General features: G+C 50.1%; 6 protein-coding genes across 9 annotated transcripts; 3 read left to right on the top strand and 3 right to left on the bottom strand.

The window, feature by feature from the left end:
* The first annotated feature begins 17500 nt into the window (after positions 1 to 17500).
* LOC105701062 (putative zinc metalloproteinase YIL108W) lies at positions 17501 to 22595 on the top strand. The gene is made up of 4 exons (XM_012427484.1): positions 17501 to 17565; positions 18908 to 19279; positions 19352 to 20376; positions 20456 to 22595. Exons 1-4 carry the CDS (start codon positions 17563 to 17565, stop codon positions 20667 to 20669), a joined length of 1614 nt encoding a protein of 537 aa, XP_012282907.1. The 5' UTR covers positions 17501 to 17562; the 3' UTR covers positions 20670 to 22595.
* A 295-nt stretch (positions 22596 to 22890) lies between these two features.
* Positions 22891 to 30857, top strand: LOC105700973 (mediator of RNA polymerase II transcription subunit 1). Its single transcript, XM_012427337.2, has 8 exons — positions 22891 to 23016; positions 23365 to 23507; positions 23587 to 23720; positions 23798 to 23936; positions 24015 to 24234; positions 24316 to 24541; positions 24604 to 24835; positions 24928 to 30857. The coding sequence occupies exons 1-8, from the start codon at positions 22986 to 22988 to the stop codon at positions 29047 to 29049; spliced, it is 5247 nt and encodes a 1748-aa protein (XP_012282760.1). The 5' UTR covers positions 22891 to 22985; the 3' UTR covers positions 29050 to 30857.
* On the bottom strand, positions 30143 to 34121 carry LOC105700974 (sterol O-acyltransferase 1). The gene is made up of 9 exons (XM_012427338.2): positions 33864 to 34121; positions 33459 to 33535; positions 33204 to 33340; positions 32953 to 33111; positions 32602 to 32750; positions 32398 to 32537; positions 32099 to 32262; positions 31761 to 32034; positions 30143 to 31584 (listed from the first exon to the last, which is right to left on the bottom strand). Exons 1-9 carry the CDS (start codon positions 33955 to 33957, stop codon positions 31141 to 31143), a joined length of 1638 nt encoding a protein of 545 aa, XP_012282761.1. The 5' UTR covers positions 33958 to 34121; the 3' UTR covers positions 30143 to 31140.
* A 580-nt stretch (positions 34122 to 34701) lies between these two features.
* Positions 34702 to 42670, bottom strand: LOC105701015. 2 transcript variants are annotated; one of them, XM_012427401.2, is made up of 7 exons: positions 42509 to 42670; positions 42084 to 42280; positions 41825 to 42019; positions 41500 to 41748; positions 35357 to 41433; positions 35161 to 35283; positions 34702 to 34968 (listed from the first exon to the last, which is right to left on the bottom strand). In XM_012427401.2, exons 1-7 carry the CDS (start codon positions 42526 to 42528, stop codon positions 34879 to 34881), a joined length of 6951 nt encoding a protein of 2316 aa, XP_012282824.1. In that variant the 5' UTR covers positions 42529 to 42670; the 3' UTR covers positions 34702 to 34878. The 2 variants fall into 2 exon arrangements, with proteins under 2 accessions (XP_012282824.1, XP_012282825.1); XM_012427402.2 differs by having other exon boundaries at positions 41825 to 42016.
* Positions 42671 to 46350: 3680 nt separating this feature from the next.
* On the top strand, positions 46351 to 51898 carry LOC105701035 (7SK snRNA methylphosphate capping enzyme). 3 transcript variants are annotated; one of them, XM_012427434.1, is made up of 5 exons: positions 46351 to 46498; positions 47099 to 48410; positions 48493 to 48711; positions 48788 to 48862; positions 48923 to 51898. In XM_012427434.1, the coding sequence occupies exons 2-5, from the start codon at positions 47109 to 47111 to the stop codon at positions 49907 to 49909; spliced, it is 2583 nt and encodes an 860-aa protein (XP_012282857.1). In that variant the 5' UTR covers positions 46351 to 46498; positions 47099 to 47108; the 3' UTR covers positions 49910 to 51898. The 3 variants fall into 3 exon arrangements, with proteins under 3 accessions (XP_012282857.1, XP_023290544.1, XP_012282856.1); XM_023434776.1 differs by having other exon boundaries at positions 48914 to 51898; XM_012427433.1 differs by having other exon boundaries at positions 48788 to 51898.
* Positions 51899 to 53546: 1648 nt separating this feature from the next.
* On the bottom strand, positions 53547 to 67549 carry LOC105700774 (echinoderm microtubule-associated protein-like CG42247). The gene is made up of 16 exons (XM_012426929.1): positions 67436 to 67549; positions 67083 to 67339; positions 66582 to 66759; positions 57718 to 57924; positions 57531 to 57647; positions 56553 to 56781; positions 56135 to 56430; positions 55855 to 56019; positions 55683 to 55778; positions 55459 to 55596; positions 55127 to 55387; positions 54741 to 54998; positions 54499 to 54661; positions 54242 to 54424; positions 54042 to 54137; positions 53547 to 53955 (listed from the first exon to the last, which is right to left on the bottom strand). The coding sequence occupies exons 1-16, from the start codon at positions 67547 to 67549 to the stop codon at positions 53687 to 53689; spliced, it is 3027 nt and encodes a 1008-aa protein (XP_012282352.1). The 3' UTR covers positions 53547 to 53686.
* Positions 67550 to 68304: the final 755 nt, after the last annotated feature.

The raw sequence follows: 68304 nt of genomic DNA, 5'->3' as shown, positions 1-68304 counted from the left end.
CCAACTTTTCCATCGCCGGTTACTCAAAGCCAACGACCTTAATCCAGACTCGGGAAAATCAAAATCCAGCTTTCCCTCCACTCCGCCGATCCGCTGGACCGACTTTCGATAATTCTACTCCGAGGTTCAGTGTGTATGTGGCTCGAAAGTAAATATTTTTTTCCCGCCAGTTGGATTAATCCATCGAGAATAGCTCTGAGTATCTCCTGAGCCCCACCTGAAAAATAGCTCAGAGTATCTCCTGAGCCCCGCCATGTTAGCTAAGCCTGAGAATATCGAAAAAACGGTCCTTAACACCGCAATGATATCACACATCTTGTTTACTACAAGCATCACGGGTTATCGCTCATGGCGTCGTGTACTACTGGTTTTAGATCGGAGGCTCCATGGCTCCTGGTCCATGAAAATCACCACGGGGGCCCATAACTCCTGGAGCTCCGGAACACCGAGGACCCCCTCGAGGGTCGTTCCATGGAGATTCGGTCGTGGACTCGAAAATCCGGCGAAAAAGGAATTAAATTAACAGGCAGAAGTCGATCAATCTCGCCGATCGCCTCGAGCAACGTCCATTTCAATAGACTAGTAATAAGCTCAATCGGCACGTGGCATTATCATTCTTTTTCTCATCCCGGAGCATCCCGGATTTTCGCGAGATTTCGCCGATATTATTTATACATGCTGACTTATCCGGCGTCACAATCGTCTGAAGTTGAGATTCCAAGATGGCCATGGTTCAAGGACTGACTTAGGACTGACGAAATGGACGAATTCGTGCGTCACCTAGTAGGACGTGGGGTCCGGATCAGGATTGGTCGAATTCGCAGGATTAACGAGCCCCAGCCTCCGGTCGATCGTTGCAAAACTCTTCTGGGATGACCCAACTAATCGCGAATACCATGGGCGACTCGTTTGGGCAACTCCTGATTTATTGCGCGAATATTAACGCAATCCACCATTTGGGATTCCTTATCGCGCGCCAGGAACATTTCGATTTGACGCAACACCTAGAGATGGACGTTTCGGACATACCGAGCTGATCTCCCTTCACCAAAATCCATGGGAAATGAAGGATTAAGGGAAATGAAGGATCCTGAATGCGAAAGAGAACCAAATCGAGGTGACTGTAGGATTCATACCTTGATTTCGCTCCATTTCAAACCGGGGCTTGCTGATGGAGAACGTCACTTCAAATCTGCAAGAGAAAGACTCTCGCAGGACATTTTCCATGCTCTGGCCAGGAGAAAATGTCCTTCCAAGGTGCAGACGGAAAAGACGACGGCAGGACCTTCCCGCTGATCAGAACTTGGAGAACGCTCTTTCTAACCTAGAAATGAAAGACATTGGTTATTTTTCTGTCAGAGCATGGAGGACGTTTTTTTTTAACCAGCAAGAGGAAAATACACCCGAAGGACCTTTACGTCAGATATCCTGGAATTGGTGGAACCTTCGGCCGGGACCAAAGTCGATATCGTTCATTCATGGCGGACCCTGGCCAGTCTGCTTAATCATATGTATCTGGGTATTTGGGCAGTCGCCGTTTGGTAACCTTGGGCCCGTTTACACGTATCTACCACCCGCGATCCTGTTCTATACGACTTCATTGATATGCGCTTCTTGGTAAAGGCCCGGTCGCATTGGCCGGGCCATCTCGTTGCGCAACCCCGAGAACATATTCGGGACAGGTCCCCGATAAAGCATCGGGTAGAGACCTCTCGATCGGGTCGACCAAACGTTGGAGATTCCCAAAATCGCCGAATCGATCCGGGAACTTCGACGCCGGGGAATTAATAGTCAGGGAGCTGGGGAACCGGCTGCGGACTGTCTAGGAAGAAAGGGACCTCCTGGGAAGATGGTCCCTTCGTTCCAGGACGATAATGTCCTGCTTCGTCCCCGGATTTCTGACTGACTCGTGCCCAAAGTGGAAAGAAGTCTCCGGAGAAAAAGGAAAGGTTCCAGCCTGGCTCGGCGAATCTGTGTTTCGGTGTTTCCGAGTCAAGGACCCCGCGACGTTGACCCACCGAATTTACGGCGACGCAATACAAGCTGTGTTAATGCAGGTCGTGTCTGCGATATCGCGAAACGCGCCGAGAAGCCTGATCGCACTATATATTAATGTCTGCGATTTTCAAAGACCCGTTGCCTCGAAGTGCAGTGTTCTAGGGACCCTAGGATTCCCTAGCTGGGAGATCCATTAAAATCAGACAAGGCGCAGCAAAATCGGCCTTATCAAGACCTTCGCAGATTCTAGTCGTATCGGTAACCTCGAGTGCGAACCGGGCTGATCAAATAGTCGCACATGGGACGTCATATTAATCCTCTACGATTTTATTCATTGATTTAGTCCCTTTTGTAGCTTGCTTCAGGACTTCACAGGAAAACCATCGAGAGGCGACCGTCAACTACTTTCACGCGATTAGCTTCGACTTTTTCTTCTTTGAGGCCCAACATCAAAATTACCGGTAATTACTAGTAAAAATCAAGTCATCCTGTTAAACCTCGAGACTAAGCTCCATTTCGGGATTCAGGAAAGACTGGCTGGAGAATGGTAACGTCTTTTTTATCATTTTTCGTTCTTTTCGGATGAATCCTAATTTCGGGCTCTTTGACAGTCCTGTCAACCAGGATCCGGCTGCCCGATGAGGCCTTGTCCACCTGCGACTAATTCTGGGAGATTTCGGTGTCCATCCTCCTCGCCCTACCCCGTGTGCATCGTCCCGCCAATCCCCCAAGGACCCACGTGGAAACCATGCTGCATTCGGAATTATGGTTTCCCATGTAAAGCGCACTCGAAACCGCACAAGTTGATGCGTTTCACCGCATTCGACGTCGCGTCTCAATACTGAACCTGAAATTGCGATCCAGACCTCGTCGGGGTGACACTTGGAATCTTTAGCCCGAGGATAAAGGATAACGAAGGAAAGTCAAAGTAATGGTCAGCCAGGAAAACCTCCTCCTGTGTCTAGAGATTATCCTGAAGATCGTCCTGCTGGTCAGGGGGCAAGGCATCCTCCTCTTGGTCGACTTCTTCTGAAGCCCTCTTCGTGAACCTCTTCGACCTTGCAATTGTCCACAGCACCGATAGGATATTGTCCAGCGTGGAATTAACGACGGAAATATACATACCGTGAAATAATTTTTTTTCTAACGGATTATCTAGTTTCCAGCCTTTTTTGACTTTCTTTCTAGACCCCACGTCAGCTCGAGTCGCCTTAAGAGCGCGGCCTAGGAAACGTGATGAGATAAGTGCGAAACTCTTCCTTTTGTGCCGATTTCGCGGTTCTCGGCAGGAAAGCCGTCGTCGGCTGATGCTCGAGGTAACGCGTTAACGCGTTAACGCGTGAACGCGTTCACCCATTCACCTATTCGCACACGCAAACGCCTGGGGACGCATCTCGCCTCGCGTTTCTGATAATCAACGCGGATTCCGCAGGTTTCCGTCCGCGTGTGCCGCACATTCCTCCGCGATTTTGAGGATGACCGTTGCGGACGGGAATTCCGAACCCGAGGGAGTCGGTGAGAAGTTTCCCTCGAAGTGCCCTCAAGGACACTTATCTCCCTAAACCCTTCTATAAAATCTGCCGCATAGTTTCCAATCACTGTAGGTACTGGTAAATGATAAGACGCAGCAGAAATGAGTTTTTATTTCAGGATAAACAATGTAGATCAGGGTCTTTAACTGGAGTTCAGAGTCGATCTTCTTGGAGTTGGGCTAAGAAGCGCTCCTTTCGCTTCCGGCCGCCATCTTGGGGCACCGATCTCGACGCGCGTTTTCTCCTCTTTTCCTGGCAAATCAGCGAGACGCGTCGCAAAATGCGTGCTCCCGAATCCGAGAATAGGCAGGACGTCTCGGGTGTCGGCTCCATCCGATCCCCGGGGCGATTTCGCGAAATCCCGCACTTGGCCTATCTACGTGCCACTTCCTCTCGGGGCCACCTGCGTACGCAGATTTACGCACGAGCACGCACGACTTCCGCTGGCTGCGCCGCGAGCGGCACGACGCGTGTCGAAACTAGTCGAAGCCACGATTAACGTGACATCTCCGACTGTTTTCTTTCGGTTCCAGGACTCTGGACCCTTCTAGGAATACGAGGGCTGAGCGCATCGATCAGGGACGTCGAAATCTCTAAAGCGGGTCGAAAGAACGAGAATCCAAGATGGCCGCCGCGGCCCGAGATGGACATAGGGGAGGTGAGGAAATACACGGACCCTGGATATCCAATCGCTTGATTTTCTTTCGGCATCCGCAATAAAAAGAGAAAAGAGCGGACAAGGGAGGGCCCTTTCTCGCTTTCTCTTTCGCAATTTGACAATTCCCCGCTGTGCAGTTCTTTCGCGGAGTCGGAGGAAGAGAGGATAACGAGAAGAGAGCGTCTCTTGTTATTCGACTCTTGATGTGGCTGTCTTCGGAGGGGGAGGGGTCCATATATCCTATATTCATGGGCCAGAATCCTAAATTAGGTTTCGGCCTACGTGATTTTATCGGCGACGTAGAAACCGTCCAGGAATCTTCCGAGGGTGCGACGCCCTCGGAGGGTTGAACGATTCCTGGAAATGGCTTCAAGGTCCGCCGTCGACGGTTCGCCGACCCCGAAGGGACCCATGGAGGGAGAAAGGGAGAAAGGGAGAAAGTGCTCTGTCTTTCTGTCGGAGGCCTCGGATGAGTAATCCATGGCCAGACACCCCGGCCATAGAACCTTCTGGAAGCGTCCTTCGACCTTTCTCAAGCCGCCACCCTCGTTAATCAAAACTCCGGGTGCGACTCTCACCCTCGTTCCCCAGGAACCCCGTAAACGAAATTCCGAGAATCGCCGCTTACGGCATTCAAAGATGTCCACCATGGGATCTGCTCCACCTCGCCCCTTACATACCCTAAAACGTAGTAATGACATTATCGACTAATTCTATAAAAAGTTCCATGAATTAAAGAATCGTGAACCAGCCGAAAGGAACCAAGTTTATTAATATTTATTAATATTTATTAATAACCTATTAATTAATATCTACCCCTTATGCCTCTATTCACTTCACTTCTTCACATCTTCAGTTTTATTCCGGTGTGTAATTATTTCCAGAGGACAATGAAATTTTCTCCACGAACTCGTGAACCGATAATTGGGGAGTGCTCTGGCCGCCATTAATCGGACTAATAAGCGCCCAAGGCCGATAGCAAGGTTAGGTCACGTGTGCTCGTTATCAGTGCCTGACGGACTGTCGTTGCCGACCGGTGACCCAATTCCTGATTGGCTTAGCGCGTCAAAAGTCCATTGTTTCGTGCCACAACAAAGGGTTATTCGCGGTAATGAGCTCACGGCGCCCCGCGCGCCATTTCATCCGTAAATCGAGAGCGCGTACAGCTGGCGACATTAACCCTCGTTCTTCGTTTCGGTATAAATTCTCACCAGCTGCTCATTTCGCAACATTTATCCTCCACCTACCGACTGGAATACGGAGAAATAAATAAGCGGTAAATAAATCCTGATAAACAAGTCGCGATGCCTGGCCAGGGTCCAACACATCGGAAACAAGATGGCGGCCGCGTCCCCTGTTATCGATTCTTCGGTTATGCGCTAATATCATGGATAACGAGAAGTTGGCTCGATGCTGACCGGATATCTGCAGCACCAAAAATCAATATCCACGCGTTTGATCGAACAATACGCGCAGATTGCTCTTCCGGGTCTGGAGGAAGGGGTTAAATTTCGGGGGAGGATTTACGAGCCTGGGGGTCGCGTCTACGTACATATGTACGGAAAACACTCGTACATTGGTCCGGTGACGCGTCTCTGTGCGGCATGCGGAGGTTAGGGGGCGAAAGCCCGCAGCCGTAGGCGTCGGGACGCCCGGCGCCGCCGTATCGAGCCGCTCCCTACACCATCGACTTTGCCGTTGCCAGGGACGCGTCTCGGCCTCTGCGAGGGTGCCGAAAAATTGGTACGGGCCACTTCGCCACCAGGCGGCACCACTTGGGGCGCGGATAGGATTTTCCCGAGGGCGAAGATCCGTCCACCTTGGCGCCGCTTTCTGAAACAAGGGGTAATGTTGAATTCTCGAAGGTTCCGGTATTATTAATCTAAGTCCATTGGGAATGCTTTGTCGAACTTTAATCAACCCAAGTCCATCCAGTTGGACTAACCTCTCGACGTCACTTGTGCAGAGCACTCGTGACTTTGCGATCGACGACCTGGGCTTAGTCGAGCCGGCGGGCTAAACGGGCCGTTTCACTTTCGGCTCGCGGCCGCCGAATAAATTAGCCGATCCTGTCGGCTCGGCTCGGCTCGGCTCGGCTCGAGGCGCGGCCAAGTCGTGTCAAGGACAACGCGTACATCCATCGCGGCCGCGTTCCTAAACGACTCTTCCTCTCCTGGCGGATTCAGACCGGGGACCGCGGAGTCCGCGAGTCACGACCGATCCGCGTCGTGACCGATCCTTGTGAAAGGGATTTAGGCCGCAAGGAACCCTAGATGTCCTTGACACGCTGAGACCGAGCCGGCTCTCGAATCGAACCGGTCGACGCACAATTGCATTGCGCAACATCCGCCCGGCCCGTCTCGCCGCGCTCCTCTTTTTCCTTCCTTCCCCTTTAGTCCGCACCGGCGAATTCGCCTCCACCGTTTCGTCCGATCTCGAGGTACACTGAACCTGTGTACTTGTCGAGCCACGACCCTGGGATTGTAACGCAGGAGTGTCCTTCGGCTAGGCATACGGCGGCCATCTTGGATATCTCCGTCCTATTTATACCTCCTCTCTAGGGAGGTCGCGAATCCCTTTAAGGAAGCTCTCGCTATCTTTGCTCCAATTAGGAACGGCACAAAGAGAGAAGGCCTCATCGGGGAAACCAATGGCACGTGAACAGGGAACCAGGATTAGAGAAAGGAGTCGCCGATCGAATCTTCTCGGGTGGGGTCGGAGGTCAAGGAGGCCGGGGGAGCAAGTCGCGGAAATCCGGGGAGTCTTGTCCATTGACAATGGCCGAGGCTTTTTCTCGAGCGCTTTGCGGGTCGACTGGCTCTCGTTGAACCTCGTCTCGATACGAGGAATAGTGGACGCATTACGACACGAATATTAACCCGTTATCGAGGTTAAGGCGCTAGTACGATTGCAAGGTGGGGCAGTGCTTCGTAAATAAACGAAACCTTACCCAACCTGATCTAATTGACGGCCAATAAGTTTGGAAATTACTCACTTCCTGGGGAGATAATCCAAAACCTTCAATAGCCTGCTCGCCGCCATCTTGGCGAACGGCGATCAACTAAGAGTTCGAATATTGGCCGCGCAATCTGAAATTCTTCGACAATAATCCATATTCACGAGTTGATGGCGTTTTTGTGGGAATTATCAACGTGTAGATTGTTAAAATCTAGTTTAACGTGATCTAATAACGACTAGTAAGGTCGGAAGTTACTTACTTTTTGGGAAGATTGCCTAAAACCTCCAATAGCCTGCCCGCCGCCATCTTGGCGAACGGCGATCAACTAAGAATTCGAGTATTGGTCGCGCAATCCGAAATTCCTCGCCAGCGATTTGTATTCACGGCTCGATGGCGTCCGGGGGCATTATCGCATAGCCCAAATGAATTTGCGCAAGATTCGCGCTCGCGCGAACTACGTCCCGTGTAACGCCACCTTAAGGCGCGTACACACAGCGCTTTCGCGCCGTTGCGTAACCCCCTCCAGCCGACCGCCCGTCTTCGAAACGAGCCGAGATCAATGGAGCACTTCCCGTCCGGTCGGAATTTCTAAGAAAAGAGTCGTTTCCCGTAATAAAAACCGGTCAAAAGGCAGAGACCACGCTCGAGAGGCCCCGTTCCACCGGAGATTCACAGAAAGACACTCGGAAATCGGTCGTTTCGAGTGGTGGACGACTTTTCGGAACGCGGCACTGCAGCAGCAGCAGTACTGCGTCACGTGACCGGGATTTAAGGGAAGCCCCTTTTCTCACCGACATTGCAGCGCCACCTGGTAATACAGGATCTAATTGAGGAAACTAATATATATATAAAAAAAAAAAATTGGGCATCGATCAACTACATTATCACTAATAGGATTTACAGAAGATCTGAAAGTGGAGTCGATCGAATCGACCCGTGCGTTGATTTGCTGGTTAATAAAAGTCGATTGCGAACATAACCATATTTAATTTCTCGCAAAACTTGGTGTCCACCTAGACGTAATGCTCCATGTAAATATGTGCAAGTAAAGAGATGCTTCCCTCGAGTTATTTTGTCCCTCCTCTTTTTCGTGCTTCCCCTCTCTCTTGGGGCCGCGAAATTCTTTGCGCTTTCTACTCGGCGGGCTTAGAAGAGGGAATTTCTAACGAGGCCCCGTTTCCATCGAACCAATCCCACGCGTTAGGTCCAGAGTGTCAAACCACGTAACCGGTGAGTGCAAATATTGACCTGGGCAGCGTTCAAAGTTTGCTCATTCTACAAACACGAGCCAGCCGGAAGGGCTCCTCTTCACTTTCGCTCGCTCCTAACCTGAAAGGCGTTCCCGTTTGTAGGGACGTGAAAATTAACTCGGATTTGGCTATACATCCTTATGCTGAAACATGCTGTTTCTATGAAAGGGATTCCCCGATGTTGCAGCGCTTTCGATGCCTGGGACGGCCAAAAGCTTCAAACACTCCTAAAGCTCCTAAAGGAGAGTTTCATTGGTTTCATAAGAGCAACGTTGTTTGTAGGGACGTGAAAATTAACTCGGATTTGGCTATACATCCTTATGCTGAAACATGCTGTTTCTATGAAAGGGATTCCCCGATGTTGCAGCGCTTTCGATGCCTGGGACGGCCAAAAGCTTGAAACACTCCTAAAGCTCCTAAAGGAGAGTTTCATTGGTTTCATAAGAGCCATGTTGAATTGACGTCCAGAGTGGGCCGGTCAATGCCAAAACCGTTTCAAAACCGTTTCAAAATCGATTGCAGTTGCGCAATGACGTTCCGGAGTTGGTTCGAGCCCTCGGTAAACCTTTTTCCTGTTTACACCGTGGGAATTTATTCCGGAGGTGGGAAAGGGTATATAAAGTGGAACTTAGTTCGCGTGCGTTTACACGGGGGAGATTTAACGACGGAATGTCGGTCTTTAGGGGCACTTACTGGGATTAGGTACTTTCATCGGGAAAGTGACGATTACTCGATGCACTCGACTGCAATTCCATTACCTTTTGTGCAATTAGCCTTTTCTCGGGGATTATTAGGACGTGACCTTCGCTCGAGAAATTACTATTCCCAACGAAATCCGTTTCTAACCAGACGCGAAGGGAACGGTGTGTTCATACCAATTCTCGAACACACCGAGTCGTGTCCGTGTATAGACGTTTCAGTGTCAAAGGCACTGCTGCATTTGCATATAGTGTTCCGACAATGAACCAGATAACAGGACCGTGTCTAGGTTACCATTAACGACGTTATATCCTTCCTAACATATCGAATGAGGATGTCATGGGTACATCCACCGGACTCAGGGTTTCTCAGTCTCTCGGGATTTCATCGGAAAGAAAGAAAAGCCGCAAATGGACGAGCCCTCCATGCTTAATTTATAGAAACCATCGATCAAAATGGAGGTAGTTGTTCATAGTTAATGTAGATGACGAGGAGATTTCTGGGAATATCTTTCATGAGGACATCTTGATTATGGCAAAGGTCCAGCGAGATCGCAGGGGATCCCACGTTTGAGGCTCACTGAAACGTCGACAGTCGACGTCATCCGATTTCCACCGTTGCATACTTATCGTACATCGAGCGATGCGTGGCAATGATCCACATATCTCGGTGGAGTCCGTCATTACTTTTAATATCAAAATTAGCGTAACGTCAGTCCATCAGGTGGGACGTTAGAGATTGGAGGAAGGAGGGAATTCCCTCCACCTTGGGGATGGATCCTCAAACTGGACCACTTACAACCTACCGCTGGATCTCCGAAAGTCCCGGATAACGACGTGTGTGTTTTTCTTTAATATACGTACAGAGTAGTGTAATTCGTATCGACTTTCGAAAGATCGCCCGATGACACGGCTTTGAACACTTTTCCTTTAAAGGTTGGACGCTCTTTCGGGGAGACCGCCGTGAAGGATCTGTCGAAACACTTTACTACAGCTCTCACAAGGCGACCACTACCATTACCTACCGCTACTACTACTAATGTCACCACTACCAATGTAACCATCAACCATCGCCGGGCGAGGAGACGGCAAGTTTGGACACTGCTCGTCTCCTCGGTCTATAAATATTCCGCAAGTCGGTAGAACTAACGCGGGACTCTCCAAATTGCGAAAATCGACATTTTGCCAGGGAATGGAACCCGACTTCCTGGATGGTGGTCTAAGTTCGGGTTGACTCTTATTGGGGATACAAGATTACAAGCTTCTTTGTACATCGAACGAATGTATTTCAACGAAGTCCAAGTCAGTGAAGCAAATTCCCTCGGAATAGTTTCTAAAAAGCGACGGGGGAACCCCAGCGATTTTTATGACGAGTTTCCATGTTGCCTCCCCTTTGGGGTGCAAGACCAAAAAGCTTCCTTCATCATCGATCGACTCCCTTAATCGAAAGTATTTGGACAAATTCCAAGTCAGCGAAGCAAATTCCCTCGGAACACTGTCTAAAAAGCGACGGGGGAACCCCAGCGATTTTTACGACGCGTTTCCATGTTGCCTCCCCTTTGGGGTGAAAGACCGAAAAGCTTCATCATCGATCGACTCCCTTAATCGAAAGTATTTCGACAAACTCCAAGTCAGCGAAGCAAATTCCCTTGGGATAGTTTCTAAAAAGCGACGGGGGAACTCCAACGATCTTTGCGACACGTTTCCATGTTGCCTCCCCTTGGGAGGTGCAAGACCGAAAAGCTTCCTTGATCATCGATCGACTCCCTTAATCGAAAGTATTTCGACAAACTTCAAGTCAGCGAAGCAAATTCCCTCGGAATAGTTTCTAAAAAGCGACGGGGGAACCCCAACGATCTTTGCGACACGTTTCGATGTGGCGACACGGCGATTACGGTGGGACCTCCGTCGAGGCAGCGAGTCGGCAGGCCGATGAGTGGTGGAGGGACTCAAAGGTCTATAAATAAGCGGCGCGTATGAGCGTAATCGGTGCTCGGGTCTCTCGTTGTTTTTCTGTTTTCACGATCAAGTTTGCAGTCGCTGACTAGTCGCACTGACACTGGCATTGGCCTACTCTCTCCTGTCCCGTGCACTCGCTCTCTTGGCTCGATACCGGTGTTCTCAAACTCTCTTTCGTTTCGCATAGTGCTCTTCTTGGGCGGCGAGGTCCCACCAAGAAGAGGTCCAGGGTGGTCCCTTCAGGTTTTGGGGATCGGGTCTTGGAGGGTCTCGGTAAATTTCGGCAAGGTCTAGGTCCTGGCAGATCTAGGTCCTGGTCTCGGTAGGAAGGATTCAGGGAAACGATACGATTCCGTGGCTTCGTTCGCCGCATCCATCCGAATCGGTGCTAAGCTTTTCGACCTCTACTCGAGGGTTTACTTGTGCGCCTTTCGGAGGGAATTTCTCTCCAGGCCCGACACGAGAGGCCCGGCGAGGAAATCGTTCAGGTTGGAGCCGATTGGCCGAACCTCCGAGGCGATCGGCCTGGTTTTCTCGCGAGAAAACTCTCCGGACTCGTCTTCGATCGAGGCAAGAAGAGTCGGCGTCCAGGCAAACGAGTCGAAACTGGAGACCTCTCTTCCCCCCTCGGTCACTCTTCTTTCTGTTATGAAAGTGCTCGCCAAGTGGAGCAACCTGCGGTGCAACAAACGGTCGCACTTTTATTTATATAATGGCCGACTTGTACGCCGATCGCGCCTGGGCCGTTGGCCTGGCGTGGTTCTTGCGTGCAGGGCAAAAGTAACACGCCGCTGTTTTCGCGGCCCTCTTCGAGGTGTACTTGACGAATCGGACCTCGTCATCGGCGGAATGGTTCCCACAGTCCCAAGTTTCGCAAGCTAGGACGAGACGATGAGGCACCAGCTCGATTAAGAAGTTGCCCTCCGAGTTAGGACGCCTAATTCCTGGTGCCCCAGAAAATTAACGCACCATGTCCGTAATGGTTCAACCCCAAACAGGGGTCCGACAAACGTTTGCACATGCTTTACAACTATTGTTAGCATCCCTGGCATTATTGCATAACTTCAACGCTTAACTCCTGGTGCCCCGCAAAGCCTTGGAGTATCCCTAATGGCTGGACCCCGAGCTTGGTCCTGTGAACGTCTGAATATGCTTTTGTTGGCATCCTTGGGAACTTGGTCCCCAGCCAAACGCACATTCGGTCTGTAAAAAGACCTTAACGTCCTAGACTGTCGGAACCCATCGCCACTTTGATGGCTTTACGCCAGACTGGGGTTCTTTTGGAAGCCTCCCTAGGGGCCCTAAAAGTAGCTCGCCGATCCCAGGATGCATTCGACGCAAAGTTGGCCGCGGGGTCGACGTTCTCGACTCTCTTGGTGAAAAAGAAAGGAATCGGCCGCGGAACCGACTAGCACTTTCGCGGCTCGCCTCTCGGGAAGTGACTATTCGCGGGAGGAGGAAGTACGCCTTCGGTCGGCGCATCGACCTCCTATGTAGGTCGGTTGTGGGCGCACGCAATCGTTGCGAGCCATTTTCAAAAATCCCCGTTCTACTTGCAGGGAGTACTTTCACGGTCGCCAACCCCACCCGGGGGGCCGCCCCTCTCGTCCTCTAACGATCGCTGGACACCGAAGGGGGACACTCTTACCACGGCCCCCTTGCCCCTGGCGAGTCCAAGATCGAGATCGAGATCTGTGGTCCATCTCCCCAGAGAAAGCAAATGAATCCTAAAAACCATGGGCAGGACCCCTTAAAGTGGACCTTGCCAAGTGCCCATCAGCTCCTTCCACGATTCCGTCATAAAGAGTGACGATTCCTCGCAGTTCTTCCCTTCGAATAAATCTACGGGGAATTTTGACAAGCTTGGACTTTATTTTAGGTATGATGATCTTCAGGGATTTTATGTATGTGGATCTGCCTGGTGGAAATAGATTTTGGGGCCTGGTGGGTCCTATTGTCGGGAATGTTTGGCGAAGAAATGTGGCGTTTATGGAGGCGATTAACTGGACTGACCTAGCTCAACGTCGAAGAATTTCTCGGCGCTCTCCTCTCCGAATGCATCTTCCGAACGAAGGAAAGAAAGTACGATGATCGTGGCTAGACCCATATGGACGGAAAGTAGCGAAAACAACTCGCGTTCTCCGTCGACGAGAAGTGCGGTCGCCGGATCGGCGGGAATAAGGCAGTGATCTCGAAAGTTGACCTACTATCTCCTACGTCGTGATAATAGCCAGCCCGGCGATATCTCCTCTAGATCAACAGCCTTAAAGAAAACAGAAGGAGCATCCTTCCTGCGGAGACTCTCCAAGCCGTTGACCGGAAGAGCACGCCGGCCTTTTCTCGACCAGCTGGATTAAAAACATTCAATGTAATCGTCCGGTCGAGAAAATCTATCCAGAACGGGGACAAAGGAAGCCGATACGTCATTAAGGCTCCTCGTTCTTCCTCCTACCCTTCCAAGAGATATCGTCTTCCGGGATTTGGTGTCGTGGTATTTGGAGCGCCTCTTCCAGGGGCTTTCTAGGGAGTTCTCGTGACTCCACCCCGCAGGGGAAAACAAGGAAAAGGAGGAATAAGAGGACAGAGAGCGAGAGTCAGGAACACTCGTCGCACTTGGCGCAGGATGCAACCCCGACCACCCCGCGTCCTGCCGGTCCTGCGACACTTTACCAGCCAATCCCAGGAGGACGCGGCCCTGGGATCTCAATAAGTATCGCGTCGAAAGTCAGCCACACCGAGGGAAAGGATCCTCCGAACGAATCGACGCTCTCGATACGGCACGATGTCGCGATTTATCGCGGCTAAAAGGAGCCCACCGGGAGAAGGGAATCCTCCCGGAGGGCCTTTGCGTCGCATCGATGAGTAGCTACATTATAGCTCTCCATTAGTATAATTTATATACGTAAACTGCAGATCTTGTCAAGAATGAAGGTTCGACGTTTAAACCTCATCCGGGGGATGACTATCATTGACGTATAGAGACAGTGCGCCAAAGGCATCTGTCCTGGGAGAAGGGAATCCTCCTGGAGGGCCTTTGCGTCGCATCGATGAGTAGCTACATTATAGCTCTCCATTAGTATAATTTATATACGTAAACTGCAGATCTTGTCAAGAATGAAGGTTCGACGTTTAAACCTCATCCGGGGAATGACTATCATTGACGTATAGAGACAGTGCGCCAAAGGCATCTGCCTCGACCGCTAAGCGACACTCTCCATTCGAGAGGCGCTCGGAATGCAATTATGCTAATCGAGATCGACGGTACCTCTCTGTCCCTGGTGCAGAGCAAGCAGGTCGCCAATTTGCAGGGACCTTGACACGCTTGCCATCTGCAATGTCCCGAGCCCCCGGAAGTCGGAGAGCCGGCACCAGTTATCGACGAGCTGGAGTTGCAGATCGCGAGCAATCCTCTAGGCATTGAAGCCATTAAAGCCATTAAAGAGGGAACGAGCTTTTCCTTCCCCAAGGCGACCTTGAATTCTAGCCCGAAGGCACGATCGCACCTACTTCGGCTCTTCAACGAACCTCTTCAAGAGTCTTCGATCCTCTTCACCCGTCTTCAACGTTCTCCAAAGCGACGCTTCCAATCGGGTCAGGGTTAAGACTCGGAAACCGCAAGTCGATCCCGAAAACACTTCCGACACACTTCCTTGAGGTCTGCAGATGAGCCCTCTTCGTCAAAGTCAATCATCTCCATTCATCGTGGATGAAGAAAATTTCGTTGGAGGGATTTCATCGGGGGTGGAAATCCTACTTAGCCGGGATTAAAAGCTCCACGAAGGAGTCGACCAATCCGGATTATTCCTGGGGGTCAGGTCGTATCTTCGAAGAGCAAAGTCCCTTGATCGATTCACCTCGACTGATTCAGTGGGTGATCTTTGTTGGGATTTGTTTATCAGGCTGGACTCGTCGTTGTTGCGACGGAACCCCGATGCTAGTGCGTCAAGATGTCGGCGATGTCGTTCCCGTGATAAAACCGAAGGAAGTGCGTCAAACTGTCAGGCGATTACGTCAGGCCCGACAGGTTTATCTCGCAGATGGGCCCTAAGTAGCCGCTGATGGGTTCGATGGTTGTGCACGCGTGCGGATCCGCGCAGAAGCCGCGTGCGGGATCTTGAACCGGCGGCCTTGCGGCCGGGCAATCGATCGTTTCGTGACAACCGAAGCCAATCCAAGAAGCCCAGGGTCGGCCTCACGTCGTCGGGCATCAATATTTAATGGCGCCGCGACAGAGAGTCATCGTACCTTCCTTAGATTATCATAATCGTAACGCGTTCAGTGACTCGGGAGGCACGCGCCGCGGATCCTCCCTCTCCTCCTTGGGTTGCGACACGAGGGGCCACTTTGCTCCTGTGGCAAGGACCCGAAGGACATCCCGCGAGAGGCGAGGACCTCGCTCGATGCCTCCTCGTGTGGTCCTCGAGAAGTCACCCGATTGGAAATATTGGAAATCCGTAGATTTCGATACGGTGGTCCGCAGCACCAATCAGTGACCATCGACACGGTACATTTGATCATTACTTAAGGCACCCCCTTGTGGCTTAATTAATCTTGTAAACCGTGGAAATTTTTGGATTTGGTAACGATGCTCCGCAATACCTATCACCGACCATTGACATGGTACGTCCAGTAGGGCGATGATGACACTTGGTTCTTCTCTCTTCGGTATTAATTTCCTCTCGGACAATACCGAACGTGAGATTTAGCCGAATAACGCGAGAGTATTATTCCCAAGACGCGACATTTATCATCGTCCGCAATACTTTGCTTTTGGGCGGCTGGCTGGGGTCCAACGGTGATTAAGGCCAATGCGTGCCGAACAAGTTCGAAGCGATCCAGCTTTATCATGCAAAATCTCCGATCCAGGAGTGCGCGATTTCGAGTTCGCTCACGTCCAATCCTGGGGCATTAGGAGAGTCCTTTCGCCCCAGCCCTCGACATAAGAGATTCACCATTAATTATTACTTGGCAATGCGTTACACCGGGTCCGACATAGCGACCCTGGCAGACCTTTCGAGCGTTTTTCGGACCGATAGGTCCAAATCCGACGTAATCCCGGACCACTTCCCCGGAATCCGCGAATGGATATCCCGGCTCTGTCCAGGTCTCTAGCTCTGGAAAGGTTGAATTACGCTGCACAGGTAAACCGGGGAAAAAGTGGCGCAGCGGGAGGCGTTAAATCGGGAGCGGGTTCGATCGGATGGAGCAGGCTGCAAAGTGCATCCAGGACATCGAGCGATCGTTTCACCGGGCCAGGTCGATGCGACTCCTGGAAAACTTGGGCCGAAGGGCTCAGCTCTCGGCACCGAGCCTCGGGGCTTCGTGTCTCTAAGCGTTTCGTCGAAACTGATCGAAGAAATCGCGGAAAGCCGGGTTTCGTAATGCGGCTAGGTCATCACCGAAGGTCCCCCTCCGCCGCGAGGAGGAAAATCAATCGAGGCGATCTCGCATTTTGTAGGTAAAGGTCGCCGTGACAAAATCAAGAAAAAAGTCCCACGGGAGAGCGCCGGTCATTCCAGACATTTTCTAGACCACCCAAAGACCTTGACGATGGTCGCCCTGGTCAAGGAGCGAGATAACTCGGTCATAGTCGTCGACGTTCCCCGTGACAACCGTGGATTTACGATTCGTCTTTATTAATACCCGACGCATTTACCTCCCCATCCAGAACGCGTTATTCATGACTGGCCTGATAACGCCGTCACGTCCCGGGTATTCGTATCAAAACCCTTTTGATTCAGACTTATCCGCCGCGTGACTCAGGGAATACGCGTTAACCTGTCAATGCCCAATGGCGCGTGATGTCGATGACACGTTATCCCCAAGTTGTGTTCAAGTTCGATAACCGATTCAAGACCACTCCACTGCAGCGACACCGTTGCAGTTGCAGGTGATCATCTAAAGAGTACCTCGCTACTCAATTCCGGCCTTCTATAAAAAGAAAAAGCCGTAAACCTTAGGCTCTAAACCTAGGCAATGTAAGATACAAACGTGCTAAGTCTCTGAAGGTGCGAACAAAAATGGCGACCCTTAATGCAGATGTACCGTTGAGTAATAGAGCTGAAGCGTTTGTTGTCCTTTACGTCATTTTAAAACATGCTTAATATAAGAAGACGGTTTAAGTGGAACCAAGGTACCGATTCGCAAGTTTCAATTTAATTCCAGCTTTTTAAGGGTTTCCTCTACCCTTGGAAACATCCAAAGTGAAAAAAAAAAAGAGAAACGATTTCGCGTTCCCGAAAGCGTCAAGTCAGGAGGGCTGGGGCGCGAAGAACATCAGTCTCCCTAAAGCAGAGGGTGAGAGGACGGGGTGAGAGTGCGGGTGCGCGAGGGCCGCGCTGCAGCGGCGCCTCAGCGGCGCCTGGCGCGGCGCTGCGGCGACGCCGTAGTACCGGCGTCCGCCGCGCGGCCGCCCGGCGCCACAGTCTCTCCGCATGTCCGGAGCCGGCTAGCCGTTCGGACGAGGGGTCCCGGCCTCCTGACGAACCCTGCCCCTCCAGCGAGGAAAATGGTAAGTCTTCCGGTGCTTCCATCTTGTCTGGTCCGCGCGAGCCTCAGCGGCGACCGAGTGTTCCTCCGATCAGCCGACGTCACCGTCGCCCTCCTCGGGGCCCGGCTGGCTCTTCTCCCTTAAAACCTCTCCTGGAAATTTCCGGGAGTCATCGGTTTACCACGGTCCATTTCTCGAGGTTCCTGCGACATCCTGTTGGACGGACACCGGGGGAGCTCCTCCAGAATGCCCCCCAAGACCATTCTTATCGCGATGGAGTCACCTGCTGGCTGCGCCGTCGAGGTTCGGAACAGGGACCCAAGAGGTGTTCAGCGACGCTCTGGGAAATGCAGGGCTTTCGGAGAACTCGAAGAGAGATTCTTCGCGGTTGCTCCGACAGCTCGCTCGATTGGTCCGTCGCCGACTCCGCAACCAGTACGCGCGATTCCGGATAATAATGGCTGGCGATGAGGTGCACTGTGGCCACGGGGTTGGGAGTTGATATAGAGGTTCCTCGCGGCCGCGCCAGATGGCGCCACCTCGCGGCGCGAGTGCCTCGCCGGCCTCGTGAAGCGCCGCGATTCGAGCCCCAGAAACCGGGCCGAAAGTCGAAAGTTTCTCGGACCCTCGTTAGACACCGTTTGGGAAAGTTCCTCGCATCTCGCCGATGCTGGGTCCGATCTCGGTCCTGTGGATTTCGTTTAAAATCGGCCCCGAAGATGTGGTGCTATGTCGGTGCACGTGTACCGGCGTTCACCCCAAATGCCGTCAATGGCGTCTTAGTCTGGCTCCTTACCACCGTACCTCAAAAACGACCGTAATTATCGTCGTAGAAATATATCATGACCTATCATGGTGGATGCACGAACGGCGCGCGTCGTTTTTTTAATTACTCACCGACGATTCGATATCATTTACCCCCCTTTTCGCGGATTACAAGAGCCCGGAACATGCGCCCTGGATTTATGCCCCAATGAATGCTAAAGGGGTAGGCCTCGAGGGATTCCCCCGATGCACCAATAAATCTCAGTCATTATCTTCAGCACGCAAGGTCGTGCCAGAATAACGTTGTGATCGGAGAAACAAAAGATTTCTCCTCCCCCGTCGACCTTGTATCGCTAGATTGCTACCACTCCTTCATAAAGGGCAAGCACACGCAACTCTGAAATGCTCCATCGATCTTCCATCATTTACGCCTTAAACGTTTAGATAGAACGCTTAGGTCTGCGTTGCGATTCCCTTTCGCTTGATATTTTAACCCGATGACTACCGTGCGTGTTACTTTTGACCATAGAGTTCCATGACCTATCGCGTAACTTCCTCTTTCTTGTAAATCCACATTAAAGCACGTCCTGGGGTTTAGGTGCTGGCGGACGCGACATTGACGGACAACCGTCGACACGTGTTGGTCAACGGCAACAAAGAATGCGGCATCGTGGTCAGCAACCTGGTGGATGGAGAATGCCTCAGCTACAGTCTGGCTCTTATCCGAGGCAGGGCTCCGATTCTGTGCCCATACGTGACGGTCAGGGGCCACAAAAATGCAATTGGTCAGTGGCCAATCGTCAATGGCGAGTTCCGCGCCCTGGTTGATCTCTGCAGGGGTACCAACCAGCTGGAGCTGGAAGCTGGAGGCATCAGGAAGCATCTGACACTGATACACGAACCCCGGGCCACCAGGTTACGCGTCACACCGGTTTACGTGATTTGTTCAGGACACGATGGCTACTTCCAGGTAAGCCTCTTCTCGTATCCAACTGGTTGGCCTTAAGATGCAGTTAACTGGAAGTCGTTGGTCAAATTGCAGGGTCCACGATGCGAGGATCGATCGCCCGAAAGCGCAGCCACCAGGATCGGTCTGGGAGCCAGGTTGCTGCAGACCCTGACTGCGGAGAAGCTGCGCGAGGCTGGACATGGTAGGAAAACCTTCCAACTGGAGCGGGACCTGGACGGAGCGGAGTGTTTGGTGATGCACAGTATGCTGCACGTGGACAGAGCCAGGGCCATGTCGCAGCGGGCCCTCTGGGAGCTGATCGGCCGTGAGCTGATGACCGGCCCCCTGGCTTCCAGAGATAGGAAGTACCTGGCTTTTCTCTCGTGCACCAGATACCGGGGTGCCCCAAACCCACGTACCCATGAAGACACCCTGGCCCGAACGGAAGGTCACGCTGCTCTGGGAGGAGGTGGTCTTGCGCTCTTCGGGTCCGCCTGCTTGCACACCTGGCCTACCAAAATGTCCCAGGTGCTAGCCAGGTTCCTGGATCCAACGATGGTCGACACGGAGCAGCTGATGGATGATAGTAACTACCGTGGCACCCATGGAGGCTGCCTGGCCACCACATTGGGCTCTGCTCTCCACGAGTTGGGCCATACTTTCGACCTGGGCCACACCAGGGAGGGCATCATGGGCCGTGGGTTCGACTACGTCGATCGCGTCTTCGTCGGCGGTGCTGGCATCGACTTCAACCGAAACCCCATCAGGAGAGACCCCCAGCACACCACCGTGTCCCTGTGCAGGCCCCTCAGCGTTACCGTCACCATCCAGGACGTCGTCCACCTCAGCCCTAGAAGAGGTCGGCTCCTTTCAGAGACCTCCAGGCCCTCACCGTCCGCCAGTCCCAGGAACACCCCGGGAAGACTCTCCGCCCCAGCCAGTCCTGAACTCAACAGGTCCTTCGCCAAGACCCTGGCAGCCTGCGAGCCTCCTTCCCAGCCAGACCGAACATTCTGGGGACCTTCTTGTGCCGCTCTCCTTGCGTATCATCGCTGGTTCGCAGGCGAAATAGACAACCACGCTGTTCGGGAACGCGACATCGAGTACGATGGCAAAAGGTGAGGTCATCGCCGCATCATCAGTCATGAATCATTCCATTTCTACGTATTCTGGTGAATTAATCCCATCTTCTTGCAGGAATGTCGTGCGTTCCCACTTCGGTGTCCGCGTGATGGAACTCCGGGAATCCTCTGGTGGCATGGTGGTCTGTTCCAGGCAGTTCCCTGGACCTCGTCCACCGCTGGAAGCTCTGGTACCTCCGCCACCTCCACATTGCATCTCCAGCTTGACCCTCGTCGCCGAGGACTCGGCTGGGAACCTTCTGAAACACCCTTTACCGACCGCCTTCTAGAAATAATAGAACGCTTTCGTTTTCCTTTTCGCGAAGGAATCCGTTTAACGTTGACGACTTTTTTCCTCAATGGGGAACGAAGTCGTCGCGAAACTACAATCTCGACAGAGGGAGGTAGCCGATGGGCTTTCATTTAGTTTCCAAAGTCAGACTCGAGTTTCTTTCCTTTTCCCTCGGTGATTTTAGCAAGGTACTTCCTTGATTGTGGCCTACCTCAGCGCTGACCAAATCATGAATTAAGGTGAGGTTGAATACATATACAAATATATATTACAAATAACGGGCGTAGTCTCCCAGTTGATAAACCAAATAAGGGTGGGACTCTGACCACGGTCAGTTGATGTACAAGGTTCTCTTGGTGCGGGCAACGCTTATTTTGGCCAAAGACACCATTTTTCTTCGTTTACCTTTCCACTTTTTTCTTCGGTGAACGAAGTCTAAGAGTGATTTTTAGTCGTCATTCATTTATTTTTACGTTGTGTAATGAGCAGTAAAAATTATGTAGGATGATCTCTTCAACAAATGGTGGACCAGGATGGTCTTGGTTTACCATTTGCCGCTAGTTCCTATTTGTTAATGTCAATGACGACTCGATTAATAAGTTGCACACCTTCCATTAGAATAGGAGTGTGTTTGAATGTGTTTCTCCCAAGCACATCCTATTGAAATGCTTCCACTTCTAAACAGTACGACCTTAACGAACAAAGATAACTGATCGTTTAGTTCATAACCTTTTAGTCGAGAAAACTGCAAGGGCTGTGTGCAGATTTTTCGCAGTCGCGGCCCTGAGCCATGAGAAAAGAAATTAACAAAACTATATATTCTTAATTTTAATGACGATCAGATTCAGGGATGGGCACGCTTCAATTAAACTAGTTTCTGCTTTTAATTGCACTGCTGTTTACGTACCAGACAAGGTGCGAATAATTAAATATAAGCATAAAATATTCATTTCGTCAAATTATCCAGACCAACACACTTCAAGTGATGTGGTGTAAGCAATAATCAAATTACAATTGAAGCTGATTAATTGTGACCATCTCTGATCGAGATAGACAACTATTTGGATAAAGTTTATCATAATCGAACGTACATGTGATAAGATTGAAAGCTCGAAGTTGTGATTCCATAACTTCTATTTAGTCGGTTTATAGGATTAAAGACTTGATTAATGAGGCTTGACGATTCCTGCAGGTGATTTCTTAAGAATGTGATATTGCTGGTTTTCCTTTGACAAGGTATATACAAATTAATTGATACATTTTTTAAATCGTTACCCTGCATTCTAAATAACATTGGAACTGTTCTCCTGTATCAAAATAGATATAATGGTACGTCTTTTTGTCCTGTATTCATGAATTTTAATTTAAACGGAACGTTTGATAAATATTAATTTGTATATATCTGTGTAGTATTATCTATACACGTATATATACATAAATTGCGTTGCTCGTCAATGATAAATAAAATATAACTGCATCAAGCTAAGGCGATGTGCACAAAACTATTGACGACTATAGAGGATCTGACGATAGAAGATATAATAATTCTAGTTACCCTCTGGGTTATTTAAGTCAAACGTCAGCCATATAATACCAGACATGGCTACCGATGTTTCACAGCATTTAATTAGGATCCCCTGTATCCAGTATTATTTATTAACTTATTTTATTAATTTAGGCTAGAGGAATCTATGAAGAGACAATATTGTACTGCAGATCTCGTCAAATGGATGAAAGATGCGCAGATGTACGTACTACAAGAAAATACACGAGCATTTAGAGGTTAACTCAAAATCACCAAGTTCACTCGCGTGCGTTTCACTTTCCTAAAATTCCAAAAACCGCCTGTCCTCCTTGGAGGAAATGACAAAGACTCGCTCAATTTCGTTCGATAAACATTTCTTTTGTGAATCATGTCCCACGAGTTCTACGTTGCTCTAAAAAAGCAGACCATGTCACGGTAACTTTTGGTTAGCGGTTCTCCTTATGGCGCTTGATAGATGTTTCAAGATGGAAATGAAAAGTTCTCGAGTCAATAGGTAACCTCAAAATCTGCTAAGCAGAGGGAGCCATGCTAAATATGGACCAGCGTCGATTCACGGTTGTCAGATGGCAGTAGTGCATGGTAGTCGAGAAGTGTGGCGTATGAATTCTCTCTGCAACTTTTTTTGGAACCCTCCTTCAGGAGACTGATCGAGACAGATGTTGTCGAATGGCGCCGTCATGATGTGAACCGCTTCTACTCGGTGGGCTGCACCCTGGATAATCGCAGGGTTTCCATCTTGCGACGTCCGTGTCGCCCATCCAGGGACACATGGATGCGAGCAACGGACAAAAGCCCGTTGGTAAGACGAAAGCGAACGTCCACGCGACCGCCCTCGAGGCTCCCGCAGACTTTCACTCCGTTCTCCTTAAACCTTCGCTCTAATTATTCTCCAGAATTAAATTACGGTTGAGTACACTAATTACATTAAGACCCGACGTTACTGTAGCCATGTAACCATAAAGACTCCTAAGAGTCAAAAGTCTCATCGGAGCAGTTTTGATTTCTCCAATTTTTCTAATGATAACTCAGTAAAGAGGGCTAATCTCTGCGCTTAGTCTATTGAGAGTGGTTAAAGGATAACCGAAGAATATTTCTGTAGCAAGTAGGAATCTTCAAATTGTCTGGAATTTATGACTCATGTTTTTAGTCGGGCAACCCCTCACGGGTGGGGTGGCGGCGGACAAGGGCAAGGAGTGGCAGATGGAACTGTTAATGGAGAAGCTGCGCTCCAAAGCCTCCACCTTCAAATCATTCATGGAGACTGCCAAGAATCTCCGCATGGCTATGCTGGTAAGGATCGTGGCAATCGATGGCCGTTTATTACTTTTGTGGAAATAATTATAAGTGAATGGTATGTTACGGTGAACAGGATAAGCGGTTTTCTTTGGACAGTGTCGAAAAGAACCAGCTTCAGAAATGCCTGGACACGCTGCAGCATTCCATCAAAGTAACCTCCCTTCAGTCCATGGTGGAGCGCTTGGAGAGCCTCACTCGACAACTAGGGTTTGTCTTTGACTCTTAATGAGATTAAAAAGTCTTTGAAGTTGCTGAACTAGTTTGTGTATTTATCTCTGTTTTAGGTTAAAATTCATGATGTCTGGTCCACCAGGCACGGAACTATTCATATCTTCGGATATGTTTTTCCTGGAAGTATTGTTAGAGCCTACTGGAGTGGTCAAAGATGTAAAGATACACCACGAAGGAAAGAATGAACAACAGGTAACAGAAATATTTACCTGTCGTTGAAATTATTAGATCCTAACTCAACGATACGTAAATGATGCTTAAAAATTGCAGAGTTGCGAGGAATTGGTCGCTTGTCTTTCTCGGGGAGATTTCGTTGACTTTACGACCCAATTGGAAGGCCTTGCTTCGATCTACCAATTGAACGCGGATAAAAAAGTTAAATGCAAGGCCTTTAGCGCACTGCAATCTCTCGAAGCAGACCTCGGTGTGCTCGCCCAGTTGCAGACTTTCATTAAGGAGCCCTTCAATCTCGTGCACAAAAGTCCCGTTGGTAAGTATAGTAAATACTTTTTCACGTCAACATTTTATAATCATTTGATATACAAAGAAGAAACAATGTTCTCATTTTTAGGAATACTGGAGAGGAGAAAAGGTGGTCACGCAATGAAATTAACGTACTTCGCGTCTCCTTATGACTTAATCGACCTAGACAATAGAAGTTGTGACGTACTAAGTCCAGAGGTTGTGATCACAAGGAAGATCGGTCACTCCGTCACTGTGTGCATGGAAGGATCTACGGCGCATAAATTGCCAACGTCTAGTATTATCACGGTCAACAGAAGTCCTTCTGGAAAAAGGTACTTTCGCATATCTATACATCAGGGAAAAACATCATAAAAGTCCTCTTTCTTTATCCTAGTACCCCTTCGTACGCTCCACTGACTGGAGCCAATTCATCGATGTTGCCTGCCTGTTTCGTGCTAAAACTGGCGAGGAAAATGCCCATGTGCCTGGAACTGGTTCGCCGGATACAGAAGGTCACAGAGATGGAGTGTGGGGACGTGTCGACGCCTCATCCTCTCTTGAGCCTCATAGTTCAACACGCCAGCGAGGGCCAGCTCGACTGTCACAACAATCGAGGACTTTACGTCGTAAGTTTAACGCAAATATCCCAAAAGCTAACTTTTCCTGTCCTCTGATTAGAATTAGAATAAACAAAAAAAAAATACATGAACCTTCGCAGACTCTGCCGGACCAGCAGCACTGCTACTTCATGACGGAGAACAAGAGCATGGAGGGCGTCCTGGTTGGCAGCATTCCGTTCACCCACCCGGCTCACGTGCCGCAGATCTTGGTGTACCTTCGACAACAAGCACTCTTCAATTCTTTGCTGTCGAGCTGCGTGAGGCCGATGGCTCGCCAGGAGTTGGAGCACACGACGATGTTCGAGGTGAGCGCTCTGTCCTGGCAGCACATTTCCGTGAGCTTGGAGCATCCCTTCGAGGAGACGATGGCCACGGCAGAGCTCGACCTGACCGACATTTCGGCCCTGAAGTGCAAGCTGTACGGCGTGAGTATGACGAATACCGAGCAGACCTCTGAGCTGGCCGCAAGGGTCTTACAGAGGTGCCTTAGCATTCCGGTGACAATGAGGACGCTTATCAAAACCTGGGAAGGACGAGCTACCTTGGTAACCACCAGTGCCCTCGGTGGTACCGGTGGGAACTATAATGTGAATCTAGGGCCGAATCGCGACCAGAACGGCCACGGGGGATCCGGAATGGGCGACTTCAACGGTGGCGAGGTCAAGATTAAGCAGGAACCTGGCCTCAACGGGAACGGCACGATCGGCAGACAGCAGGCGACCTCGCAGCAGTCTTTTTTAGATGCCGGAACGGAAAGTAGTATCGGTTTTCCGTCGTTCTCCGGCCAATCCGATACAACCACTGCCATGCTGAACCCACTACAGCTGGGGGCTCTTCTGGGACAAGTGAAGAACAGCAGCTCCCCGACCGCTCTACCGGGTCCTTTGGTCGAGAGGCCGAAGAAGAGTCGGAAGAGGAAAACGGCGGAGGGCGGACTTTGGAGGAGTCCCAAGAGAAAGGGGGAGGAACCGGGAGAGATCCTTCTGGAGAGCTCCAGCTCGGATTCCACCCCCTTGGGGACTCCGACGGGTCGCGACAACCCCAGCGAGATCAGGACACCGACGCCTACGTCGGCAGCCGGGTTACCCGGGAACTTGGACCTCTCCGGGCTAGATCCTGCGGACATCCTGGGCAACGACAAGAGCTCGGACTACGACCTGGAGAACGAGACCGAGATCATGGAGGTGCACGATCTTCAGGACGTGGAGGAGCTGCTGAAGCGGGAGAGGAAGACGAAGAAAAGGGAGGAGAAGAAGAGCCCCAACATCTTCGAGGAGGCCTCGAAGAGCCTCGTACCGCCTTCGGTCAGCATAACGCCAATATCCAGCAGCGGAATGGGGCCGACCACGAACTACAACTCGGTCCTAACGGGGATGGGTCTGGAGAGGAGGCCAGGCATCGAGATCATCCCCATAGCCTCGGCTCCTCAGGCCAGCCTGCCCAGCTCGATCACCATCACCCCCATAGCGGGCCCCAATGCGAAGAATCTAACCGACGAGCGCAGAGAGCGCAAGTCCTCGAAGAGCAAGAGCGAGGAGAGGAACAAGCTCGAGAAGAAGCGGAAACGCAAACGCGAGGACAGCCCCATGGGGCCTCCGGAGAAGCTTCCGCCGAAGCAGGACCCTCTGTCGAAGCCGGTCTCCGTCAGCATCAAGCCGACGGAATCGCCGCCGAGCTTGGGCTCGAGGCCAGCCTCGCCCTCGACTACCCTGAGGAAGTTCAGTCCTTCGCCGACGCACACCAGCCCTCTAGCTTTGATGGGTAAGTCGAGTCCAACCTTGAAACAGAGTGTAGCAAACAAGCCCGTACAGAGTCCGAAACACTCACCCGTTTACAACAGCCCGAAGCATAACTCGATACCGGCGAGTGCGAGCCCCAAGCACGGGACCTCGTCCCCGAAGCATGCCGCGAGCTCGACGAGTGCTGGGAAGCCGAGCATGTCGGCCCTCAAGTCGGCTGCGAGCTCACCGAGTCCTGGGAAGGGCCCGGAGGCTGCACCGGCCAAGCCGAAATCGTCGGCGAGAGACCCGGCCAGGGAGAAGGAGCGCAAGACCTCTTCCCTGACTTTTGGGGGGTCGGGCCACCAGAGCCCAAAGGCGAAGTCGTCCAGTGGAAAGCTGAAGCAGCTGGATCTGACTCCGAGCGGGGAGACTCCACCTTCTCTGCCCTCCAGTGGGGGTAGTACTCCTCCGTCTGGTGGCTCGGACCTCGGGAAATCGGGAACTGCTCAGCAACAGGCCAGGAACCGCAAGGGCTCCCTCAGCGCGGTGATAGACAAGCTGAAGAACGCCCAGCACTGCAGCGAGGACGGGAGCAACGGGAGCGCCAAGGTACCTGGAGGAGGGAATACAGGAGGTGGCGGAGCTGGGGGTACCGCGACTCCTGCGGCTCCGGGGACTGGCCAGAAGGACCGGGGGAACAGCTCGAACAAGGTCGTCGACGGGAAGACCGTAGGCGCCGGAGGGACCGCGAAGAACCCCTCGATGGACTCTAAGAACCCCGCCGAGTACATGGTGAAGCACAGCTCGGATGGCATGAAGATCACCATTAATAAGACCAGGACCAAAGACTCGAAGTCGACGGCGAACCTGAAGATCTCGTCCTCGTCTTCGTCTTCGTCGGCAGCGGGCGCGGTTTCTGCGGCGACGGCGGCCTCGGCCTCTTCGGGGTCTTCTTCGGGGTCTGGGAACGGCTCGCCGAAGACGCATACCGGATTGAAGCCTGGGGTCAACTCGGGTCCGGCTTCCAAGAAGCCTCAGACCCAGACCTCGCCGAAGACGCTGCCTGGGAGCTCTTCGGGGTTGGGAGGCGGGCCTAAAATCCCAGGAATCTCCGGACCTAAGATGCCGGCCACGAAATCGGTCACCGGTGGGCCTCTCGTCAAGGGCCTCGCCTCGAAGGCGGCCTCGGGCTCCCCGAAGATGACCGGCTCGTCCGGGGCCACCGATCTCAGCAGGAACCGCGACAAACCTCGGATCCCGAAGTCGGGGGAGAAGGGCGTCTTCGGGACGAAAGGGGTCGACGCGAGGAAGTCCAGCCCTTCGGCGCAGCGCGAGGAGAGCGAGAGCGAGAGGGCGTTTAAGTTGCTCGCTGCTCATGCGTCCATGTCCAGCTTACCTAGTTTGCCTCCTCAACTCGTGGTCGAGGGTCTGATGAAGCAGCTGGACACGAACTTCCAGATCCCGAAGCTTTCCGCAAGGGTGAACGCCGAGGGATCCGACAAGAAGCCTTCCGACAAGAGTCTCGTCCAGGACGCGAGCAACCCTGGTAGCCGGGGAACCGGGGAAGTCGCGAACAAGCTGCTCGACGGTTTGGGCCCCAAGGTCCCGTCCGAGGCCAACAAACTCCAGGCCAGTTTGGCCACTCCGAAGCTTCCCCAGGAGGAGCCTCGTCGTGACCAAGTTAAATCGGAGAACCTCTCGGCAGTGGCTGCCGCCATGTCCTTGAACCTGGGGAACGTCGGTCCCGGGGGCCTGATGCCGCCCCTGGTCCCGGCTTCTTCGACCTCTTCAACTCCTTCCGTCGCGTCCGCAGGTGCGCCGGTCGTGGCCAACGTCTCCCACGACTCGGACGTCCCGACGAACCTCTCCATGCAGCCCGGCGACGCCGAGTCCAGGGATGCCTGCAAGGACCTCCAGGTGCCTAGACCCTCTCAGCAGTTCCTGAACAGCGCCCCGGTCTCCGGGGGCAAGGACGACTCTACCCCTGGCTCCAAGATCGGCGAGAACCTCGGCAAGCCCGTGTACCCTGGGATAGGATCCGGTCCAGGGAACTCGGAGAGCCTCAACCTGAGCACCAAGCCGGCGGATGCAGCTTCCATCAAGTACACCCGGACCCCTGAAGAGAGGAAGTCACCTAGTGCCGGGATGCCCGGTCCTCTGGGCCCTCCTACTGCGATTACGCCTCTCGATGTCGGTGCTACTCCGAAGGCACCCAGCTCCCAGGAGGCTGCGGAGATGCTTCTCGATTTTTCCACCCCGAAGGAAGTCAAGGCTCTCACCACCGTCCCCGAGAGGGCCATGACTCAAGCTGCACCTCTCAGGAGAAACACCCCACCTCCGCCTCCGCCTGCCTTCCCGCCCAGCCCTTCCGTCAGCGTACACATCGTCAAGAGTCCCGCACCCTCGCCCAGGGTCGTCCCGCCATCCCCACACTCGGCCTCGCCATGCATCACCGATGACGAGCTCATGGACGAGGCCCTGGTCGGGATGGGCAAATGAAGACTGCTGATAGCCTAGGCGAGGAATTCTCGGACGGAGCCTGGTCCCCAGGCACTTGTCCCCAGGAACTACCGAGGGGATGGCGGTGCTCTGACACCTGGTGCACACATGAGGGTTTTTCCTGCGTCTTTACTTGCTACGAATAGTCTTATGGGTGTCGGATCATTAAAAATGAGCATGTGTGCATCGGGGTTAATCTCGCTCACACCCTGGCCGGAAGTACGTCTGGAGTTCCGGAAACGAGCGTTCTCCAGCGGCACCGATGGCCTCGGTGATCTTTCTTCGGGCTTCTCACGCCTCCAGACAATCCTCCCGACCTCCGTGTGATTCCGCGAGTGTTACGTCCAAGTGCCAAAAGAGGGGCCATTTAACCCCTTGGACCCTCCCACCCTGAAGAGACTCGCGCACCCCGGAGACCTCGCCCAGTTTCGGGGGAGAGCTCTCACCTTGACGAGCTGATCTGCATGATCAAGCGATTTTGTCACCGAAGAAATTCTCGAGCAAGACGTTCCTCTTTGACGAAGGATTCGTGGAATATTTGTCTCGACAGCGAGGTCTCTTCAGGGTCGGGTACCATCGACCTTACTCGTCGTCGAGATTCGCTCCTGGGAGTACCTGCGTCGTAGGCTCGGCCATCAGGCAAATCGTCGGAAATTCAGGCGAATTGTCGGAAATTCAGGCGAATCGCAGAAAATTCCGGTGAATCGCAGAAAATTCCGGCGAATCGCAGAAAATTCCGGTGAATCGCAGAAAATTCTGGCGAATCGCAGGAAATTCAGGCAAATCGTCAAAAATTCCTGCGAATCGCAGAAAATGCAGGTGAATCGCAGGAAATTCAGGCAAATCGTCAAAAATTCCTGCAAATCGCAGAAAATTCCGGCAAATCGCAGAAAATTCCGGCGAATCGCAGAAAATTCCGGCGAATCGCAGAAAATTCCGGCGAATCGTCAAAAATTCCTGCGAATCGCAGAAAATTCCGGCGAATTTTGCGAATCGTTAGTTTTAAATAACCGCTCTTCATAAAGGGAAAGTGTGTAACGTAGAAGAGAGCGAAGGAGATCCAGTGGGAGGGCGTATACGATGAAGAGAAATCCACTTTGTCCAGATACGTTTATTTCCGAGTACTGCCCATTACGCGCGGGAATGAACTATTATTTATCGGATGTCCGAGGGCACCTTCTCGGGGAGTCGTTTCTTTTCGCGTCGTCGGTCTCGTCTGGACCAGGAGGATCTCTGCCTTTCAACGTACGGATGAGGAATCGCCTCGACTCGCGCGATTCTCATTTATTTAGTACAAATTCCGAACTTTCCTGCGAAAGGAAGGTCAATCGAGCCGCGGCCGTTTATTCTTATTGTTAGGATTATGCAGTTTCAGATTCCAGTGGGACGCAGCTTCGCGAAGACTTCCCCTGCGTTTAGTCGACCCTCGCCATCTTTCTTTCTTTTTATTTTTATTTTTTTTTCTCCTTTTTGATAACAGTCAACGATCTTTTCTATCCGGCGTTCCGTTCAGCGGAAATCGACCCGGAGGTTTCCTCGTCTTCTGACCCCAGGCTCGATTTTTCGCCTCGAGGCCGGACCAGGCAGAGTTATACATATGCATATACATACGTACATGTATATATACTTGCCTGTACATACATACGTGCGAGGGAGTGCATATGAAATGTAATAAGTTAATTTGTATAGAGAAGAGAGATATATATATATATATACATAAATAATGTGTATAATTTTACTGTATCTACGGTTAAGCGTAAGAAAAGACGTTCGCGAGACTTGACAAATAAATTGATTTCTTTTTTTAATAACAACTGACTTTTTATGTACATTAAAGAATATTTCCTGTGCTTCTCATGGCGGCTCTAGATCTTCGGACACGTTCGACGCGTCGACGGAGAGCCTTAAACAATATCGATTTCAAGAACAACCGTGTGGAGCATGAGAAATTTAGCCGAACAAAAGTTGTTCGTTACATCGTCCTGCAGGATGTTTGTAAGGGGAGATTTTTCCCAGCGTGGTGCGTTCTGCTGGGAATCGACTTGCAATATCGTTCACGTGGGAGAGTAACGCGAACCGAGGCGAGACTCTTCAGGGTGCCGTGGAGAACCCGTTGCAGATCAAGCTTCTTGGGATGAAGAGGTCAAGGATGGGGTCCTCGTAAGGTGGACAATTTACCCTGGCGTAGTATTCTAAGGAATATCCACTAAGCAGACAGCCAGCTCCCACGCACAGGGTCAACCAAATGAAGATGTTGCCGGCAGTGTTCCTCTGCTTCTTCGTCAGCAGGACGAAGAGGAAGCTGATCAGTCCAAATGAGACCATCAGGGCTGGGTAGAAGAACCTGAACCCGAAGGCCAGGATGTACTCGTGGAAAATGGCCGACACCGCGAACACCGTCGCGCTGGAGATCACTTTGTTCTGGGCCGTAACGTTCTCGTACATGTCCTTGTAGATGTAAGTGTACAACCAGTCATAGACCACGATGTTCCAGGATCGATAGAATCCCCCGTAAGATGTGGAGTTCCACCAGTCCTAGAAGAGACAAGCCATTAGTGATCTGTAGTCTCGTCGTTTAAAAAGGACCTTCAACCGATTCCAGTCTTTGCGAAGGGTCTGCACGTCTATGTACGTAAGTTAAACACTTTTCATTTTCTCCATCGCTGAAGAGCGCGGATTTAACGAAGGACAATCCATGAAGGAGAACCCACCGAATAGAACATCCGGTCCCCGAAACGCAGAAGTTCAGCGGCGCCGTTCATCCAAGAGTGGAGCAACAAGTAAAAGCCGCACATCAGCACCAGGATCCCTGGCATCATGTTCCCCAGGATGCTGAGTATCACGGTTCGCCTCTCCAGAGGCTTTATCCCGAACTCCTGGAAGGCCGGCACCAGGAATCGCTCGAATATGAAGGCCACGTAGAAGACGATCATGATGACCTCCATCGCGTACCACACGACGGACCTCCACTTGATCTCCTTCGTCCTGGGATTAAACTCCGGTATAAAAGGGCTCCTACTTTTACTTAAACTACGCGGTCTTCTATTACCGAGGATAATTGTCCCGATAGATCAACGTCGGGGCGAACATGAAGTACAGGAACTTGGAAAATCCTGGACATAGTTCTTCGGACTTCTCGCTGTGCAGTTTGTAGGCCAGGACTCTGGGCACGTTGCCGCGGACGAAGGCGTGATTCTTCATCAACAGACGCACCTGAAACCCACCTGTCTATTGTCATACCATGTCCTAACTCTTCCCTGAATGTTTGGAATAATGGAGAACATGGCTCTTCCTCGATTATTCCCAAAATTCAGAGTGCCGGTGATTTGGAAACGCAGATGAGCTCACTTGTTCCATGAGGACGATTATACTGGAGACTTCGGGCAGGTCTTCGACGAATATCGCCTTCAGGGGCAGGATGATGAAGACCACTTGGAACAGGATCATCGACGCCACGGCTCCGTAGTCCCAGATTTTAAGGACGTGGGCTGAAAGAGAGACGATAAAGAATAGGCCAGGATTTCTTGACAAAGAGAAGAGAGGGAATCCTACATTTCGGCGACAACCCAACACGATGATGGGCCCAGAGGCTGAACCCGATGTAGACCATGAAGGAAGCCAAGGTCATCAGGAAGGAAATGAACAACGCAGTGGAGAATTTTCCAAAACCTCGTCTGATAGTGGCAAGGCCGAGATTCGTCCTGAAATTGAAGATCCGAGTTAAGGATAAGGTCGACCTTCGTCGAGCCGATCATACATCCGCGTTTTGTTTGGATCAAAGATGGACAGTCAGGATGCCTATCAAACCGATATCACCCAGGGTCTGTCTCCGACAATTAAGTCGAGCATTTATTCGGATTACTGATAACTGATTATTGGGGAATAAATGGCTGCGATACTCACGAGCCTGTGTGCATGATGTCGTACACCGCGATGTTAGTAAACAGAATGATGAGGATCACTAGAAATATATTGTATATCGTCTGGAAGTGCTTGATCTTGAAGAGGTCGTTCAGCAGCGAGTTCCTCCTGACGAAGACCTTGTCCGGCAGTTTGCTGGAACTTTTAGGGACTCTTTTACGGATCTCCTTGTCCAGGGCATTATTGTAAACTAATGGCTCTCTTATTTCTCGTAGTATTACAACAAGATTCACCGTTTATTCAGGGACGATTCCGAAGAGTCGAAGTGCTTGTTAGCCTTTCCTAGACCCGCAGCTTCCAACCTCTGCATCACTTCCGAGACCATATCGTTCATGCTATCGTTGACTCTTTCCATCTCGTGTTGGACCTCCTGAAAAGCGCGCATAATTATTCTTATTTAATTTACCCAGGTGGTTTTCTAGAATCTTTTTTTCTAGATGCTTTTCCGTTCCCTTAACGGTCGATACTCATTAGGAGCGTCTATTTACTCTCATTCTCTCCCGGATGCTCTCCACGGTCATTCCTCGCATAATGTCCTCCTCCAAGTACGCCGTTCCGTTGACTTCTGAAAACATGATCAGCCATCAATAACAATCTTTGGGTGAATCGATAAGATTGGATCGGATCGTACACGCTCATAGCGATAATATTCCAATCCACAACACCAGACTCGACGTTTCGGCTTATCAGTCCTTCCGCCATCAAATCAATCTACCGAAGTTCCCGCGCGATTTGAAGGAAAAAAAAATAAATAAATAAATAAAGCGACGTCCCCCATGCTTTCTTGCCGTATCTCTCACCATAAGGATACCAATTCCATATGGGGAAATATAAACTATTCCAAGTTTGTCGATCTCGACGAAATCTTGACGGTTAAGGGGTTTCTATTTCACCTTGCGTCGCTTCCCTTCGAAGGGCTTCTGTGTTCCTTTGGCGAAGATGCGTCTCCACCTTCTTCGTCGGTTCATCTTGGTCCTGGGCGATCATTTAATGGACTTGGATGGCACTTGAGATTTTTCGGACGATTTTCAATACCCGCACGGCCTCTCGGCACTCGCTTTTCCGACCAGCTGACACGGACGACCGGCTAGCTCTGGTCTCTCTTATCAATAGGATATTATCGCACACTGAGAGATGCGTTCTCTCCGCACCTCCCACCTCCTGGGTCTCCTTCTCCGAGATTCATTTAAACGCCTCGTGCACACGAGCATTCCCCTCTTGGCAGAGATTCCCTTAATGGACCTAATCTCCTCATCTGCTCTCCTTGGTCCTGCTCGGATGCACGATGCCGATGAATGGACTTCGGAATTGTACCCTGGGTGAAGAGATCGCTTAAGGTCTCCCCAATCAGCCGTGGAAAACACTTCTATGATAAGCGAGGGGACTGAACGCATCATTAAGGCGATAGGAAAGCGGCACCCGAGAGATCGATCCTCCATGTAACTTTTCTCCGACCTGGGTGTAACGAATCGTTCGATATTTTCCCACTTGAACACGAAGGCTCCAAGAAAGATCCCTCCACTCGTGAAATTTCATTATATGTTTATTATGAATTTTTTTTTAATACCTATCAAATAAGAAATAAGGTGTAGGACCTTCACGTGGCCCTAAGTGTTCAGGTGGTAAGATGTCAAACGATTTGATGTATCAGTTCGGAGTTTCCCAAACTGAGTTTAATTTCTTATCAAGGGCGCTGCTTTCTTATCGCCTTGATAGTAAGAAATACCTCTGTTTTCGTTCACTCTCGTTTACTTTTAAAGTCGCCGCGAAGGCAGAGCGATGTCGGAGTCCAGGAACTCCTTATATACATTTGTACAGGTCACTTTGAGGTCCACGTCGACGAGGACGCGACTCGGCTTCGCGATTGCCGACGTTGGCGAAGGTCAGGGTCCTTCCGCACCCTGGACGTCAGGCGTTCTTGTAGTGGACGACGCTGGACGGCGGAGGAGGCGGTGGTGGAGGAGGCACGTTTCCTGGAAACTGGCCATTCTCCGACACCTGGGACAACGTATTTGCTATTAATCAGTCCAAGACCTCTCCTACCTGGAGAGCACGCATTAGATCCCTACACAACCCTGGCGCCTGGCATGACAACCTCAAGCACAATGGATGCACAAGAGACGCGTGCATTTCTTTCTAGTGAATTATCAAGATAATTGAATATTTGAGGATCTTGAAGACAACCGATACCTGAGGCGGCTGGCTGAGAGGATTGCTGGTATAGTTGGACCTCTGGACGTAGCTGGTGGGTCCATGGCTGGAAGAGTGTGGGAGTCCCGTGGGAATACCATTGGGCGGCTTGTACCCCGTAACCTTGAAGACGGAAAAAAATATGTCGTTATCAAGACCCCACACGAACTCAACATCCATTGAAGAACATCAGTACCTTGTCGTTGATCTCCGGGAAAATGGTGCTGAGGTTGAAGTTGGTGAGACTAGTCCCGGAGGGATGGTGTCCCATGACCATGGGACTGCTGGCAGCGGTGACGCCACGCACGGGAACATTAGGATTAGCTATGTTCTGTCCAACGGGAAGACCCGGAAGGTTCCCATTCATGGTCTTGGGGTAGATATTACTCTGACAGTTCTGGTACAAAGCATTGGCATGTGGCAGGAACGTCGAGCCAGCTGGGTGGTGATAGTCCTCAAGGGGCGAGTTGATCCCTGCGATGGGGAACTCCAAATTCTGCATCATGCCGTCAGCTTTCCGCTTGCTCTTCTTCGGGGCCGACGAGTATCGCTTCTCGCAATTCTGGTGCTTCCCTACGGTGTAATGCTGGTTCTTGGTACCGTTGGCGTTACCATTCGTGGGTGGATTCACGGCAGAGACGTTGGACAGCAAGAAAGAGTTGGCCTCCAGGTAGTCCGGGTTCTCATGTAGAGGCATCATGTAGCTGCTGGGAGTGTTGGATATGCTGGTAATAAAATTAGTGGTGGGATAAATGTTGGCATTGGAGGAATAAGCATAGGAGTGGTTGAAGTTCTGGTTGACCTGGCCGTATCCACTCCCATCGTCGGCATTAGGGAAGCAATTGATAGACATCACGGAGGGGTCGGCGTGCCCCAGGCCCCCTGGGAACTTGTTCTGCGAGTAGTTCCCTGGGAACTTGATAGAAGGGTGCTTGTCCTGTTGATTATCCTCCTGGACGTTGGAGTTGGTGCCTATAAGCGCCTCGGCGGTATAGTTGCTCTTGCAGTTCCGGTTCCTCCAGTGCACCTCGTTCTGCTGGTACTTCGCCTGTTGGTAGCCCTGGTCTGGGAAGTGCTGGTTCCCAGTAGGTCTCTGTTCCTCGTGTCGATGCAACTGATCCCCAGCATTAGCCTGTTTCCTGGTCTCCATCTGTCGCTTGCCGTTCCCTCCCCTGGGGCTGGCGTTGCCCTTCCTCTGGTGCTTCCTCACCTGCTGGGACTTCTCAGCCTTCTCGTGCTCCACCAGCTGGCTGACCGAGAGGAAACTCGAGCCCTGGACCGCGTGCTGGACGTTCTGAGTGTTCAACATACCATGGAAGTCGCGATTCGCCTCCTTCTCCTTCCCAGCATCCTTGGGGTGCTCGTTGCTGCTCCTTGGAGGCATCTGGCCGAACAGGAAGTTCTGCTTCTCTGGGATATTCGTCCCCAGCGCTAGATCTCCCACCAGGGTGGGCAACGTCGACGGCACCACGTGCTGGTCGACCGACTTCGCCTGGTTCTGGTCCAATCCATGACTGTTCTTGGTCGGGGACCAACTAAATGGCTGCTCTTCTGCGTAGAAGGCGTCGACGGTCCTCTTCGCCTCGCCCTGCAATCCAGCAATGTTAGGAAAACCATGAGCGGTTACGTCATAATTATTGTAGAACTGGTTAGGGGTGCTCTGGTTGTATGCCGGGGTTTGGCCGAAGAGGTTGTTCTGGCAGAACTCCAGCTCCTTTCCTATGGGAGGCAGGATGATGTCAGGGATGTTGTTGTGCTTGATCTCAGGAGTCATCATCCAGTTAACCGGCGGTCTTATGGCGTGTTGCTGTTGTTGCTGTTGTTGTTGCTGCTGCTGCTGCTGTTGATGTTGATGCTGGTGCTGGGTCTTCGACTGCTGGGACTTATTCTGGTGGTTGTGCTTGTTCCCAGCGTTGTTGTACTGCGCGTTGGAGTGCAGCAAAGCTGGTGCCTGGCTCTGAGGTAGACCTTGGTACTTATGCTGAGACTTGTTCTCGGTGTACTTGAAGTTCCCAGTTGAGTATGTATCGGGGTACTTCGCCTGAGGGTTAGCTTCCGACAGATTGAAGTTCACCTGCGGATCGTAGCCTGGCATCTGGTAGCTCGACTTCTCCTGCTTCCCAGCAAGGCTCTGGTGGTTCTTCGACTCGTGTGGTTGATGCTGGTCCATGTAGTCGTTCTGCAAGTACTCACCGTTCATGCCGTACTTGGCCTTGGCTTTCCCATCGCCGAACTTGTACTCCTCGGCTGGATTCTGCGTCTGGTTCTGTTTACCAATCCCAGGACGGACGCTGCGAGACTTGGTGGGGTCCACGTAGGCCTGCTTCTGAGACTCCTGGACCAATTTCCTGGACTTGTCCTGGACGATGCCGGGATCTCCGTGGAAGGTGTCTGGGAGCATGTTGGAGTAGGTCACGTTCTCCTTGTGCAGGGGCACGTAATTGAAGTTCTCGCAAATGGTCTTGTTCTCGGCGCCGTCGTTCTGGGAGGAGGAGGCCTGCTCGAAGTGCGCCAGATTGTTGTTCCCAGCAGGAGAGAATGTCGTCCAGGATAAAATGCTGAAATTGGACGAGTTGTGGGCGACCGTGGTCGTCGACTTCGTGTTGTTCTCGGTCACGGTGCTCTGCTCGAAGTTCGAGGTAGCGATCAGCTGTTGCTGGGTGTACTGCTGAGAGGATGCCTCCTGGAGAGGCTTCGCCAGGGTCGAGGTGGCCGAGCTGCTGGGGATTTTCTTCTGTTCCTTGCCGTACCGAACGTAGCTCTGATCCTGATGCTTATCCTGGTAGATGTTCTGCTCGATCTCAGACTCCACGACACCGACCCCTTGACTCGTGGTCTGACTCCCAGCGGATTCTTTCCCATAGACGGAGAACGTCTGGGCGAAGCTTTGTTCGGCGTCGACCTTCTTCGAGTAGCTCTCCTGTCGGTGGTCTTGTGCCTTGGGGTGAAGACCATCTGGGAGTTTGGCAGTCTGGTCGTTTACCGGAACCCTAGAATCCTCAGTCGTCGAGGGATAGGTCCTCTGCAGGCTCTGAGAGGAGCTGGGACCGACGTCCTTTCCTTGACTCTGGTACCCATGGTGTAAACTTTGAGAATTCCCTTCCTTGCTGCGTACAGGATAGACTTGGCGAAGACTCTGGGATACTGCTGGGAGAGATTCCTTCCCCTGCGTGGAGTATCCTCTGTGAGGATCCTGGGAACCAGGATTCTCCTTCAGCCCCCTGGACGAGACGAAGTTCCTGTGCTGATTTCTGTGGGGGACTTGCTCCGAGGAAACTGTGACTTCCTTGCTCTGATAGCTCCGCTGGGAATTCTGAGGACAGAGGACTGGGAGGCCAGAGGAATCCTTGGGAAGGGAAGGAGTGCTGTGGGGCACGTATGCGTGCTGGGTGTGTTGGGAAGAGACGGGAAGCGAAGATTCTGGGAGCTGGGTTTGGTAGCCTGATACTTGATGTCTGAGAGTCTGCTGGGGAACCGATTCTTCGTTCTGCACAAGATACCTTTGACGCAGAGCCTCGGAGCTGGGGACGAGGGAGACTTCGTTCCGAGGAATATAACTGGTCTGGATTCTGCTGGGAGGGTGGGAGTCGTCACTGGTTCTCTGGTTAGAGTATCCTCGCTGGGAAGAATCAGACTTTGATCTCTGATTTTGGAGGATCTCTTGGGAAGACATCGATGCCTGGGAAGCCACTGCCATGGAAGTGTTAGACCCTGTCGGAGGAACTCTGGCTTCGGAGGAACCAGTGTACACCGATGTGGCTGAGTTGACTCCTTCATTGCCGTACAAAAGCTGGGCTCCGGTGTATCTAGAAGTTGCATCGTACTTCCCTGCATTGGTTGCAGTGGAATCAGAAACTTCAGTCAGTTGAGACATCGTTGGACGTACGGTATATTTTGAGATGGCTTCACTGCGGTTCACTTGGTTGTCATATCTTATCTGAATGATACTTTCGTCTACACTGGTACCCACTGAAGAACTGAGGACTGCCGTTACAGTCTGGTTTTGACTAGAACTGTTTGCAATGCTCACTGTAGAGACATTGTTTGGGTAAGTCGATGCATAGGTTGAAGCGAAGGAGTTGCTCATCTCCAAGGTGGTTTCCAGAGTCGATGGGACAGGGGCTTGGACTATCTTGTAGGATCCCTTCACAGACTCTTCGGTGAGGATTTTAGGCAGAGCTTTTACAGGCTCTGTCGCAGATGAGACGCTTCGAACTGCTTTTGCTTCTACTCTGATGGTCTTCGCACTGGATGTTATCTGTTCGGTAGTTTCCAACACATTGCCTATTTTCAGATACTTCTCCGCAGGAGACATTTGAGGGGGTGGTTTTCTTTCTTCGCTGTCTTTACCAGTGACCAGATCACTCTGAGATGGACCAGGGGGAATTGATTTCATCTTGAAGCTGTTCGGTTCCATGGCTCCAATTTGAAGCAGCATCGGAGGGGTCTGACTGTGGTACTTGAAATCCTCTTTCATGTCCTCTTCCAGCACTTCGGTCTTGCCATTCAATGAAGACACTAATGGGAAGGCCATCAGGAAAGCAGCAGTTGGAGATATGGATTCAGGGTTGTGCGAACTAGAGGGTACCTGGAGCGAAGCAAAGATATCGTTAGAAAGATCTGAGTGAAGGGCTTCAGCTCGATTGTTTATAGGAACAAAGCTGTTGTCTGCACTGTAGGATAGACGTTTTAGTCCTTCGCTCTCGTCCTTTGGAGGATTTTCCAAGGTTGGGCCACCAATTCCCTCTTCGGAGAGTACGGAAGGCAGAGTTGGCCCACTAGTGGAGCGTGTGTCAGATTTGACTGTCGTCGTGGTGTTTGTATCCAGATTCAAGATCACTTTATTATTTTCCATAGTGGTTACACCGTCGATATTTTCTTTTTTGCTCGTTTCTAGTAAGCCTTCGAAATGAGTCGCACCCAGGGAGACTTCTTTAGTGTTCTCTGGAACTGCTTCAGTTTTTTCCAATACTTCTGTTGGTATCGAATCACACTTCGTAGTTTCTGATTCGACATCAGTGTTTTTCTCGGGATTCTGAGTTTGAAACGCCAAATCGTTTTCCTTTGGTCCTTCGATGATGTTCTTCGGTTCCACTACTTTGGCTGAATCCAGTTCTGAAACTGGCGAAGATGTAGAAATTGATTCTAGTATTTCTGAAGTCTCGGCCACTTTTTCACTCGGCTGGTCTGGACTGGAAATTTTTGGTAGATCATTTTCCTTATCGGCTCCAGATGAAGAACTTGGTTTACAAGTATCCATCGAAGGTGTGGAATTGGAATTATCCTTTTCACTTTTTGCCTTAGAATCAATTATTAATCCTTTTTCAACTTGTTTTTCCTTTGCATTTTCTGGGGGAAAATTTTCATTCTGTACATTTGTTATATCATCGCCGATTTTTTCTACCACGTGTCTCAAGCTTTCAATGGACTCGCAAGTTGCTGAGAAATCTGAAGGCTTCGCTTGCGAGTTGCTTTCAGACTGTGTATCTTTATTATTAATATCAGCGTCACGTTTTCTCTTTTTGTCTTTTGGTTCTTCATTGTTCCCAGTTTTAATACTGGAGCCCCGCTTAACAGCTGTCTTATGTGAAGTATTAATTTCAGGAGAAGCTTCGCTGCTACTATCTGGTTCGTTCTTTTCTTCGATGTTCTTCTTTGTTGAGCAAGACTTTCCTATGACTTTTCCAGGACATTTTGCTTTGGTTTTTGTTTCTGTCTCTTTTCGAGTAGTAGTTTCCTTCGGTTTATCCTTTTCTTTATGAACTGCAGGGATTGGAACCTTGTAGGTCATTGTTGTCTTTGTAACTTCCTTACCCTTTGGCAGTATTCCCTTGTGTCTTCCAATTTTTGTAGCATCAATAATATCTTTAACGTTAGCTACCCAATCTTTCGAATTTAACACGACATTTGTTCTAATACTGGGCACTGTATTCAATGAGACTTTTTGCATGGTATTAATTAAAGTTTGACTGCAAACCGGTACAACTCCACTTTGGACGTTATTCGACAGAGGTTGCATTACTATCATTTGATTTTGCTGACCGCTACTTAAAATAATAGGACTCGCTGTTTGTTGCTGCGCATTTACTATTATGTTTGACGTCAGAGGTGTGATCGGTGTAACAATGGGCATTAACTTGTTACCAGATAAAATCAGCGTACCTGGATGCAAATTTGTTATCGATCCATTCGCTACTCTTGACACAGTTTTACCTTTTATGCTCCTCTCGTTTTTCCTCTTTACCTTTTTATGCGAATCCAACTTCTGTATCACTGAAAGAAAAATTCCAGATTATTTTTAAACTATTACAACTTTTTGCACAGTCATCAGATATTTACGCGGAATGGTGTCTTCACAATCCGTCTTTGGTACAAAGCTTGATGTTACGGCACTGTCTTCGGAAATATTTTCTCGGGTTATGCTATTTACACGATTTTCCTGGTTCTCGGTCAAACCATCGACATCCTTTGGTGAAACATAATCCTCAGCTAGCTTTTTTAGAGGAAGTTGAGGCGAACTTCCTGATTTTCTCTTCGAAGGCACTTTAATCCCTGCTGCCTTTTCCCTCTTCTTTTTGCATTTCTTTTCTGTGTAAGTATTTAGTTTAACGTACTCTAATGACTTAACTTCATTTCTTTCAAACAGTACACTACAAATACTTACTTCTCTGAGCAATTTTTGCAAAGAACATTTCTCCGTCTTCCACATTAATCTTGTTAGACCATTTTAAGGGAGAGATTTTTTCTAGTGCTGGCTCAGCAGGTATAGAGATGCCGGCTTCCTTCAAAAGAGAGGACAGTAGGTGGGTTCTCGAAAAGAGTTGCGTGATGAGCTTCTTTAATCGAGCTAGTTCCTCTTCTGAAAGCAATATCGATGTGAAATCTTATCGATCTTAACTACAAACTCAAACAATTATTCTCACTGTGTGCTTCAGAAGCATGAGCGCAGAATAGCTCGTCAGCCCGGCTGTGGAGATCTTTTATGTACTTCGAAGCATGAATCAATATGTCAACTTTGTTCCGCTTTCGGCCTTCCGACAGTGGAGGCAAAAGATCTGCCAATGTTTTGAAGTACTGATTCATACGCTTTCTTCTGTCTCGCTCCCATGTTTTGGCTTTGCTAGAAAGATCATTAACACCAAATATTACAAATACATACTCTTTTTTGCATAAATTGCAAATTAACAAATTACACCTAAGTGATTTTATGTGTCAACTCTGAATGTTTTTCTTAAATACACCAAATATAAACAGAGATGCTGTTGACGTATATATGTTTAAAAAAATATATCTCATTGGTGTAAAATATCGGTTTTCGGGTTAGGTCGACGTATCAAGAAACGCTTACGTGTTCTCTTTTCTGGGCATAATTCAGTTACCTATCATCATTTATTACAGATAACGAGTCGCGAGATTCCCTGCGAAACGTGGAACGTCACTTCGCACTCGCATCAATCCCTTTTTTTAAACTTCTCATACCATTTGACATATCTTAAGTGTTTATTCAGTGTATAAGGGTGCATACGAGCAAATCACAGCTGCTCATAGCTGTCATCAGAGATGAATTGGAAGAGTGCTCACGGGCAGGATAGCGTGATCGCATCCTGTGTTGCCCTCTGGCGGTGGACACGAGCGGCTTGCCACCAGTTACCCCTCAGTGGCGGCGCAACTGCATTTCTGGTGGAGGCTCGCGCAATTGCGATGGCAAATACAGAGTTTAAAGCTTTTTTGAGGGGTCCATGATTTTTTGAGCCGGGTTCCGGGCTGCCCAGGCTTTTTTTTTGTAGATGCAAAAGCATCGTTTCAAAAATAGGACGGAGGATGAGGCGCCATCTCTGATTGAAACCGATTTCTTGAAGCATCGTTTCAGGAATGCAACGTGATATGTTGCCATCTGCCGGTTATAACAAGTACATGATGCGTTGAATCGTAACACCATCTCTGAATTGTATTAAAAATTAAACAAGACACCAGCAAATTACAAAAGGGAAAATAAAAATCGACACAAGATTATTCTGAATTACTTTCGATATCAAATTGTATCAATCAGTTACAAGGTAAACGAATTATTTTCTGTTTGATAATGTCGAACTTTCGTTTTTTCTAGCTTTGCCGCTGATCGATATCTGGGTCTTGAAAGATTCAATCGGTTGAGAACTCTCAATAATTTCATCGTCAGAAGCAACTAATGAGTTCAAAATGCTAGAATTTTCCACAGGTCTTCGAAGTTCCGTAAAATCAGTCATTTTGGGTCGTTTCGCAGCAGGCGCGTCTACATAAGCGCTTGTACTCGCTGATGTTTTATTACTATTATCACCTCTCAAATTTCTATTTCGTTCAAACTGGGCGAGAAAGCTGAATCGCTGCAATCGTTCGAATATCGTTAACGGAACGGCACTTTTTGCCAAGTCGCAAGCTTGAGCCAATCCGAGGTCGTAATTCTTCCTTTTGTACGCGCTCTGAAAAAAGAAAATCAGGCGTTCAAAAGATGTCCTGCCCTAATTGAATTTTAATTTAATATTCCCTTATGTCTAGAGGAATTTAACGAACACAAACATTGGAATTTTTCGTCCTCTTCAGAACATCTTTCATACTGAATCTAGAAAATGGCCAAATGTTTCGTTTATTCAGCCACTTATGCAGAATCTCCGAATCCTCGTCGGCTGGGAAAAACGTGACGTGATATTCTGTCTGAGAAGAAAGGAATAAAATATAAAATAAATCTCAGTGATTTTATTTTCAGATATTCGAGTCATGAAATTCAAGTCCAAAGTCTGTTTCTTACGATAGTATGTTTCGAGTTGCTTTTGAACTTGAAAAATCGAAGCCTCACCGGACAATCATCAACGATTCCGGGCCAAAAAATTGATCTTTCACGTTGTGCCCAAACGAGACTTCCAGCAGTGAAGTTATTGTTAAGCAATACGGTATTCTTACTAAAACTGGGCTTAACCCCTGGTAGATCGCAAGATGCAGCATCCTCATCTGTAAATTAAATAGATCATTCTTAAATGAACGGGCAAATGGAAATGTGAGGACGAACTACAGACCGGAATTCATCCTGCAAAACCACTCCTCAGGGACGTCCACAGGATCGTGGTATTTATTCGAATATCTCCACTTCTTGCAGGAAGGGTTACAGCACTGAATATACAGCCCTACATCTCGCTGCAGCTGCAGCATCTTCAGAGCGTGTATCCAATCCAGGTTCCTCGAAATGTTCTTCTCAGCCGCTAAAAAGATGTATAGTCATTCCAGAGATCCAAAAGTACAAGTCCTAAGGTTCTTCTAGTTTCACGTTAAAACTAAATAGTGAAACTCGGTGAGCGTGTTCCAACGCACAATTATATTACATTACAAAGTACGGATACACGCAGGATACAAGTAATCATGCATTTACAAGGAATCCGGAGTATCAGTTACTGATAAAAACATGCGCTTGTTGACCGCCTAGCTTATCGTCACATTCGTTATATTCGGAAGTGGGTGAAGTCGCGATTAGTCTTGGGGTTACCCTTGGACTTGGAGGTCCCTCGTTTCGGAGAAATAGCGCGAATGCATCGATTCGATCTCAGGTTGTAACGACCCTGATAGCAGTTCGCATGTTTATGTTCCATCTCGGATAAATCTGCATCAGCCTGGATGTTCTCCTTGTCCTGAGCGGCGCCTGTGCCATCTTCTTTGCTCGCTGCATTCTCTTCTCTTGAATTAGTTTTTCCATCGACTCCAGTTCTCCTAGTCCTGGCCGATACATTTCCCGCGTTGCCGTAATCTCGATTTACGGATAATTTCTTGGAATTTCGACTTCCATTTTGGGAGTTACTCGTCTTCAGTGTCTCCAGGTTCCTGAAGGCGTCCTCTTCGGATTCCTCGCTCTCGGGGTCGTGGTATATCAATTTCTTCGGCTTCAGTATCTTCTTATCGACCTGCTTTCGCTGCTTCATCGGCGCTTTCGGCAACGACGGAGTTAATTTCACGGTTATGGGAGTCTCCAAGAACTGTCTGCTGCCATCTTGCACCTGGAGTTCTTCGTTCTCCGCTTCTATCTGCAAAGCAAGGGATAAATTGTTAATATCTTAAACGTGAGGAAACGCTTTATTCGCTTTACCAAATCGGAGACGTTCACCGACTCCGCCTGAACCTCAAAGTTGCGAATCTTCCCTGATTCCTCGAAGTCCCTTGACAGTCCGGAAATTTTTAAAGGAGCTGCAAATGGCCCCTTCAAGTTTTCTTCCATTTTCCTGCTTATCCTGCAGGTACACAAAAAATTGGATAACTCTGTAAGTTCGCCATCTTTCGAGAGAAATATCATATTTAGCAGAATGACAGATTTTTTTATTCTGAAGGACGTGTCTATACTTTTTCTGACATTTTCGAGAAAGATTTTTCTACTCGACCGCCATGGTTGCGTTTGAGAGGAAGATTATATTTTCAATTTCGCGTCTTATACTTACTCTCTAGCGATTACTTCTACTTTCCTACTGAATTTGCCGGAAAATGTCGAGTCCCGACCTAAATACTGAATTAGAAACCTACCGCACGAGATACAAGGACCTAATTACTAATTAAACCGCCTGAAATCACGCGACATTGCGCGACATTTGAATACGATTCCGGCCTGACGCCTCGAGGGCGTCTGTGATTGGTCGCCGCTGACTGTCATGGCCGCCGGCGCCACTTCCGAAACATCCGAATACCCCTAATCCAAATTCCTACATTTTCCACGAAAAAGATATACCTCAACTTTTAAAACTCCGACTGAATGACACCTGTACCACAGAATTCAATACTTCACCGGGAACAACATAACAAGTCCCGAATTTCGCTAAATTTAATTCATTTATAAGTCCTCCGTTTTCGAAACAGGGAGCCACCATTTTGGGTGACATCCATGACCTCAGGGCTTCCGGAACTCCTTCCCTGGGTAGCTCCTAACATTACCTACAGTCCTGTAAGCCGATTTACCAATGGAATTTTAGCCGTCCTTTGATGTAATTACTAATTTGTCGGGCGTCGTTCATCGCACGGGTGTCGATTACGTATTGAAAGAAAAGTCACCGTCTCGCGGTCTCTTAGCCGCCATTTTAATTTTAGGCAAGCGAGCTTCCCAAGATGGCCGCCGTTTCGCGGCGGCGCCACCGGCGGCCGCGAAGCCCACATGGAAGATGGAGGTCGAGCCAAGTGAGTCGAGCGAGCATTCACCATCGTTGATGGCCGCACGGCGGGTCTCGTATACTAAACGACAGCGAGTTTCGCGAGTCAAGTGTGCACGCTAGTGTCTAATGCGAGGAAAATTTGGTCCCAGAGAGCAGCCGGGACCCGGAGGAATTATTTAAAGGTGAGTCTGGTGACGCAGCCGGGAGAAAAGCGACCGAAATCACGGGCGGGACCTCGCGGCCCTCGCCTAGCCTCCGTCCTCATGCGAGCGTAAACCGCGCTACGGCGCATGCGCGCCCGCGGGAACCACGAACTTCACGCGCAATTTACGAACGCGCGCCGTTTTCGGGGTTCTTTGTTAGTTTTCTGAGTTAAACTCACCCTGAAAGCGCGAGCTACCGCTGCTCATGGGATTTTTGAAGAACCTGGAGCAGTGCCATTTTCTGCCCCATGGAATTTGCATGAATTATCTCGCTCCGAAGTGAAGCGCTCTCCCGCGTAGCGTGTCCACCCTGTGGGGGAAGTTTAATTTATTTTGTAACCGAGATTCTTGTTTTGGTCGTGTTACTAGATTATATTGAAAGTTTTAAGCTTGCATTAATTGTTAGTAAATGCGCAAACGTTAAGAAACGTTGAGAAACGTTGAAAAACGTGGAGGTTTAGTCTTAAGACTTGTGGAGTATGATTCTTATATTCTCTATTGTTTAATGAAATTTTGACAGGGACGTTGGTTACTATAGTGGGTTTCTTAAAAGGAATTTTTTGGGTGTCCGTTTTATAGTGGAGAAAGGATGTCATCTGTTCAAGTGGACAGGCCCACCAAGATGGGCCAGGTTAGTAGGAAGGAGACCGACAAGTCTCGGAAGCCCTTCAACCCATCGCACAAGAAGCACAAGCACGAGGACGGCAGGTACTTCAAGTTCGGCAGGAAGAGGTTGCAAAGCTTTACAACCAATGGAAAGTTTTTCCCACCGTACAAGAGGAGGAAGAAGGAGGGCATCATCATTCCTCCGACAAAGTTTCTGCTCGGTGGGAATATATGCGATCCGCTGAATTTAAATAGCATGCAGGACGAAGAGGTGAATCGTGCAATGAATGCAGTCACTCCAAAGTCGAGCCCTCTACCAACTCCGAAGCACAGGAAGGAAACAATTGAGGTCATTATACCGCCGAATATCTGCGACCCGTTGAACCTGAGCAACTGCGACAATGAGGACTATGAGAAGCAGCTGATTTCGCCAACGAAGAAAGGCTCCAAGCGTCGGAACAGGAAGAGGAAGCGCGCCTCTTCTGGATCAGGTAAGGACGACGCGAACGAAGCAGCCGAGGCGAAATCTGTGGATACTGTAGAAATTCCCACTATCGAGATCAGCGAGGTAGGAGAACCGAAGAAGCCGAAAGTTGAGCCAGTGTTGGCTCCTCCGAGTCCTCTGCCAAACAACCCACCTAAGGAAGCAAAGCAGGAGAACCTGCAAAAGGAGAAGAACAAGCTTCGCCTGAAAGGCCTCGAAGATCCAAAAGATAAACGTCTGCGTAAAGTGGACATCAAGGACAAGATCGTCAGCCCTGTAATTCCACAGCCTGGAGCATGGAAGACTAGGCCGCAGCATAGACCGAGCCAAGACAAGAAGAAGAAGGCAGTGCAGCAGACACCAAATTTTAGGGAAAAGGACGCTCGGTACCAGTACGGAAACTACAATAGATATTATGGATATCGTAATCCTCACCATGACGTAGATTCGAGGCTGCCAGTATTCGCTCAACGCAAGGAACTGTTTATCGGCAAGGATGTTCTTGACATCGGCTGCAACATTGGTCATATTACCTTGTCAGTGGCGAGGGACTTTTCTGCTCGAAGCGTGACTGGCATTGACATCGATCGAACACTTATCAACATCGCCAGAAAAAACATCAAGCACTATGTCAACTGTGTTCAGTCTCCAGCGAGCATCGAGGATGGTGCAGAACGTAAGGATTGCGATCCAAGCTTCTTCCCAATGTCTATGCCTATTAATTACGGGCCGATAGATATCCCTGGGTTTACGAAGAATAGCAAATATAAGGGGTTCCCTTATAATATCACTTTTGTACAGGTAAGAAAACACTGAGAGAACCCTTTACAATTCATGTGTATTTATCGTAGCACTATTAACTGATATTTTTATCACTGTGTAGGGTAATTACGTTTTGGAAGACGATGCTCTCCTTTCATCGGAGCAGCCTCAGTTCGATACGATTCTTTGCCTCTCGATAACCAAGTGGATTCATCTGAACTTCGGAGACGCTGGACTGAAGCAAGCATTCAAGCGCATGCATGCCCAGCTTCGGCCTGGTGGAGTGCTGGTATTGGAGCCACAAAATTGGAGCAGTTATGGGAAGAAGAAGAATCTTACTGTGAGTAATTAACGACTCTAAATGCGTTTAATAATATCAGATAATATTCAAACTTTATTTTTTTTTATGTCTTCAGGAGAGGATCCACAAGAACTACCAGAGCATCGAGTTCTTACCGCACAAGTTCACCCAGTACTTGTTATCATCAGAGGTAGGGTTTGGAAAATGCGAAGTGGTTTCAATACCTCCTCACCCTTCGAAGGGTTTCCAGCGTCCTGTGCACCTCTTCACGAAGGCTACCCTGAGTCCAGAGGCTGCAAGTGGCCAGACACCGGGCACCTCTACTCGCATCGAACGCAGAGACCATGAACAAAGAGAACTGGAGAGACGTGAGTATGAACGTGAACTCTTCCCCAAGGAGACGAAGAAGGAAGGCAACATGTCGGAGATAAGCCAGCGGAGCAGTGAATCTCTCAGTCAGTACGAGCAGCTAGAAAACGTGTACGCCCCCAGTGCCACACCTTGCTACGACACACCAGGCTACACCGAGGACAGTCAGCCCTTGGTGCCTGCGAAGATGTGCTACGTAGACCTGGGTATCGACAATGACAGGCCAGAAGAGAAGGAGTCGAAGGAAGTGTCTGAGAAACAGTGCTCCGAAGAAAAGTTAAAACGCGCAAGAGGAAGTGACCCTGGTGACAAGGCGTCTCCTCCCACTGCATGTAAAGCCACTCCGATCACCATCGAGAACCCAGAATCTGCGAAGCCAACCCCTATGGACATCGTCGCAGACCTGGACGCTCCGAAGAGAGGTTCCAAGGACTCTGGAAAACAGTGCCTGGAAGTGACATCCCAAACACCTATCCCTAATCTCTCCAAAGACTCAAAGACGGACGGTCCTACACAGTCTAATCAAACTAAGTGCCCCGAAACGAACAACACCGAAGATAGGCAGGCATCTTCAGTGAAGTCTCCTCCCGATGCACTCCCTGAGGACGTTCCTGCAGAAAGCTGCGATTCAACTAGTGTGCATCAAATCACTAGGGACAGTAGTGTCAACGAGCCTGTGGAGAATAGATTAAGTTGTGAAAAAATCCCTGGCAATGAAGTCGATCTCAGTATGCCAGAAGACGTTCGGATCGACAAAGGGCCAGAAGTCGTCGAAGGTTCGGCATTTTCCCGTGAATCCGACGCAACGCCCGAAAGTATCTCTCCGGTGTGTACGAGTAAAGGCGACCTCGTCTCGGACAACACATAGATCGGCGCGAATAATGTACTTGTCGCTTGATTCAGGCGAGGCCAGCGGTACTGCCCATCTATGTGCGGCTCTGACCGCAGTTCGGCCCGTTCACTCGGGGGATATAAATATTTTTTTCTTTTTTTTTTTATACACATTTCGTTAATCACCAAATGCGGTATATTCACGCACTCACGTCGGAAGGATGTTCCTCTTTTGTTCGCTTCGCTCCCACTGACCATGGGAGACATTAAGCTAGTCAAAATTCGAATTTAGTCTCGCCAATCCCTGATCGAGTAAGCGGGTCCCTCGCGTCTCGATTTAAGCCGAAAGTCGGTGCGCATCCCCGTGTCCTTCGGTTCTCCTTTCGCTTTCTTTCCGGTGACAAAATCATCAACCATTTCTGTTGAATCGCGCGAAACGAAGAGGCGAGGGACTAGCTCTGGATCCTAAACGCAAGGGGTGTTGTTTAAAGCCGCTTTACACATAGATTTGCTTGAAACGCCCGCCGGTACCAAGAAATATCTACGTTCCACTAGCGTTTGCTCTCCCCTTAACCCACTTTCTGTCTAAAATTGGGTTCTCCAACTCGAAATAGACACTCGGCTCGGTTTAGCACTAAGTTTCGGGATTAGTTTCATTCGCACCGAGGTTCGGACCTTTACGGCGAGCGATTTCTCCGAATCTTTTTTTAATGGCAGTCCGCTAGCCGAGTCTTTCGTTTCGCTGCGAAGGTTTTGGCCCCTTCTGTGTTAAACTAGTACCTATGTGTTAAGCCTCCAAGCGAGTGTGTGCGTGTGCGTGTACTGGTTGTGCCTGTATTAAAGTTAATTGCGAGAGTTGGGAAGAACAGAGATTCTAAGTCCGTGCCTAAGGGCGTCATTTTCGCATTTTCGCTCCGCTCGTAGATTTTACTCGACCCAAGACTGACTTCTGGCTTTACATGAGGAACAAACGAGAGAAGAAAAAAAACAAACAAAGGGAGAAAAATTCGTTAACTGCGCGTGTACCCCTTCCGTTTTGCTAATTAGTCCTCTGGAACGTTTGTAAATGCGTAGCTACGCGTGGCGGTCGTCTTCTGCGCGTGCGTCACCGTCACGTGATGGCAGAACGCATGCGCAGAAGATACGGGACACGCCGTTTGTTGCCGTTTCCTGGTTACTGGATTTCCTTTCTTTCGGTGCTTAATTAGCAGCATGGGAGTATTACATGTATTTAATATATGCGTTGGGCGGTCGGGGTTCCGTTTTGCCGACTTCGGTGCGGACGGTCAAGTTTCCCTGTTTTCCTTCTTTTTTTCTTCTTTTTTACCTTCAGCACCCCGATCGCACTTTTCAATTTTCGCTGCGAAATATCCCCGCTTGGGAGCGAGAGGTCGTTAAGTCGGAATCGCTAAGCGTTTCTACGTAGAAATTGTAAAGATATATCGAGAAGGAATGGGGAAAGAACTGGGAGGATATCGAGATCACTTTGGGGAGGGAGGGGAGAAACGGAGATATCCCTGGAGTAGCTCGCTTGTAAATTTTGTGTATTTTTAAAGCCCGGATATATTGTTTGATAGTTGTTATTTATTCGTTTTTCCTTCTTCTTCTTCTTCTTCCTTCTCGGGCGGAGCCTTCGACGTCGCGAAGAGTATTACCGGGGAGTGGCGCCGCCATTTTGCGCGCGATAAGGCGATCGTCACTTTTAAGATGCGAATCTTGCGAATCCAAAAGACACGAAACCTGTATAAGAGAAAGAGACCAAAAAAGAACGATTTATAGCGAACGTCCGCGTCTAGTCGAGCTTTCTGGGCGATACGAGTTTTTGTTTATTTTTTTTTTCCGGTTTCCCCGGCATTTCCAGTCGTTCGACCGTTACTTTTTAAATCTCCCGCGTCTGGAGGAGGGACGCAGGGCGTACCGTTATTTTTTTTTTTTCCATTCGATCCGAAAATTCGGATTCGGTGGTTGCCGCGGGAAATACTGGCCCGATTAGACGAGGGACTGCGAAAACCGATATGTGTAGATAGATATAAATATATGCAAAGTAATATACACCTGAGCGAGGAAAAGGAAATGAGGAGTTAAGGAGCGAGGCTTCGAGATAGGAACGTTCGGGAAGCCTCGGAAGGAAGATCTCGGCGAACGCTTTTTCAGACTTTTTCCCATGCGAAGAGAAAGAAGGAAATGCATGTTAAGGGAAAAAGGGAGCGGAATACAATAAAACAAGGGATAACAACTCAAGAGGACCCGAAGAAGACCCCGACGGGGAAGGATTCAGTTTATTTTCATCGGCAGTCCTTTGTAAATGTATTATAATTATTATTTTTATTTCTCTTAGCCAAGTAACGCCCCTCGAAGCGATTACAGAGTGTGCAGCTTGCAGCTTGCAGTTTCCTAAACCGTGGAGAAGACTTAGCTCTACCTCGCGAATCCTCCGGAAGGGACGAAAATTGCCCCTTAAAAAGTGGAACCAAGGTAGCCGTGTGGCTTTTCTTTGTTCCTCGCGTCCTTCTTCTCAGGCCTGGCAGTGATGGCGATCTCGTCGCTGTACCTTTTCCTCACGTTTACTTGCGACTTTTCCCCACTTCTTTGCTTCCTCCCCATTCCGCCCCTGGCCGTGATCGAACAAGAATGAACATTATCAACCACTGTCGACGTTCTTTTGCATTCTTTATTCGTGCCCTATCCGCTAGGTGTGTTTCTCCTAATTCTAAGACGCACACTCGGGGACCTAATGTGTCGCACTTTAAGTTGCAACATGTTATGAATTCTCTCTCTCTCTGCTTTTTTCCCTTTTCTCTCTCTCTCTCGCTCTATCTCCGCGTTTCGCCCGAATCTTTGTAACGCAGAGATACACCTCGTACACGGATAACACCGTAGCTAGACTATGTTATTATAAATGTTAATTCGAAATACGGTGAACGCACTGAATTTGTTGACCAGCAACAGCTCTCTACGTGCTCGTGTAACAAAACTGGATAACTGTTAAACTCGACGATTATCGTAACGATGATATATATATACGGATATGCGTGGAGGCGCCCGCGCCTCCTTGCCGCAAGAAGATGACCTCGGGGATCCTCTTCTGCAAGTGGACGACCTCGGTTTGCAAATGGATGACCTCGGTTTACCAGAAGACAACCTTAAGGCCCCTTTTCGCAAGATGGCCTCGAGGACTCATACTAGAAGAGAGCTTCTAGGACCTCTGCAAGACTGCCTAGGGGTTCCCCTTAACAAGAGGACTACTTCGAGGACCTTTTGCAGGACGACTCAAGGATCTCTCCCAAGCAGAGGACACCTCGAGGCACCTTTCACCGGACCATTAAGGCGACACGAAAGTGGCATCTGAGGAGTCAATCGTGCATAGAACTTTTCTCATAACTGGGTGTACCAAATCGTTTGCAATCTTACCACGTGGATATCTGGTCCCTAGGGAAGGTCTCGACGCACATGAAATCAATTTTTTTTTTTCTAACAATTTTTACGAGTGTTACGGAGAAATGCAAAATTTAATCTCACTGGCAGGACCTTCCCCAGGCCTCCGTCTTCACGTGGTGAATTTTGAAGCTACTCGGTAAACTCAGGTAAAAAGTTTCGCGATAATGGCGCCACTATCGCGTCGCCTTAACCTACACGTTGTTAGGAATTATTGCTAGGTAGGTCGAGGGATGTGTCCCTCTACGTCGGGAAGTGGAGCCTCAGTTTTACCCTCGATACGGTAAAATCCCGGAAAACGGTGGCAGAGATGCTCGAAAAGAAAAAAAAAAAGTCCCTCCACACCTCGCCACTTCACCCGACTACGCACTTCCGGCTTCTACTCGTCCACCAGCTCCCAGAGCATCAGCGCAGCATCCGTGCCGCCTACGGTCACGACGTTCTGGTCGTTGTACAGGAAACGGGCACAAGCCACCAGGGAGCTGTAGACCTTCTCTTCGACGTATTCCGCCTTGGCGCTCGTGCAAGGATACCTGAAGAGCCGCAGATACCCCTCGGCGTCCCCGCTGACGAGCATGTCGTGCGCAGCGGAACGACTCGACGTCGTCAGCACGGTCGTCAAAGGATAGTACCGGTTGTTCCACATACCTAGACACGGTATTAATACGTTGCATTGACCCTGGATGAATATTTTCAGATTTCTTCGGCGTAGGCCGATGATGAAGAGGACCTACCGGAAACCATGTAGCCGACCGTGCAGTTGTAGGTGTACCACTTGACGTCCTTCATGACCAAGGGACTCTTCTCCGAGGAGAGGGACTTCACGTCCCCTGTGGATAACGTTGATAACGATCGGATATTTAGTAATAGTTAGAGATAATTAGTGATAATTAGCTAAGGATGGCGGAATTTGATAATAAATCTGACGACGTACAAAAGACCAGGTCGTAGTCCTGAGTGACCGTCTGCAAGAATCTGCTGTCGGAGCTCCAGTCCAACTGGACCAGCGGCTGGGCGCCGCGGATCTTGTTGCTCTTCTTGTATGAGAACCCGTCTCGGGAGACCCTGAAGAGGTACACGCTGCCGTTCTGCGAGCCCATCGCCACGATCTCGCCAGCTGGAGCGAGGCGAATAGTAAGTATCTCGACTCCTGGGGCGCTGGGCTCTTCGGCTACTTCTAGAGTTACTTACTTGGGTTGTATCCAATGCAGGAGAGAGGTGATCCGCAGACGCGGAGGGTCGCCACGGCGGCTCCTGTGTCTGCTGCGAGTACCAGAAGGTGGCCTTCCGACGAGCCGGCCGCCAGGGCCACCCCGAAGGGGTGGAACGCTATGCAGATGCACTCAAAGCCGACCTTCGCGTTAAAAAGCACTAGGTAGTTTTCCACACGCATAGAGATTTGTCAAGAATGGAAAAGTGTTACATCGTCCCACCTGCGTCGTCCATAAGAGCTTGTGCCTCCTCCAGAGGGCGATGTTCTTGTCGTGGCCGGCAGTCGCGAAGACCTCGTCGTCAGGGTGCACCGCAAGGCCCCATAGTTGCCTTCCATGGCCAAAGACGACCTGGTTGAATCTCCTCTGGAGGGAGCCCTCGACGATGTTGTTCCTCGTGGTGCCGACGTAAATGTTCCCGTCGTTTCTTCCAGGTCTTTGCGGGTAGATGCTCCGCACCCCGCCTGCAGCTTCCGGCAACTGCAAGAGATCACCCTCGCATCTTGATATTACGTACACAGGGAGCTAAGAAATTTGGTAGAGCTTCGCGCCAAATACATTTGTTAGTATGGATGTATGAGTTCATCCTAGGATTAAGAAATCCGAACCTTGGTGTCGGTGATGCGCTTGTAGTTTTGTAGGGAGTCCCAGGCAGCGATCTTGCGGTCCTTCTCGCCTCCGGATAGGAGCGTGCCCTCTGATAACATCACCAGGGAACTTATTCCCTTGTTGTGAGCTTCGAACTCCATCCTGACGAAGTAAGCCCCGTCGGCGTCAACGGAGTACACCGTGATGAAGCCATCGCTGTCTGCGGTCACCACGTCGCCATCTTGTTCAAATTGTAGACTGGTGACGTGCGTGCGCGACGGCTTCAGAGGAGAAAATAAATTTATATGAAAAGGTGGTATCACAGAGAATAATAGAAGGGAGAGATCATTACAGGCTTAATGATGTCGGTCCTCTCGAAGAATCCGTCCTTCCTTCTGTTCCAGAAGGTGAGGTGCCCTCGGCCATGAGTTATCAGGAGATTGTCGTCCAGGGGGTGAAAGGCTGCCCCCGTGAGATCCTCCTGCAAAGTCTGCGTCGAGAGAAGCGAGTTTTCATTAATAATTTCAATGTTTCTATGAGTTTAGTAATTTTCCAATTTATTTAGATTCTACTTGCCGCCACTTTTCCTAAGAGATGGCCCCACTGCCACTGCCAGACCGACAGGATGGCCTCCCTGCCGGAGTCGACGGCGAGCACGTAGCTACCTCCGTTCTGAGAGTAAGTAATTAATCCCTAAGTAAATCGGCATGCTTTATTATTACTAAAATGAGGTGTAATCCAGATTTACCAGCTGCGAGAACGCCAGGGCGCACACCCCCAGCTGGAACTCCGACATGCCGAAGACGTAGAGGGTGAGGAGAGTCTCGGTGGACCAGATGCGAACATGAGGCTGAGCTTTCCTGTGTCTCCCAGCCTTCTGCCCAGAAGCCACCAGCTCTCTGCTCGGATGGACCTGAAATGCTCCTATGTCAGATTCTAAGGCTCTTCCCCGAGGAAGGGAACTCATAAATCCGTTAAAAATCCACGAATTTTGCAAACAACGCTGATATATGGATCCTTCTCAGCACCTCCATGCAGGTAATGTCTTCCGTGTGGCCGACGTAATGTCTCTGGGCGTTCTCCTCCCGGTCGTAGAGGACGGCCACAGCTGCGACGTAGTACAGGAGTTCTCCACTTGGGAGGACCCAGAGGTTCCTCCTGGTGTCCGTCCCCCTGTACCCGTAAACCCATTCTAACTGGAGCTTTTTCTCAGGTGGCGAGTTGTCGACCGGAGGAAGGTGAGAAGGAGGGTAGAAAGATCGCCTCAGGCCCCGGATGGTCACCTTGGCAGGCTCGTCTCTGAGCACCTCCACTGCGCTGTAGTCTGAAAGAGGAAGCGACCATCTATAAAAGTTCAGCACTGCATCCTGAATCGGATTCTGCACCCTTTGGGATTGGGCTACTCAGAGGTCTTTTTATGATTTAAAGAAGTGGACGATTTGTTACCGTTTACGCGAACAACCTCGGAGTCGGGGGCGTAGAGAGCTCTGGGTCTGCTTTTGCTACGAGTTCGCCTTTGGCGTCCGATGTCCTCCACCACTGCCGGGGGTCCTCGTGATCGTGACCTTCTTGCCGGCGATGCCGTGATGGCTCCCATGCTCACCGAGGTGCTGGTGCCCAGGTAGAAGGTGTCCACGTCTGCGAACTCGTTTCTCAGCTGGGAGAAACTTCGCACCTGGACATCGTCAGCGAAAGATTAGACCCAGGGCCTAGCCAGTGATTCGGACTTGAAAGGGTGTCGAGGGTGTCGAGGGTTCTAGCGTGCCGTCGTTTGAAAAGGAAATAGGAATGACGGCTGGAAATTGGTCAATTTGAAATTCATATCCGCCCATGACCTAGCCGGATGAATCTCTGACCTTTTTCTCGAAAGCTCGCCCCAGTTGGGGCCTCGGCCAACCAGCCGCCATTTTGGTTCCCTTAAGGGCGTCCTGGCACGAAATAGCACTGTTGCAACCTGATATGGGGCCTCTGTCGTTATCTATTCCCACTTAAGGTCCCGCGATCTTCAAGTTCGACCGGGTTTTAACCTTTATTGGGATTGACGTGACAATGACTCCTATTTTTTTTGTTTGTCAAGCAAAAGTGCATCTTGACTGCCAAAAGAAGGCGACCCTCGGCAGCCTTCGTCCTTGCGGACACGCGCCGTTCGGGCCTTATGCATATTTATGGAAAGCATTATTCAAGTCGATTTTATAAGGACGATGCCGCTCGGCCCTCCCCGATTTGCATAAATAAATGATAAACTTTAGCCGAGCGACATTACCGTCCGGGATGAAGAATCGAGGAACTGTTCGAACGGGGGCGGGGAGTATCGATTCTCGGACTTGGCCGGCAAGAAATGCCAAATCGTCCTGCGAAGCCCGAGAAGGTCCTTCCGGACGTTCTTTTTTAACCCTTCGATTAGTTTCGATATCTATAACCGACCTCCTGACCGGACACGGTGAACATTCTCTTGGCTCCGTTCATCTTGAGGACCTGACCTAGGTCCTCCAGGACCTCCTCGAAGGGCTGGGAGGTGCGCAGGTTCAGCAGGACTCGGCACTGAAACCAGGAATTATCTTTTCTCACCCCCAGGTCAAGCGTCTCCACCGGAAGAGGAGAAGAAGACTACCTGAACGGTGTGGTCGAGATTATTGACGATCCTGATGACCCTTCCCGAAGATGGCTTGCCACCTCCTGGGGGCGGCGCCTCCTCCGTGATGCTGGCCTTTCTGCTGAGGCTCGCCACCGCAGGGGGTCTGCTCCAGGTGCCTGCAGGCCTGCCCGCACCTGCAGGTGAGGTGTACCAGGTGTTGCTCTTCTTGCCGTAGCTCGCCGGCTGTGGAGAAAAATCGGGAATCAGAAGTCGGGAATCAAAATCGGACCCTCGGGAGGAAAGGGAGAAACGAGAGGAGCGAAATGTTGAGGGGATAGGGCAGCACCTGCAACATCTCGGCGGGCAGGGATATCACCTCGAAGGAGTCGCTCATCAACACCACGAAACTATCCGCGCAGTTGTCCCAAAGGGGTTCCTCTTCCTCGCTGGACTCGTCCAGCACCTCGCCGAAGTCCGGCTCTTCCGACCGCGAGGACGAGCTTGGCGACTCAATGGTGGACTCTTTCCCTGGGACGGGTTTGGACCACCACGGATCCGCCAGTTGCCGAAGAAGGTACCCCTCTTTCGACCAGGTCGATCAGCCAGCGACTACTCGGCCCCGAACTTGAAGATCCAAGACCAAAGCCCACAAGATGAAGACCTTCTAGTGGACCTCGACCATCAACGGTTAGTCCAAGCCGTAATAATTCAAGCAAACAATTGCTGAAGGCACCTGCTTCAACCAGGCCCAAACTTGAAGAGTGGAGACCGAAGATCGAAGCCGACGAAGAGTGAAGACCTTTAGTAGACCCTGACCATCAATCATCAATCAAAATCCGTAATACTCTCTTAATCGGTCGAATGTAGACTGTTTGGCAGTTGTCAATTGGCGATTTGACATCGGTCACGTGCACGTCATGCCATTTGGTGACGTCGAATCTAACTCCTCGAAGCCTCGGAGGGGGTTGCAGAGAATTCCTCGGATCCGTGTCAGGAGGTTAACGAGGCGGGGTCTCTCTGCATACAGGTGCTCTGTACACCTATGCAGGACACGGTGGAGGACCGAGGTGCACCGCTCGCACGAGTGCTGGAGACTGGTGGCAGCATGCTGCCCCCAGGATGCGGAGGCCACCGAAGCCTCCCATCCACCCCAGGACTCAAGGACGTCCACCCATCCACCCTTTCGCCCATTCGCCCCCCTGGGGGGTGGCTTCGGCCAGGCCTCACCGATACTCCATCCATTATGCATGCTAATCAAAAACCACGAAGCTTTCACCCCCCCAACCCCTCGAATCGACACACGAAGGGGTTGACGTGCATCGCCTTGCAGGGGCATATATATATTGAGGCGGTTTTTTCTCGCCACGTCTCGAGTGAATTGCTTTTCAAGACTCTCGGAATACGGATTTCTTAATTTTAGAGTGGATCGTTATTTTTAAGCTGGTTTTAAGCTGGTAATGTGCCGTTAAGCCCGTTTCCGTCGTTGTAACACTGATATTAGGTTTTATAGGGCGCGGCTATGTTTTAATACCTAATCTCAGTATGGAGTCCCGGAAGTGGGGGATTAGGGACTTCATCACGAAAACCGGGAACCAAGGGGCCGGCATGTAAATGCCCAAGGGCGATCTTTCAATCCGTGATTTATAGGGCGTGATGGAGGGCCGGTGGAAAGGTCAGCTCTGGGAAGGGCCTTTAGGAAAAAGCTGCACCCATTTGGAGCTATCGATGCGGTGCTCCCGGCAAAAAACGGAAAAGTCAGCTTATGCAGATGCAATTTACTTAATAGCAGGGCGGAATCGGGGAATCCTTGGGGGGTGGGAGGGAAAAAATGGACGCGGTGATTGATACCATAAATTTCCTGGTAATCCGAGACACGCACTCAGGTCCGCGGTGTTCCTCTTCGTCTATCTAGATTTTTTTTTTCGTTTCCCGATGTATATATTATGAACTTTGTAAGGGTAGAAGGGAGGTGTCTAGTTTGTACGATTTTGTCGGTTGAAATCCAAGAAGGGGTAGATAAGATTTCGGCAAAATGGCGATGCGCCCCTTACGGGGTGGAGGAGGCATAATGGCGGCATGAATAAACTTAGGGTGAAGGTCAGTCCCTCGTGGCCGCTTTACTCTCTTCCACGTACTCCCTACCAACCCTTCCGGCGGTAAACCCGCGTCCACCTTAACCCCGTGCTCAAGGGTCGTTAGTATTTCGCAACCCCTTTCTCGCTTCGATCTGTCTGCGTCTTCTGCGATCCTAATCTACCCCCCTGGAGGAGACCCGAAACTCTTACTTTCAAAATCCTGAAGGCACCCCTCTCTTAAGGGTGCCTTAAACTTTACGCCACCTGGTTACAATTCTTATTTCTATTTTATTAATTAATATTTCCGAAACATCGGACGCGTCCCTCTTTTAGTGGCGTCCTTAGCGTCGGAGTTGTGTTAACTTTATTGGTCGCCTTGGTATTATTTTTACCTCCATTTTATTTATTTACTCCCGGGGGGTAGCGCAATTCTATCAGCCGACGTCGAGGCATGTTTCGCACGAATGCGGACGCGGTCGACGGGAAATTAAGAAGAGATTTGGGTCAACATGGCCGGACAATCTCGGACGCATTAGGGCAATCCGCGATTGGTCGGCGATACGACACGCCCGTGTTACGACATAACTGGCATAACCCATTGAGGTCGTCTTAAGACCGAGGTCACGCTTGGATGAAGTCTGCAATAAGCTACGACAGATTATGACCGCGTGTCGGAATTAACAGTCATTTAGCTTGGACTCGCGATAAGTGCATCATATGTAAATCCAAGATGGCGGCATCGCCCCCTTAAACAAATCTAGGAAATTGCATCATCCTTAGAAGAGAAATAACCGATTAACGTGCTAATACCTGCGTTAGAAATGAATTACCCTTCTTTTTTTTTTGTTTTTTTTTTCCCTTTCATTCTCTCGAGTTGCAAAATTCCTGTTAATCAGAATTTCCTTCCCTAATCAGGGTGACGAGATTTTCGATCCGCGACTCCATTCACGGTTGTGGCCGAGAATTAATATGTATCTCCTGTGGTTCCCATAAATCGTGACCGCCATTCGAGCTTCCTCAAGGCCAAGGTTGCACGTGTGCAAGGTCATGGTCGCCGTAGGTGCGCAGGGGGTGGGGCTCGCCCGGTGTCTTTGCACCTGCGAGTGCACCTTGCAGACACCCCCGACGAGTGGGAGGTACATTAACGCACTCTCCTCGGCGTTGTTCTCCGGGGTCAAAGCTGGTGCTCAACCCTTGGCCTTTGGACATCGGGGATCAGCGACACGACGTGACCCTCGAGTCTCTCCCTCACGTGATACGTAAACTTGGCGGCCGTTCAGCCATCTTACCTCGTACGAATCTTTTCAAGGGTATCGTTAACCCTTTCCCTGGTACAATTCTTACTCTTAACCCTCATCTCCCCCCAGCGTCTCATTCATTCCGCGGCAAGGCAGAAAAGTCACGTCTAATCAATCCATAATCGGTGGTTAAACGAAAAAAAGAGACGCGGTTGCGCCTCGACAAGATCACGACCCGCAGCGCCGCGTCTCTTTACTCTGAACGACCCTTTAAGTAGTAATCAACCTCCTTGAAACGACCACTGCTTCCATTGAAAAATGATACACCCTTTTTAGCATACACTGATGGTTTTCTTCACTTTTTCTCTTCAATTTGAGACCAAGACCAGTGTAATCGACGAAGGGGTTCGCGAGTTATAAGGTGAAATTTTAGTGAGGTGGGAACTTTATCGCTACGTTTGAAGACCGCCAATGGTGTTAAGTAATCCTCAAGTTCGATTAGGTAATGGACCTTGGGAAGTATGAATTCCTCGAGTGTCTGCGTTCAAATTCAAAGTGGAAATTGAATTCGGAATGGCCGTATTAGAGAGCCCGTTCCCTAAACGCAGGCCAGCTCGCCGCCCTCTCAGATCGCATCTCGAGCACGCGCCATATTGGCGCATGCAGGTTGCAATTAAGTCGCAGTCCGATAAGTCGGGTCGCAGGGTCAAGCCTCGATTCGTGCACCGACGACAGGGTTCGGTCGAAGATCGCAGGATTAAACGGGACGAAAAGGGTGGTGCACGTAAATTTAAACGAGGGGACTGCGTGATTCCCTCCTCGATACGTCGCCGGAACTTTGCATACGTCGTAAAAGGATTTATCGTAGCCATGGGGAATTTACCCGCGCCGGAAGAGATTTCTTGCCTAACCTGAACCATTTTTTTTTTTTTCTTTCTAGGTTGCAACGACCTCAGCAGTCGAGTTCGCATCTCGATTCAAGGCCAGCTTGCTTTGACGTAAAGAACCCCCGAAGAAACGCATGTGACGCCATTCAACAGGTGACGCTAAATGGTCCTCGAGTTGCGCAGGGTCGAGATGAAGAGTGTACTTGGCGCGGGACTCTTCCCTCCTCTCTTTCTCGGAGGACATCCTGGGAAATGAAGATGGAAAAAGGCCGAGGCCCCGGAATCGGGACGCCACTTTCCTCGGAATTGGTTTCGCGTCGGCGGAAGTGCATGCTGCGAGGCAATCGCACTTAATTGACATGATTGCTCCCGATGTTTGCGGGTGATACTGCGACTGTATTAGGGCTAATTGTGCCACCTAGTTGGCAGGACGGCCATTCCGTCCGTTTCGCCCGCTGGGCGGGATTTAAGGGAGGAAAAGCCACGAGAAGTCGGCCGTCGAGCGGTGATTCGTCACGCGGGGGTACACGTGTACATATGTACTCTCCCGTATACGCGGTCGCATGTGTACACCCCCTCGAAAACGAGTTATACAGGTGTCACTTTTGATTCGCGATATGTAAAGCACTGCGGCATCCCATTTATCGTCCCCTCGGGGTCACTTTTCGCCCGGGCGGTCGCAATTCGCCCCTCCACCCAGGACAACCACCTTATTCTCGTGTTTAACGCCCCAACCCTTCCCCTCGCCGATTACTTATACGGCACGCACTGTATAATGCTACAACTCCGAATCCTACGCCATGCATGTCCGCCGTATGAGTAAGAAGAGTGAATTCAACCCAAGACGAAGGACTATCACGTGACAACGGCGATATCGCTTGATACTGTATAATGTAATCTGTAATAATGCAATCTCGGCGCCGCACATGTAAATCGTCCTGGAAACGTGTCGCTTACACGAGACCGCGCGGATGTAAATCATTCACTTTACTCTTAATTAATACGACACGCAATGTTATCTACTAGTCTTGATATCGCTGGGATGAAGGAATGTCGCGAAAAGATTCGGTAACTAGGTTTAATTAATATGAAATGTGCTTTGCGGAAGGAGAAAGACGAATTTAATTAGTTGAGGCCTTCTGCAGGGACGCCGGGAGGATCCAAGATGGCGGCGCCCTCGCGAGACGCTTTTCAGGCTAGCGGGGAATTCGAGTCGTTTGTATCCTCGTTTCTTCCCGTGAATGTCGTTTTAATGTAAATTGCCAGGCCTGTCAGAAGTACTCGGACTGGGAAATAAGACTCGAAAGAGCGTAAACTCCCGTTCGAACTCCGTACGTAAACCTGGCCTGCGGCTCTATGCAAATCGGAGGGATCGATCGCGTCGGTTCTGCGACGAAAACGGGGGCCCGTTTCGCACTGGGAGACACAAGTAGGCAAAAAGCAGGCCGAGGAATCTAGTATTTAATGTACAGCGCGGGAGCCGGTTATTAAAGTTTCGCGGAAAAAGGCGGGGATTTACATGTCCGAGTTCCTCGACCGCCATGGCGGACGGTCACGTGACGCCGGAAATCCCGAGCGAAGTCGACGCCGAGGGCCGGAAACTCCGCGATAATAAAAGAGGGCGTTATGACGGATCAGGGACATTTCTGCATCGAAATGTGACGGATGGAGATCCGGATACACGCCATCCGGAACCATAAAACAGAAACGGGCGGCGGGAAAATGGCGGCTCGTTTCCGGCGCGAGGAAGGCTCGTTATTCTCCGGCTAATCGTATGACCTGGTGGACGATTCTTTTTTCCTACTATTCGTTAGCACTCGTACACTCTTTTTTCAACATTTGTATGTTATCCGGGAAAGTAGGAAAATTCAGGAGTCGTTGCAAAAATCGAGGTCTTCGTTATTTTTTGGGTTTTCTTCGGTGCGGTCGTTGCCATGGCTTATGGCGAACACGCAGTCTGCGACGTAAGACCGCATCGCGATTATGGCCCTCGTTTTTGCATTCATTATTCCCTCGTTTTCTCGCCTCATTATTAGCTTCACCGACGGGCCGTGCGTGCCAGCCACGCCCGCGGAGACGAGGCCCCGGGGAAGCAACGAACCTGTCCCGCCATTTTGAATAATAACCGGCCATCTCTGACCCATTAACCGCCGTTTCCCGGATACTCCCTAAGCACCCGTTTATTCTAAACGATTAAATATTATTGAAAGTAACGAGACATCCTTCATGTTAGAGAGGAGAGAGAAAAAAGAACCGGCTAAATTAACATGATTTCGCAGGAGACGATCTTCGGCGTCCCGCCCTTCCGGGCGGGAGATTTGAATGCGCGCGGCGAGACGTCAACGCTCGATCAAGCGATGTCGCGCGTCACGAGAACTTTGTCAGCTACTTTTCGCCTCTATTTAAAAGAGATCGATCCTTATGTCCATGGTGTCGAAGATATGTGTTCCCCTCGTGGGACTACGTATTGGACGAGACTTGGGCATAAATCTCAGGGACTCGTAATACGCTTGCGCTCGCGTCTTGCGGCGGTAATAAACTGTTACTACTTGTCCGCAGTAGTGGTGGCGTTCTACTGGTCAGGCACGTGGCAGGAAGGTATACAGCAAGAAATACACGTGAAACGTGTATAGGCGATCCCATGAGTCCACATGCAACCCTATTAAAAATCAACCCTTAGGAGGGATTTAATTTGTGAAAGTATTTATTCGTGTATATAAACATTTAGTAATTAATATTTCACGATAGCGGCCCCCCAGAGCTCGGAATGGCGATAGTTAGATTAATGGTACTTGGGGAAACTCTGGGCAGAATTTTGGAAATTATGTTGTATCGTGTCTGGCTTTTCACAGGGGGTTTCGAAATCTTGACCGAGGCCGATCGGCGTCGAGGGGTATCCGGATTGGCTCGCAACCAGGGGTAGAAATCTCGGATATCTGTGGTAGTGTATTGATCCCCGGGGCCATGCTGACCAGCGGTCAATGAGATACGGTCTTTCTTGCGCCCTGCAACCCCCGGGCCTTGCCGGAAGTCGCCCCTTTCTCCCCGGCCGCCCTTACGTCGCCGCCCTTTGACCCTGCGATTCACGCGATCGCCACGTCCGGTTTGGGGATGTGTCGGTTCCGCCAGCCCTTCTACAGGGCGAAAAATCAAGGCCACCTCGTGGATGGGTTTGCCAAAATTAGGGAAAAATTGTAATGTCCAAGGCACACAGGAATTTCGCTACTCCGAGGTCCCAAGGGTCGCGTGAGGCGATATCTATCGATTTTCCGTAAAAATTTGAGGAAAATTCGTTGGAAAATTCGAGGGACGCTTTACTGCCACAGGGGTTGAAGTTCGGAAGGAGTCGCCCGAGAAGGGGCAGTGATCCACTTTCAATGAAGGCCCGAAGGGGTGAAAAGAGGGGCAGAGGTCCTCGAAATGCGCAAACTCGAGCTACCCCTTTCATCGCCCCTCCATTTTCTCACCCCTTAAATCCCCACCCCAGGGGAGCTTTCTTACCCCCTCGGCTTGTGTACCTGGGCGAATCCACGTGGTTCAGGTAAACACTACGTGTCGCGTGTGGTCCTTAGAGCCTGTTATTAATGCCACCCTAAACAAAAGTACTTGAAAAAACATCTACCCTTGCCTGGAATTACTCCAGTGGGGTTCCCCCTTTCTCTCTTACCCCATTATTTAATACATTAAGCCCGTGCTTAATTTATATAAACTGGGATATGTAGATAAAATTGGGGAAAGAAGTGATGTTTTTTAAGGGAGGGGAATTTCCACACCTAGAGTCCCTCGATGACTCGTTTGGAGGCTCTTGGAAGGAAGGGACGGCTAATTTGGGGTGGAAGTGAGTAGACCGTTTGCCGGCACTCCTTCAGCTCCCTTTAATTCCCCGGGATGGATTTATGCCCTTATTCCGCAAGGGTGAGTCCGCGTCCTGTAATCGATGCTCTCGAAAAACGACTCCGATCGCCCATCCCTCTCGTTAGGGAGGCGTTACTCACTTTACCGGATTAGCGGGTGACCCAGCAGGTGTACCAACCCTTTCGGACATATCAGAGCATAAATATCGATTCCAGTGGTCACACCTTAAGCCCAGGAAATCACGGTGGGTGCGCCAGTCCAGATTACTGGTCGCCTTCCAGCTCGCCGAAAATTGCTACTCCGCCCGGAAGTCCTTAGAGTGGCGACTCGATTCTCCTTCCTTGGCGGCCGCCATTTTGGCGAACGCGGTTTTCGGCAACCGGTGTTAAAGACCGTATCGATCCCTCGTACTTTCCTTTTTCTTGGCCGGGTCTGGCAAGGTTAAACCTCGACAAAGTCTGGGAGTCCCCTCTTCGTCTGCGAGGCAGACTCGGCGTTGCGTGCGGCCTGCTTAATGTTGATCTGGGCCAGATACACAGAGGCGCACGGCCTACCATGACGCTTTATACGCAGCTTTCTTATTATTCCCTTTATCGCGGCCGTGTCTCGGGCTCATGAATATTGAGACCCACCCCCGTAACTCGTGCGTGCTTTAATTAGTCAAGATGACGGCAACTACTCTCTTCGAGAGGGGCCGCCGCCATCTTGGTTCCTACGCGCGCCCCGAGTTTTCGGTTTTGCGCTAAAGACTTTCTGCCCGAAACCCCGGTACGTTTTAGCGGTTAAATCTTATTCATTGATAGGACACTCGGTTACGTTAAATGGGGTCGATCCGATATACTCGCCTTGAAGGTCTTGTAGCTGGAAACGACGTACGAGGCACCGTCCTCCAGCTCCTCCAGGCTGATCTTCCGGTCCCCGTCCATGGAGAAGATGTGTCGAGCCCCTCTGGGCAGGTCCAGGCGAAGGGACAGTCGGTCCAGAAGAGCCTCCAGGGAGCCGATGTCTCTCCCAGGCTTGAATCTGAAACGTCCGATTATTTTCTCAAGACATCTCCCAGAGATCACGATCCACGTTTCCTATCCTCTACGTCGTGTACTTATTACCCTCGTATTTATAATCCTCGCGATGAAATGTCCCTTGTAATGATATACGATTTAATTTTATATAGTTGTTTCGCGCAACTGAACGATTTTCTCGGTGTACATCCTATACCTACTCTGTCCTCGTGGTCTACACATTCCATCCTCAAAATCCATATTTATGGTGTCCTCGGTTCGTACTTATGACGACACGTTCCATGTTCATAATCTAGGGGAAATTTCGCACGGATAGGTCGAACTCACCTGAACTCGACCCCGGGAAAGTAGGGGTCCCCATTCTTGTAGAAGGTGACACGTCGGGCTCGCCAATAGCCAAGGTTGTTGTACCTCGCGGGGGCCGGCTCGTGTCGGCTCTTCGGCCTGGGCTCCGGCTGCTCCGGAGGCGGCATGCGGGGACTGGAGGGTCTGCTCTGCCTCCAGAAGCCTCCCATGCCGCCTCCGCCCCCACCCTCGACCGCCACCCCCGTTCCCGGGCCGGCCGCCGCCCCCGGGTTCTCCCTCTCCTCGACGTCCTCCTCCTCCTCCTCGTCCTCCTCCTCGCTCTCCGCGCCCCCTGGCGGGACCGGCTGCGCCGAGTCGCCGCGCCGCGGCGCCACTTGCTCCTCGACCTCCGACCCGCGAGGTTCCTCCGAGACGCCCGCCGCCGCGGCGTCCTCGTGCTGCTGGCCCAGCCGGGAGCTCGCCCGAGAGACCGCCTGTGTCGCCAACATCCTGCGAAAGGGATTATATTTCTCGCCGTTCTCTAGGGGGGACTCTGACTTCGAATTTTCGGAATTTAGCCATAAACCTTACAGAGAAATAGGGAGGCGCTCGATATATAAAGCAAGGACCCTCGAAGCGTTTTTTGTGTCTGTCGTTAAGACTAACCGTACCGGGTCCGGTTTCAAAGTTTCATTTGAAATTGCACATTCGTTATTATTCTTCTCGTTCGTCTAACCTTACGTAAGTTCTTGTACTGTCTGATTAATCAATTTGTCCATTTTTATATATTTTTTCTCTTTTGCTTCTTTCTTTTTTTTACCGTGAAAAAATCATCGCCCGGCTTGCTTACCGCGACTTACGAAATTACGTCTTTTTCGGAAGAGAAGTTATATTTTTTAACTTATTGACATAATGAAGGTACATTTTTTACTTCACGACTATTATCGGACACTTCATTTGATGGTCAAGAAACAAGAGAAATTTTTCTTATATTCTCGTTCCGCTATTTCATTGTGGGGGCAGAACGTGTGATTTTGATTTTAAATATTTTCAATGCGTTTATAATGTATTCGGCAGATAATATTAAAAAAAAATACTTGTATTAAAATGAAACGAANCTTTTAAAACGTTTATAATGTATTCAGTAGGTAATATTAAAAAACTTGTATTAAAATGAAATGAAATTTTTTTTTTGTATATCTGATAGAAAAATATTATGAAAACACGTGGAGCTAATATTATATAAATATTATAGAGGTAATAT

This window comes from Orussus abietinus, unplaced genomic scaffold (assembly GCF_000612105.2).
Source record: "Orussus abietinus isolate OABI.00-Male unplaced genomic scaffold, Oabi_2.0 scaffold54, whole genome shotgun sequence".
Lineage (NCBI taxonomy): Eukaryota > Metazoa > Arthropoda > Insecta > Hymenoptera > Orussidae > Orussus > Orussus abietinus.
This window is presented reverse-complemented; position numbering and strand designations above follow the sequence as displayed.

Bases quoted from the DNA above. Each gene is read 5' to 3' on its own strand.
- LOC105701062 (XM_012427484.1), top strand. The intron at 19,280-19,351 runs GTAAGCCTCTTC...GTCAAATTGCAG, and splicing joins GACACGATGGCTACTTCCAG to GGTCCACGATGCGAGGATCG. The intron at 20,377-20,455 runs GTGAGGTCATCG...ATCTTCTTGCAG, and splicing joins ATCGAGTACGATGGCAAAAG to GAATGTCGTGCGTTCCCACT.
- LOC105700973 (XM_012427337.2), top strand. From the start codon at position 22,986: ATGGATGCGAGCAACGGACAAAAGCCCGTTG. The intron at 23,721-23,797 runs GTTTGTCTTTGA...TCTCTGTTTTAG, and splicing joins AGCCTCACTCGACAACTAGG to GTTAAAATTCATGATGTCTG. The intron at 24,235-24,315 runs GTAAGTATAGTA...TCTCATTTTTAG, and splicing joins CGTGCACAAAAGTCCCGTTG to GAATACTGGAGAGGAGAAAA.
- LOC105700974 (XM_012427338.2), bottom strand. From the start codon at position 33,957: ATGATCGCCCAGGACCAAGATGAACCGACGAAGAAGGTGGAGACGCAT. The intron at 32,751-32,952 runs GTGAGTATCGCA...CTTCAATTTCAG, and splicing joins GACATCATGCACACAGGCTC to GACGAATCTCGGCCTTGCCA. The intron at 31,585-31,760 runs GTGGGTTCTCCT...TGTCTCTTCTAG, and splicing joins GGGACCGGATGTTCTATTCG to GACTGGTGGAACTCCACATC.
- LOC105701015 (XM_012427401.2), bottom strand. From the start codon at position 42,528: ATGCCCAGAAAAGAGAACAC. The intron at 41,434-41,499 runs GTAAATATCTGA...TTTTTCTTTCAG, and splicing joins TTGTGAAGACACCATTCCGC to TGATACAGAAGTTGGATTCG. The intron at 35,284-35,356 runs GTACTGATGTTC...TCCGTCTTCAAG, and splicing joins TCCCGGAGATCAACGACAAG to GTTACGGGGTACAAGCCGCC.
- LOC105701035 (XM_012427433.1), top strand. From the start codon at position 47,109: ATGTCATCTGTTCAAGTGGACAGGCCCACCAAGATGGGCCAGGTTAGT. The intron at 48,411-48,492 runs GTAAGAAAACAC...ATCACTGTGTAG, and splicing joins ATAATATCACTTTTGTACAG to GGTAATTACGTTTTGGAAGA. The intron at 48,712-48,787 runs GTGAGTAATTAA...TTATGTCTTCAG, and splicing joins GGAAGAAGAAGAATCTTACT to GAGAGGATCCACAAGAACTA.
- LOC105700774 (XM_012426929.1), bottom strand. From the start codon at position 67,549: ATGTTGGCGACACAGGCGGTCTCTCGGGCGAGCTCCCGGCTGGGCCAG. The intron at 67,340-67,435 runs GTGGCGCCGCGG...GACGTCGAGGAG, and splicing joins GGTCGGAGGTCGAGGAGCAA to AGGGAGAACCCGGGGGCGGC. The intron at 55,779-55,854 runs GTAAATCTGGAT...ACTTACTCTCAG, and splicing joins CCCTGGCGTTCTCGCAGCTG to AACGGAGGTAGCTACGTGCT.